General features: G+C 42.4%; 1 pseudogene; it reads right to left on the bottom strand.

The window, feature by feature from the left end:
- Window positions 1-21,472: 21,472 nt before the first annotated feature.
- Window positions 21,473-52,541, bottom strand: LOC109490568 (annotated as a pseudogene).
- Between the last annotated feature and the right edge of the window lie 8,243 nt (window positions 52,542-60,784).

Genomic DNA, 60,784 nt, shown 5'->3' with positions numbered 1-60,784 from the left:
TCAACATTTGCTGCAACATGGGTGGGACTGGAGGAGATTATGCTAAGTGAAATAGTCAAGCAGAGAAAGACAATTATCATATGGTTTCACTCATTTATGGAACATAAGAAATAGCAGGGAGATCGGTAGGAGAAGGAAGGGAAGGATGAAGGGAGGGTAAACAGAAGGGGAATGAACCACGAGAGACTATGGACTCTGGGGAAAAAACTGAGGGCTTCAGAGGGGTGAGGGGTGGGGGAGTGGGATAGGCCGGTGATGGGTATTAAGGAGGGCACGTATTGCATGGAGCACTGGGTGTTATACACAAACAGTGAATCATGGAACATCACAAACTAACGATGTACCATATGGTGACTAACATAACATTAAAAAAAATTTTTTTTTAATTAAAAAAAAAAACAAACAGATGTCTCTATTGCAACTACTCAGCTCTGCAGGTGATAGCTCCAAAATGGTCAAAGAGAATGTGTAGATGATGTAATGAACAAGTGTGGTTATGTTCCAATAAAACTTTATTTACAAAAAAAAAAAGAAAATCAAGAGGAAAGTAAAGAGATTTCTCATACACTCCTTGCCCCCACAAATGCACAGCCTCCCCCATTATCAAGTTCCCCCACCAGAATTGTAACATTTGTTACAACTAATGAGCATACATTGATACAATGTAATTGCCCAGGGGCGCCTGGGTGGCACAGCGGTTGAACGTCTGCCTTCGGCTCAGGGCGTGATCCCAGCATTATGGGATCGAGCCCCACATCAGGCTCCTCTGCTATGAGCCTGCTTCTTCCTCTCCCACTCCCCTGCTTGTGTTCCCTCTCTCGCTGGCTGTCTCTATCTCTGTCAAATAAATAAAATCTTTAAAAAAAAAAAAAACAATGTAATTGACCAAAGTTCATAATTTCCCTTAGGGGTCACTCTTGGTATTGTACATTCTGTAGGTTTGGACAAGTGTATAATGACATGCATCCATTGTGATATCATACAGAATATTTTCACTACCCTAAAAATCTGTGTTATGCCTATTCATCCTTTTATACCCACCCAATCTGTGGCAACCATTGATCATTTATTTTCTCTATAGTTTTGCCTCTCTGGGATGTCTTACAGTTGGAATCATATTCTATATAGCATTTTCAGATTGGGTTTTTTTTTTCACTTAGTAATATGCATTAAAGATTCTTCCATGTCTTTGCATGGTTTGATAGCTCATTTCTTTTTAGTATGGAAAAATATTTTGTTGTGTGGATATACCAGCTTATCTCTTCACCTACAGAAGGGAATCTTGATTGCTTTTACTTTTTGTCGATATAACTAAAGCCATTATAAACATCCATGTGCAAGTTTTCATGTGGACGTACATTTCCAACTTTTTTAGTAAATACAGAGGAGTGCAATTGCTGGATCATTCTGTAAAAGCATGTGTAGTTTTGTAAGAAACCACAAACTATCTTTCAAAGTGTCTGTACCATTTTGCATTTCACCATGAATGAGATTCCACACTGCTCCACAGCTTCATTGACATTTGGTATTGCCAGTGTTTGGATTTTGGCCATTCTGATAGCTATGTAGTGGTAGCTTATTGTCATTTTAATTTTCATTTCCCTGATGACACATAATGTAGACATCTTTTCATATGTTTATTTGCCATTTACATATCTTCTCTGATGAAGTTTCCGTGAAGCTCTTTTGCCCATATTTTAATTAGGTTGTTTTCGCACTGTTGAGCTTTAAGACTTCTTCGTATACTTTAGATAAAAGTCCTGTATCAGATATGTCTTTTCATAAGTATCTTCTCCCAGTCCATGTCTTGTCTGCTAATTCTGCTAATTGATATTGTCTTTTGCAGAGCACAACTTTTAAGTTTTAATGAAATTCAGCTTATTCATTATTTTTTTCATGGATCATGCCTTTGGTGTTGTATTAAAAATGTCATCACCATAACCGAAATCATCTAAGCTTTCTCCTATTTTATTTTCTATGAGTTTTATATTTTTGCATTTTACATTTAGGTCTATGATCTATACTGAGTTAATTTTTACGTAAGGTATAAGGTCTGTGTCCAGGTTTATTAATTTGCATGTAGGTGTCCAGTTGTTCCAGCACCATTTGTTAAAAAGACTCTGCTCCATTGTATACCTTTGGTCCTTTGTCAAAAATCAGTTGACTATATGTGGGCCTATTTCATGGCTCTCTCTTCTGTGTTCCACTGATCTATCTATTCTTTCACTAATACCATACTGTCTTGACTACTGTAGCTTTATAGTTAGTACTGTCCAATACTGTTAAACCTCCAACTTTGTTCATCTTCAGTATTGTGTTGACTATTCTCAGTATTTTACCACTCCATACAAACCTTATAATCGGTTTACCAATATCCAGAAAATAGTTTGCTGGGACTTTGATTAGGATTGCACTAAATCTATTGATCAAGTTGGGAAGAACTGACATCTTTTTTTTTTAATTTTTTAAATTATATTATATTAGTCACCATACAGTACATCCCTGGTTTTTGATGTAAAGTTCGATGATTCATTAGTTGCGTATAACACCCAGTGCACCATGCAGTACGTGCCTTCCTTACTACCCATCACCAGCCTATCCCATTCCCCAACCCCCATCCCCTCTGAAGCGCACAGTTTGTTTCTCAGAGTCCATGGAAGAACTGACATCTTAACACTATTGAGTCTTCCTATCCATGAACATGGAATATCTCTCCATTTATCTAGTTCTTTGGTTTTGTTTATCAGAGCTTTGTAGTTTTTCTCATATATAGACCTTGCACATCTTTTTAAAATCTTTATACTTAAGTATTTCATTTATTTGCGTTCTAATGTAAATGATATTATGTTTTTAATTTCAAATTCCACTTATTCACTGCCGGTTAATAGGTATAATTTTGTATATCAACCTTATATCCTGCAACCTTACTGTAGTTATGGATTCATCCTAGGAGTTATCTTGTCTGTTCTTTCAGATTTTCTACATACACTATCATGTCATCTGCAAAAAAAAGAAAAGAAAAAAGACACTTTTATTTCTTCCTGTCAAATCTGTATACTTTTTCTTGTCTAATTGCATTAACAAGGACTCCCTGTATGATATTAAAAAGAAGTGGTGAGTGGAGACAAACATACCTTATGCCAGATCTTAGTGGGAAAGCTTCAAGTTTCTCACCATTAAGTATGATGTTAGCTGTTGGTTTTTTGTAGATATTCTTTTTTTTTTTTTAAAGATTTTATTTATTTATTCGACAGAGATAGAGACAGCCAGCGAGAGAGGGAACACAGGCAGGGGGAGTGGGAGAGGAAGAAGCAGGCTCATAGCGGAGGAGCCTGATGTGGGGCTCGATCCCACAACGCCGGGATCACGCCCTGAGCCAAAGGCAGACGCTTAACCGCTGTGCCACCCAGGCGCCCCTGTAGATATTCTTTATCAAGTAGAAGAAGTTTCCCTCTACCTCCATTTTACTGAGAGTTTTGGTCATGCATGGGTGTTAGATTTTGTCAGATGCTTTTTCTGACTCTATTGGTATGATCATTGGGTCTTCTTTTTAAGCCTCTTGATGTGATTAATTATATTAATTAATTTTCAAATGTTTTACCAGTCTTGCATACATGGGAGATGATGTATAAACCTTTTTATACATTCTTGGATTTGATTTGTTAATATTTTGTTGAGGATTTTTGCATCTATGATCATGAGAGATATTGACGTATAGTTTTCTTTCTTGTAATGTCTTTTTCCAGTTTTGATATTAGGGTAATACTGACCTCCTAGAATTAGTTAGGAAATATTCCCTGCTTCTGTCTTCTGAAAGAAATTGTAGAGCATTAGTATAATTTCTTCCTTTAATATTGGGTAGAATTCACCAAAGAACCCATCTGGATCTTTGAGGAAAGTTTTTAAATTGTTCTTTAAAGAAGAAACACTAGATCATTTCTGTGATGACAAGGATCCCAGAGAGAGAGAGAAAGAGATGGTACAGGAAAGACAGGGAAGAGTCATGTTTCCAAGCACTTAAGGAGACCAGAGGGGACTCTACGAATTGCAAGTGCAAAATTTGGCCTCTGAATTTTGAGAGGAGAAAAAAAGTTGGCAAGGGGGCTGGTGGACTTGGTACTAGAAAGGAAGATACCTTTCCCTTAGGTTGATTCTACTTTCTCAGGGACCCATGCAATGAACTCATCAGCTAAGAAATAGTTCATGATGGCATTGAAGGTGAAAGAATAAAGAAGACTGTATGAAACAAATAATTTGGGAAGGGAAAAGTGTAGTTAGATTGCCAAGTGGTGTTAAGAATTCATTAGAGGTGTGGAGTTATTAATTGCAATTAAGAAGCATCAACACTCTCAGTGGTTTCGTCTGACAATATCCTCCAGCAATTGTTCAGATGAATGCATAAAGTTGGTAGTTGGTTCTAACCAGGCTGGGGCTTTGCAACATATGTACATATATATTGGGAATAATCAAATGAGGGAGTTCACATGTTTGGAAGAGACCAATTATAAGGATGGACAGTGAAATTTACACTATATAAGGAGGCAAGAAAGGACATGCAGAGGGGAGGTAATGGAGCATGACAATTTTAACTCCAAGGACTGGACAGCCTTCATATTTATTGAGCAAATGCCATGTTTTGGGCACTATTTGAAGTATTTTATATGTATTGACTTATCGAATCATTACAACAAACCTGAGATGTATTGTTATTGTTTTTTTCTTGAAGACAAATAAGCTGAAGAACAGAAAGTTTAAGGGACTTGTGAGCACCCCCCACAGCTGTTAAATACTGCTTTAGAAGCCTGACAGCACAGGTGCAAAGCTCACACTAAAGCACTAAGGACACAGCCCCATTTACAATTTTTGGAGTGGGTGTCGTGAAGTGGTGAGCTGATGGCTAGGAGGTAGTGGTCAGAGCTTGAAATACGGAGTTCAAGGGTTTGAACATGAGAAAATGTGGCAGGGCAGAAAAAAAGATCACTAGAGATGATAAGATTAAGGAAATAAAGAACCTAAGAGCTGGATGACAAATTATCATAGATATTGGGGCCTTCAAGATTGGTGACAAGTATTAAGGAAACTGATTTCCTTACTGCAGGACTTCTGAAAGAGAGCCTTATATGCTGACTTCTTTTACGACATCCTGAAAGAGAAAAACATATCTTGCATTTCTCATATTTATTCATCATGATTTTCTTTCTCTCAAAACATATAATAATATATTCATAGGGATCTAGTCCAAGAAACAATGCAGAGAAACTAACTCCAGGGCAAAGCCTAGATCATAACTCCACCCAATTCCTAATGCCTACACACCTGACAATTATTGCCCCCCCAATCCCCGGGACCCCAAATTAGCTAAGAAACAGTTCTGAGAATATTTATATCTCACTGAGGGACAAACATGTGCCTTTGAGGAATTATTTATTACACGACTTTGAACATTTCTGCTTTCATCCATCTCTGTCCACTCTGAGCTGTAGTCCAAATGGTCAAATGAACTGTAATTCTGATTGCCAGAAAAATCTTAGCTGCAAACCATTTTCCTAAAGCAATCCAGGCCTGCTTTTCAGGCTTGAGTTTGAGATGAGGCAAACAATCTTCAAGATAAACATTTGATCTTCCCTCTTGCTGAAGTCAACCCAAATACTTGGTTTTTGAGACTTACTCAGCATCAATCCCCTATGATTGTGGAACTCTGTACCGCCCTGTACTTAGAGACCTGGACACAGTTCAATAAAAAGCAACCCTCTCCTTTCCTCCTATTTTCTCTGCTAATGGAAACCTTTTAAACTGATGAACTTTTTATTGGTTATTTGTTACTGTCATTTGCCATTGTCTGTTCCCAAGATGATGGATCTGTCACTAAATCCACTTCTTCCTAAGCTTTGGTGGGAATTGAATTGACATTCAAGTACAAACAGCCCAGCCACTAACAACAGTACAATTCCAGCCACCATTATCCCATGTCCAGAGTAATTTTAATCATTTATAAACAGCATGTGAGTGGTAAAGTTAAAGTCCATGAAGAAAGAGAATAATACTGGCAATAATTCCCTCAAGCCCCTCTCAACCTGTCTCCCATTGTTATATATTACTTCACCAACTGGAATGCATTTGCTTCCACAGTTTCTTGTGATACCGAACTGGCTTTGAATGGCGGTCTTCATATGGCTATGGGCTCTTTTGTTATCACAGTGTAACTAATATGCTATGATGACATTTTCGTTGGAATTTCCCAAACATGATTCTCTCTTCTCTTTCCACCAAAGAGGAGCCATGGAACACATCAAATAAAAAGTATTATTTGGGAGGCACCTGGGTGGCATCATCGGTTAAGCAACCAACTCTTGGTTTTGGCTCAGGTCGTGATGGCAGGGTTGTGAGAACCAGCCCCAGGTCAGGCCCTGTGCTCAGGGGAGGAGTCTGCTTCTCTCTCTCTCTCCCTCTGCCCCTTCCCCCCACCAACCACTTTATAAAATAAATACATCCTTAAAATTTTTTAAGCATTATTTTTTTTTCACAACCTTAGACCCATGTAAATGATGATCAATAATTTACAGCAAACAAACCCAATGCCACTGGATTCTTTACAGTGTTCCATTTTTCTAACAACAAATCTCTATCTATTTAGCTAGCTAGCTAACTAGCTAGTTATCATCTATCTATCACCTACCTATCCATCATCTATCTACCTATAATCTATTATCTATCTATCTATCTATCATCTATCTATCTATCTACCATCTATCTATCATCTATTTATCTATATTTTGTATAACAATCATTGGCAGTGTGTTGGAAAACTACACTGAACACAAAATTAAGCTCAATGGTCTCAATGAATTCTGGTGTTAATATGGAATGGACTTAGAAATGTCAAAGAGATTTGTAGAAGTAAGGTTCACTTATATTCCTCCACAAACATTTAAAATCAGCTTTATTGAGATGTAATTTACAAACAATAAAAAACCCACATTTGAAATGCACAAATCAATGAGCTTTGAAAAATATAGAAAGGAACACAGCCATTGGCAAAAACAGGATAAAGAAAACTTCCCATTTCCATCTCAAAGGTCTTTAGCATCCCTTTCCAGACAATACCTACCCCACTGAACTGGCTAGGACTTCCAATACAACGTTGAATAAAAGTGATAAGAATTAACATACTTGCCTTGTTTTTAAGCTTAGTGAGAAAACATTCAATATATCACCATTTTTGGATGGTATTAGCTGCAAGTTTTTCGTAGATGCCCTTAATCAGGTTGATTTTGACCTTTCAATATATTGTATTTTCATTATTATTCAATTAAAAATATTTTCTGATTTCTCTTAGGATTTCTTCTTGAACATATTGGTTATTTAGAAGTAGGTTGTTTAATTTATAAATATTTAGAAACTTTTCTAGGTATTATATTGCTACAAATTGCTAATTTAACTACGTTGTGGCTAGAGAACATATTTTATAACATTTCTGTCTTTTAAAAACCACTGAGCCTTATTGCATGGCCAAGTATATGGTTTTTATTAATACTCCATGTGCATTTGTAAAGAATATATTTCTTACGATTGCTGTGTATTATGTTCTGCAAATTTCTCAATTGGGTCAAGTTTGTTGACAGCATTTTTTTAGATTTTTTATACTCTTAACATTTTTTTTTTTACCTACCTGTTATATCAAGTATAGAAACACTCCTGAAAGAGTATGTTAAAATTTTCAGCTGTGATGGCAGATTTGTTATTCCTCTTTGATTTTTGACTTCATTAATTTTGTTGCTCTGCTATTAGGTACATTAATGTTTTTAAGTTATTATGTCTTCTTGGTGAATTGTAACTTTTATCGTTGTGAAATGCCCATCTTTACCATTCTTTTGTAAAACTTATGATCTTGATAACTACTTGCTCGAATAGTAATGTAGCCACACCTACTTTCTTATGCTTACTTTTAGCCAGGTATATCTTTTTCCATTTTTTCTTTCAACGTATCTATGGCTTTATATTTAAATATGTTTTTAGTATATAATATATAATTGGGACCTGCTTTATGATCTAACCTGCCAGTATCTGCATTTTAATTCAAATCTTTAATGTAATTATTGATATGGTTCTATTAAAGTCTGCTATCTTGCTATTTGTTTTCTATTTGTCTAATGTGTTTGTTTTTTTCTTTTGTTCTTTTCCTGCTTTTTTTCTCATAATCAACTATTTGTAGTGAGCAGTTAGTACTATTGGGTTTTTAGCTATAACTTACTATTTTTATCAATTACTTTAGGGTTAAAAGTATGCAACCTTAATGTATCAATGTTTATTTACAAATTGATATTGTATCTCTTCACATTTCACACCTGAAGTTCTCATTTTCCTCTTCCCAATTCCCATTACACACCTTAAAATAATAATACATTTACCCACTCCCACATTCTTTGTGCTATTTTTGCCATACGTCTATATTTCACCCTTGTTAATGAGGGATATTTTCTCTGAATATAGAATTTGAAATGTCAGATTTTTCTTTTTCAGCACTTAAAAAAATGCCATTCCATTATTTTCCTATTTTCATTGTTTCTGATGAAGTCCACTATCATATAGTTTCCCTGTATGTATTAGATTTTCTCCACTTTTAAGATGTTTTCTTTCTTTCTTTTTTAATTTCTTCTTTAAATCTAATATGTCTAAGTGTGGCTTTCTTTGTATTCTTTCTGTTGTGGGTTCACCGAGCATCTTGGCCCTGTAAGTCACTGTTTTTCATCAAATACAGAAAGTATTTGGCTACTAATTTTCAAAGTTTTTATGCTGTGTTCTTGCTCTTCTCCTTCTGAAACTCTAATTATATGTTTGATAGAGTGTCCAATATTATTCCAAAAATTTCTAATGTGCTTCTAATTTTGCTTCAGTCTTTTCTTTTAGACTCTGTCGGGGCAGGTCTAGGAGGAGCCTTATTCTAAAGTTTGACTCTTAATTTTAAGATAAAGTCTCCCTTGTGTCTTAACTGGAGTTGAAGTGTTAGTGACGTTTATCTACTCTGACTGGGCTGGACCTCCAATGTTTTGCAACACCATTGATATCTAGACTCTCTGCTGCCTTCCCAATGCCTTGAACAGCCACTTTCTCATGTGCCTCCACAGAGTCTCGTCCTGCACAGGTGCAGCCTAGCCTCAACCAAGGATTCACAAGGAGCCTCCATGCAAACTTTCAGCACCAGTACCCTGCCTTATGCAGCTTTCTCCTCTCTGTTGCTTTACCCTACAGAATATACAGATCTAGCTGCCCTGAATTCTGAGCTTTTTTTTTTTTTTTTGGCTTTTTTTTCTTCCCACAATAAAACAGCTGCACTCTGCTCATTGCGTTGAGGTCAGAAAATTATACCCAAGCAGACAGCTGCGTGATCTTAGGGCTCATCTTTTAAGTTTCCTTTATCTCAGGAATTGCCATCTTCCATGCCTATTGTCCTATGCCTGAAGAGAGTTGCCTTATATATGTCATTCAGTTTTCTGTGTGTGTGTGTATCTGTGTGTGTGTATCTGCGTGTGTTTTAAGGAAAACTGTGTCTAGAGAAGGCATTCCAAGTAAAAGTTGTTATGCATTTGCTATCTACTTCTTCAAATTGTTTTCACATAAACTCTAAAAAACCATAAGATGAGATGATCAAAATGTTCTTATGAGAGGAAAAAAAGAGAAACTGAGAAATATTTTTGGCTTGAAACCTCAAAATGACTCTGTTTCTATATGTGTACCCCATCCTCTGAGGTAAGACAGTCTATAAGTGTTCTATATAGTGACTCATTTTTTTTTTCAATTGTCAGTCTTCTCTGCAAATTTTATTCCATTAGTCGAAGCAGGCCAAATTTACCATTTTTGTAGCTTCTTCTAGATTTTCAATAGCATTTTGCCTCTTTGTAATTCAGGGTCCTCTTACTTAAGATGTCAGTGCTCCTTCCTGAACATTAAATCCAGAATGTCGTAGGAGAAGAAAGGAGTGGCTATTTCTTTTGAGCATTTTGTTTGAATAAGAAATACCAATATTCTTGAAGTGGTTTTTCAAGTTATAAGGCCAACACTCTTGACTGCCTGAACTCTCTTCTATTATGATGTGTTTTTGTTTTTGTTTTACTCCCAGAGTATCATTGGATATGTGTCAGGACATTTCCTTTAAACAGATTTGAAGCAGGAGCTAATTATGCTGACAGCCAGCTACTCATCAGTAGACAGTAGGGAGAAAGCCAGCAAATGATGAAAGATGTTGGGTATATTCATCAGGCCAGATGGTCAAACCGGAAGCTCGAGCCACCTGAACACATTGTGTTATTTTATTGGCCATTAAGCAAAGTGAAATTTTGCTGTAATATTTAACAACATGTTTTTTTTTCTCCCTCATTTAAAACCACCAGGCCTAAAATGTGTCAAATGAAATTTCGACTGAGAGTGCAGTCTGTGTTCCAGGAAATGTCACTAAGGGTTCTGAAGCAGCTGTCACTGTCATTACAGTTTCATGGGAACAAGATTATAGAATTCATCAAGAGTTCCTTGCCTGATAAGATGAGTTGTATACATGTGAAATCTCTAGTATTTGACTTTATTTTTACTTCAAGAAGGAGACCATAGAAGTCCTCCCCACAAAACCATCCTGGCTAGAAAGTGATGTAAATAGAAATCATCCTAAGCCTTCCTAGCCCCTGGGACTGAGATAGAGGCCACACCTCAGGCCCCGCCCTTTGAGCGGCTATGCTCCCTGCGCATGCGCCAGAACCAATCTTGGGATTTAAGTTATCTATCTCAGATCTCCGTAAAAGCTCTTTCCCTGGCATGGAGAATATTTGTGTCCTTTTCATGTTGATGCTCTTGAAAGGATTATTCCCAACAGGATGTTGTGTATTGGCTTCCTGACTGCTGCGAAATGTCAAGAGGGCTCCTCGGATCCGTGTATCATTAGTGTTTCCTGCTGCTCACCGCGTAGCATGTTTTGATCTTTCTTTCTTCTCGTGCTGCTGCTTCTTACCTGTCCCTTTTCCTTTCTCTGGGGCTGCATGGGTCCTCCGTAGCTTATCACCTCAGTCGCTTTCATCTGCAGTGTGAATCTTAGTCACCTTTAAGAGGCTTCAGGTACTAACTTTGGGGGAACTTCTAGTGTGTATCGAAGATGGGTAGGTTTCCTTTTTCTACGCTTCCAGTTTATTGAGTTAAAAATTTAAAGTTCTACCCAGAGACCAAAAGGCTCCAAGGGTCAAATAGTGAAATGAAAGAACTTCTCTGAAGCTTTGGCAAATTCTTCTGGCCAGAAAATGTATTTCTGAGTTTGGGGTCTGAACAGAGTCCTACCTGGGCACCCCATTCTCAGGGGCTATTTTCCCTCCTTCCTCACCTTCAGTGGGATTCCAGGTTGAAGACAGAATAAGGAAATGAATGCCCAACAATTAATTTTCTGTGTCATGTTAAAATGCAGAGCCTGATTATTCATCCTGATGCCGTCTTCAACGACTACGTAAACGTTTCTGCTGCAGATTCGGCAAACACGCTAGTGCCAGTCATACGGCGTGAGACGTGTGCTAGGGACACCAAGACGCATGGGATGATGCCCTTGCCCGAGAAGAGTACACACAGAACTCAGTGGTTTAAACAATGAGTCCTAAAACAGTTTTTAATGAGTCCTTTGACTTTACAAGAGATCGGAATCTCCAGGCAGGAAAGCCCTTTACTGGACCACATTTTTTTTATCCCACCAGATGCTTGACACCTTCTCACCTCCACACCAGGAGCTCCAAGGCCCAGACGTGATCTGCCACAACCTTCCTTCATATGCAGAGTCTCCATTTGTTCTAGCTCAATTTTCAGTGGTGAAATCGCATCCGTCTTTGCCATTTAGCACTCTGCTGGCATTGTGCTGACTGACCACTCTTCTCCAAAGTAAGAAATTGCCTCTGCTTCTTAGAAAATAGAGACCAGCAAGGGATGGTCTAAGTTATCTTAGGATGATTTGACGAATGAAAGCAATGCAACTTAAGCAATAGCTGTGTAATGCTGGTGCAGCAGGCCCTGGTGGGAGGACAGGGTGGATGCAAGCATGAATTTCCCATGAAGCCCGTGACGCTTAAGCCTTAGGGTCCCTCCCTGGCCTAGCCTCGGGAGGAGTCCTAGCAATGTCCCATGGTCACTCTGTATTTTTCTCTGCAAAAGGGGCTACCCAAATTGAGTATGTTTCTGTTCCAACCAAACCTACGTCTTTATTTAGATATATTTAAAAACAAATCAATAAAAGAGAGTCCTCTGAGATTCATGTTAGCAAGTGAAAAAAAATAGCATTAAGCGCAACAAAATAAGCAGACCCCAAATTAAAGCAGTCCTTCCATTTTCCCATATATATATATATATATATATATATATGAATTTTAACCTATACGTGCTTAGAGATGTGGTTGGAATCATCAATATTTAATTTCTTAACTTACTTACTTATAGTAGATATTTAAATTTGTGTTACCTAATATAGTGATCCAGAAATATTATTTTTTCTACACTCAAATTTCATGGAACAATTTGATTCAAACTTTTCACATGCAACTTTGACGTCAATGTCTTAATCATCCCTAGAGTCCCTTTTTGAATCACCCAGCCAAGTTTTCTTGCATACCGTATTCACTGCTGACTAAGTTGTTTCAGCTACAACACTGTTTGATTCTGTGCATAATTCTGTCATTGGAAATCTTGTCCTATGCCACTAGAACCCATAATGGAAGAAAGTGCTTTTCACTAGTCCTATACCGGTATATTTGACATTCCCACAACTTATGATGATGTATCTCTTTTAATGACATTAAAGATAATATTTTTATAATGATACCTGCCATTTGCAATTGTGAAGACTGTCTCCTGAGGAATACTCATTAGGTCTGTGTTGAATCTCTGCTTCTGCAGATGACCTTTGTAAATATCAAACACTAGTGCTAAGGTTATTTCCAGTTATCAAGGATTCTCAGACCTAGCTGTACATTAGAATCACCTGGAGAGCATTTAAAAAACACAGATGCCTGCATCCACTTCCAGAGATTCTGATTTAATGGTCTGGGATGCAGCCTGCATGCTGAAATTTTTTAAAGTTCCCTAGGCAATCCAAATGTGTGGCCAAGTTGAGATCCACTATGTTCCCCAAGCAATTCTTTATTATTCAAAATAAAATAATTGGGAGAAGGACAGACCTTAACATACAGACTTCATAAGGACTCAAATATAAAATGAATACTTTTTTCCTAAATGATAATTTAAAGAAATAGAAATGTCACTTATATAGACATATGTACAATATAGACATTTAAGTGTTCTCACACACACAAAAAGGAACTGCTTTTTTAATATGGCAAATATTTCCTATTTGAAAAGTTATACTTGTGGGGTGCCTGGGTGGCTCAGTCGGTTAAGTGTCCGCCTTCGGCTCAGATCATGATCCCAGAGTCCTAGGATTGAGCCCTGCATAGGGCTCTCTGCTCAGCAGGGAGCCTGCTTCTCTCTTTCCCTCTGCCTGCCTCTCTACCTACTTGTGCTCTCTCTCTCTGTCAAATAGATAAATAAAATGTTTTTTAAAAAATAAAAATAAATAAAGTTATACTTGCTAATTAAATAAAATTTAGAAAAGGTCAGACTATCTGTCTCATTTGAGGATTTAAGGAAGGAAGATACTCGGGTATGACATCAGTTAGGAGAAACTGACATCAGAGGATTTGCCTGGGGGAAAGAGTGAGGAATCATTTAAGGACAGAGATTAAGGAGAGGCAGGTGTACCAGGCAAAGGAAATGAAAATATAATACTCAAAGTCCCGAAAATAGGGTGCCTTTGAGGTGGCAATTAGAATTTCTTTTTAAAAACAAAGACAAATGTTTTCTTGATGAACAAAGCTATGTGTCTGGCTTCTAGAGATAACCACACTTCAGAAGTATTTATTTGGTAGCTTTCGGCATGGAAGTATAGACTAACATCTAGAAATGATTGTCCAATCATTGACAGTGTTACTTAGTACTTTACCCATGACACAAATGCAGTTTTCTACCTGGACATTTGTGTTTTCCTTTGGCCACTGGGGTATTTGACATTCTTCTTTCCCGCCCCTTGTTTGGGTCTCTAAGACCGGTCAACAGCAAATGATCCAAAAAGCTAAAGTTGATCACCCTAAATATCTAAATTGTGAAAGTCACATCAAGCTTAGTCACTACTCCTAATATGACAGCAGATGTTTCTGGCTGAAATTCACTTAGAAAGAAGAAAAAATAGAAAACAAATGATTTGTAAGATCTATGTATTGATTTTCTTTGTAAAAGATAGAGATAAGAAAAGTATAGGGATGAAAGTGGGCGTGGCACATGAAGGAACCCAGTTTCCAACTCAGTTGGCTTCATCAGCATGAAAGAGTTAAAGAGCAGAATTCAATCTTTGAAGAGATGAATGCCTGAAACACAAAGTCATGTACATATTTTAAGCACTTTACGTTTTTCAAAGTCTTTAGTAATCCTGTTTGATATTCTTATTAGTTTATGAGATGATCAGACAAGTATGGTTATTCCCATTGCCAGGAAGAAATATAGGTCAGAGAAGTTGAGTGATTTTTCCAAGGTCACAGAGTGGGAAGAGACCCAAATCTCTCAACTCGCAGTGCTGTTTTTTCTACCATCCCTAACAGATCCCTACAGTTCATGTTTTACTTCTACCAGTAGCACTAATTTAAATGGAGGCCCAGAAAGGTCACCGTAGGAATGGATTATTTTCAACAAACTAAGCAGTTTTTCTTTATTTTAAAATTGTGTATCCTTATTAAATTTTAGAAAATGCAGAAGACAAACACAAATAGTTCACTATCATTCCATTAATATTATTTTCGCTTAATATTTTTGTATATCCTCAGTCTTATTTTTTCTATTTACAATTGCTATTTTTTTTTTATTTATTTATTCAACAGAGATAGAGACAGCCAGCGAGAGAGGGAACACAAGCAGGGGGAGTGGGAGAGGAAGAAGCAGGCTCATAGCGGAGGAGCCCAACATGGGGCTTGATCCCACAACGCCGGGACCACGCCCTGAGCCGAAGGCAGACGCCCAACCGCTGTGCCACCCAGGCGCCCCTACAATTGCTATTTTTTAATGTGAAATGCTACATTATTTCACTTTTAAGATAGCATAAATATTTCTCCATGCTTTTATGCAGACTTTATGAATGTTTAATGGCTCTATAATAGTAGCTCTCACTTATGAAATGTCCGCCACATTCCAAGCATGATGCCAATCTTAGATATCACAATGATCCTATTAGGCAAGAGTTTTTATAACTATTTTCCAGATAAAGAAACATAAGCAGGAGAGCAACCTAGAGGTTGTAAGCTAGAAGGGGCAGTTATGGAAATCACCCACCAGGGGTCTGTTAACCCTCCTCTGCTACACAGTGTATAATCAAGTACATGATCTCCGGTTTATTCAAACAGTCCCAGGGAGATGAACATTTAGATTGTTTCTTATATTGCCAATTATAAATAATACTGAGATAAATATTTTAGGACCAGTAATACTATCTCAGTATTATTTATACTAATACTAACCAAATACTAATACTAACCAAATATTTCCTTAGGACAAATAATAGGAATGGAATTTCTAGATCAAAGAACATAAACCATTTAATGGAATTTAATTGTCACACCTCCCCCAATAGCATGATTCTTTACAAGAGAAAATAATACCCATTTATGCTCCCAGCTGAGAGTTCCATCTTACAGTGCTTTTGCCTACATCAAAGTTTAAATTAATATCTTCTTACTTTTCCCCCCGTTAAATTACAGGTGAAAAGTATCAAGTAGTTTTTTTATAGCTACATTGAGGTATAACTGATATACAAAAAACTGCATGTGTCTAATGTATACAATTTGATGAGTTTGAACATATGCATACACCCATGACACCATCACCACAATCAAGGAAGTAAACATATCCATCACCTCCAAAAGTTCTCTTGTGTACCTCTGCTTTTTGTACGTGTATGGTAAGAACACTTACCATGAGATCTACTTTCTTAAATTTTTAAGTGCACACCATATTGTTAACTATAGGCACAATGTAGTACAACAGATTGGTAGAATTTACTCATCTTGTATCACTTTATACTCATTGAATAACAGTTCTTCATTTCCCACTCCCTCCATTCCCAGGTAATCCACCATTCTATTTTCAGCTTCTATGAGTTTGACTATTTTATATACCTCTTCTAAGTGGAATCTTGCAGCATGTCTTTCTGTGACAAATTAAACTTAGCATAATCTCTTCCAGGTCTATCCATATGGTTCCAAATGATAGGACTGCCTTCTTTTTAAGGCTAAATAATATTTCACTGTAACTATATACCACATTTTCTTTGTTCATCTGCTGATGGACATTTGGATGGTTTCCATATCTTGACTATTGTGAATAATGCTACAATGGAATTTGTAGTGCAGAATCTCTTCAAAACCCTGATTTTGATTCTTTTGGATATATACCCAGAAGAAGAAAATCACATGCAAAAAGATGAAATTAGACCCCCATCATACACCATACACAAAAACCAGCTCAAAATGCATTAAAGAATTAAACATAAGATCCCAAACTATAAAATTCGTGGAAGAAAACAGGGCAAGCTTCATGACATTGGTCTTGACAATTATTTCACAGATATGACTACAAAAGCACAGGTGACAAAAGCAAAAATAGACCAGTGGGACTACATGAAACTAAAAACCTTCTGCCCAGCAAAAGAAACAATCAACAGAGTAAAAAGGCAACCTATGGAATGGGAGAAAATATCTACAAACCATACATTTGATAAGGAGTTGTTTCTGAAAATATGTAAGGCACTCTTTCAACTACAAGGCAAAAAAAAAAAAAATTTTTTTTAACTCGATTTAAAAATGGGAAAAGGACTGAAATAGACATTTGTCCAGGGAAGCCACACAAATGGTCAACAGCTATTGAAAAGATGCTCAACATCACTAATTTTTAGGGAAATACAAATCAAAACCACAATGAGAGATCACCTCATATTTGCTAGGATGGCTATTGTAGGGGAGGAAAAAATCACTTCTTATTTTACCCTTTTCAATTTTCAACTGGGACCCCTGTAACAAAGGACAGATTAACAAGAGAAAAGCAAACAAATTATTTAATATGCATTTTACATGAAACAGGAAGCTTCATAAGGAAAGGAAGACCCAAAGAAATGGTTTGACCTGCGTTTCTCTGCTAGGTTTGATGAAGAGTTGTGGAAATAGGACAAAATCAAGCTAAATATAGTAAAAGGGAATTTAGCAAGGCCTGTGCATTCAGACTCCTCTCTGTCCTTTTGTCGTCATCGGAAATAAGGATGCTTCCTTTTTCTAGGATTAGGGAGGGTACCTCTCACAAGAGGCTTTTATGACCTGCTTCAGGGGAAGGTCAGAAAGTCCTTCAAACATACGCCATTTCTCAAACTCTTTCAGGTTGAAATGTTCAATATGCCCACATACTCTATTGAGGGGTAGTGTGCCTCGGAGCTCACTATTATTAGCAGAAAAACTGAAGGATAAGCGTTGGTGAGTTTGTGGAGAAAAAGGAACTTTTCTACACCATTTTTCACAATTGGTAAATTGGTGCAGCCACCGTGGAAAACAGCATGAGGATCCCTTAAAAATTTAAAAATAGAACTACCATACGATCCAGCCATCCCACTTCTGGGTATTAGCTATTTATTTTAAAAGAAAATATTCTGGTACATTTTGGAAGACCTAAGTTGTCAGCATCAGCACTTGCCTTTTCCCCCCACATATACTTTTATCTCTTTCACTTAAGATTTTCCTCTCTACTTTTCTTTTTGTGATGAACAAAAATTGTTCATTAGTCCACTATTTATAAGGCTTTATGTTTGATGATATTTGGGGACAATTAGGTGTGTAGTGCAGCCATGGGTGTGGAAGGCTTAATCTTTAGTTAACACACAGGAAGAAAATTGACAAAATAATTGCCAGAAGGCCTCCTTGTGTTGGGAGGAGGGAGAGATCAAAGGTTCCACAATCCTCCCTTCCTTCTCTCCTTCTGACAAGCATAAATTTTCTCCCCTCCCCCAACCTCCTTCCAGACTGCTGAGTCATGTTGCTGAATAATCATGAGGCAGATACCCAAATTCCAGCATATGTATTTATTTTAATTTGGCAGGGGTTGAGTATGGGAAGGGTGGTTGGGAGTTCTGCTTATGCATATGTATTTATTTTAATTGGCAGGGGTTGAGTATGGGAAGGGTGGTTGGGAGTTCTGCTTATCATGTAAGTAAAGATTCTGGAAAACTCCTTAGTATAATAGACACCATTCACTAGAAGAGGTTATTAGAATAAACTCAGAAACTTTCCCTAGTAAAGTGTAGCCCTTAAGAAGGGCAGATTATGACAAATTCAATTGCAAATTAGAAAGTGTCTATTAGACCGCAAGAGAAAAAGGGCTGCTGGGGGAGGGTTTTCCTGACTGTGGCATTACTGAAAGCAAGGACAGTAAGTGGGGCTATTATGATGATTTAGCATCTCAGAACAGCCTCAGGAAGACAAACACCCTTGCTTTTACAAGGGCAGGTTTGGTACACAAGAATCTGCAGCTGAAAAGGGAATTACCTAGATCAGGAGTGAGGTCAGTTATTTTGCCATCACTTGGATGGTGATGGGGTGAGGGAGGAGGAGCAAGTGGCTAAGAGAAGAATGGGGAGACTGAGAAGAGAGTCCAGGGTCTGTCACTGCACTGGATGGGTGACAGAGCCTGCAGGGACCTGGCACAGGAGTCAGGGATGGTAGCCAGAGGCGAAAGGGAGAGGACGTGCAGAATTCTAGCCAAGGTGGAGAAGAGGAGAGAGGAAGGCAAACCTTTGTAAGCGTGGGGACCCCAGGTGCCCAGCATAGTACCTGGCACAGGGCACGCCCGCCATAATTCCTCTACCCCTCACCCTTTGGCTTTACAACGTTTTACTCCTCTTTCAAGCATCTGGTTGCATGTCTTAAATCTGTCTTCCTCAAAGAAGCCTTTCCTGATGCCCTGGAGGACAGATGTGTTACCCTTCCTAAGCCCTTCTAGGATGCTGTATGTCTGGCACATCACAGCGCATATCACACAATATTGTCATGTTTTCATTGTCTTTCATCCTCTCTAGGCTATAAGCTCATGATGGCAAGAGGGTCTTGTATGCGGCTATCTCCCCAGGGCTTAGCATGGCGCCTGACACATAAAGGCTTAAGAAATATTTGTTGAATAAGGAGTGGGAATTAGGGGGTGACCCACCAAGATGTTTTAGAACAGATATCCATATAAAAATACCTTTTCCTTCAGCTAAGTTTCATCATGATTGATTTTTTCACAACTTTTCTGTTTTCCAGGGAAAATGTAATGTTGAGCAAAAATGGTTTTTTAAGAGAGTCCGTTCTGGCTTATTTGATTATATAATTAAAAGGCCAATTATTTTCCATTGTTTATGGCTAAAGCCTATATTCTAGTCAGTGGTATGATCTATATTATATTGAGAACTCAGGATAATGTAAAACTTTGGTGAAAAGCTAATATGGGCCAATAAATTCACATCACTGAAGAGTTGAAATTTTTAGCACTTTATTTAAAAACAGTAAGAAGGGCTCTCCTATAGCTTCACAAAATTTAATGAATCGGGCTTGAGTTAATGATCTACATATTAGCCAAGTTCTGGACGTGAGATAACAACATCTTTTATCCCTTAAGGTAATTGTATACTCAGAAATGTGCCTAATTAGCTAATGGACTGGTCTCTGGCATTGACATTTCCAAGGATAAATCCTGAAAGGGAAGTAAGCTTGCTGGGAAGGAGGAAGGTGCAATTATACAATGTAAGAAAAATACCTAGATCAAGCTCTTTGTAAGCATGAGAGGTAATCTTGTATGCTTGAATTTTTGTTTGTTTTAACCTTTATTTATTATTGTTAATCATACAATTAATTCATATATTCTTGTTTTTTTAAGATTTTATTTATTTATTTGAGAGAGAGAGAGAGAGAAAGAGCCCAAGCAGGGGGGAGGGGCAGAGGGAGAGGGAGAAGCAGACTCCCCACTGAGCAGGAAGCCTGACACGGGGCTCGATCCCAGGACCCTGAGATCATGACCTGAGCCGAAGGCAGATGCTTAACTGACTGAGCCACCCAGGTGCCCCCAATTCATACATTCTTAAAAAAATTCAAACAGATAAATAATTCTATCAAAAGATCCCCTTTGTCACACCAAACTTACAGCCCTCTCCAGATATAATTTTATACAGTTTGGTGTATATACGTCCAGATCCTATTCTGTACATTTACATGTATTTGTGTTCATATTTAGAATTATCTGTTTTTGTTTTGTTTGCTTCTTTTTACATAAAGGGAATTACATTGTGTATTATCTTATAAATTGCTTTTATTTCAGGTGGCAGTATGTCTTAGAGATCTATGACAGTACATGTAAATCTGAATCATTCTTTTTCATTGCTGCATAATATTTCATAGAATAGATGAAGTACTTCATGTAACTGCACCCTACCTGATGGACAGTTAGTCACGTGCAGTTTGTAACTGTAATTGTGATGTGTATGTTGCATGGTAGATACATGGGAATATTTTCCTAGGAAAATACTACTTTAAAACGGATTGCCAAATAAGAGGATATAAATCTTAAATCTCGATAAACATGGTGAAATTTTTTTCCAGAAGAGGCTGTTATCAATCAATGTTAGCAGCAACAGTAGAATATAGAAGTCCTCATTATCTCCTTCTTTCCATCAGCCGTTTACTGCTTCTTCCTCCTTGTCTTCCAAATTTATGGGAACAAAACTGATATTTCATTGATGTTCCACTTGTATTTCTCTGAATGTAAGTGAAGTTTCCTATCTCTTCATGTATTTCTAGCTATTCGAATTTCTTTTTCTGTGAATTACCTGCTCGTATTTTTGCCTTTTTCTTATTTATTAATAGAAAGTCTTTATATATTTAAAATATTTACCTGCTAGGTTGAAAGAAAATATCTGCAACATAAATGTTATTATATTTGAACTTAATGAGTTTTGTTAGATAATTTGTGTAGAGTCAAATTGACTCTAACTAATTAACTCTAACTCAAACTGTGTCTAACTTAAAATCTTCTCTGCCCCAGTATCTACTGTCAATTCTTTCCTCTATTTTCCTCTTTTATGATGATGCTTTTTACATTTTTATTTTTAATTTATCTAGAATTATTATATTATTTGTTTTGCCCCCAAGGAGGTCCAGGTTGAAAAGTGAGCTGGTTTTTAATTCTTTTTTTATTTTGAATTCACAACCCTGAGATCAAGACCTAAGCCAAGATCAGCAGTCGGACGCTTAACCAACCGAGCCACTGGGCACCCCAAACTGGTGTTTATTCTAAACAGTGCCAAAGAGGGGTGTGCTGAAGGAGGCTTCTCCTGCACCCACTGTGACTCTCAGCAGAGAAGATGGGCTTGGCCAAGCCTCTTGCCACCTAAGGGCCTGCATGTGCTGGGTGGGGAGGACCAGAGCATTGGGGTAGGCAAGCTGCCCCTCCCCTGAATCACCAGGGCCTCAGTGCCCTGCTGTCCCTCAACCAGCAGTGACAGGATACCCTCCACCACTGCCTATTCTGTGGGGGAAGCCCATGCGCTCCAGCTGCTGTAGGCTGTGGCATGTGGCACACAGGGAGGGACTGTCAGGGCTACCTTCAGACCCTGAATCAGGAGCCCATCCCTACCCACCCGCCTTACCGCAGAGAGGAGACGGAGGACATAGGCAGCCATAGTGGGCTCACAGGACGTTGGGATGGCCCCTCAAGGAGTGAGGCCCAGATCCCCTCCTGCAGCATCTGCTCATCCAGGGCTTCCCACAGCGGGGTCCCTGGGGAGGAGCTCCCTCAAGTCCACTGCATAGGCCTCAGGCCTGGGGACAGCCAGGCTGAGCCTTCCCTGCAAAACCAGAGACTAAGGGAGGCCATGTAAGGAGGTCCAAAGTGGCAGGAGGAATGACAGGCAGCTCAGCCAGGGTTCCTGGAGTAGGAAGGTGTCTGAGTGGCCAGCCCCTCACCAGGGTCCTGCAAAAGACACCCTCCTACATTGCCCATAGCCACCGCTCAGAAAGCTCCAGCCACTGCAAGGACCCAGCTGCATAGGCCAGGCCAGCAAGGAGGCCACAGAAGAGCTGTAGGAAGGGTGGCTCAGAGCTGAGCAGTGGTATCTAGGCAGCAGCCACTATGACAGCACCCTCTGGGGCTGTCTAGATTGGTAACCTGTCCCCACCAACATGGCCAGGTGGACATGCGTAGAGCTGCAGCAACCAGCGGCACTGGACCCTCAGAGCCCTGCCAGGAGCACAGCTTTTAGCCCAACAGCTAGGGTGAGCAGGGCGGAGGTGAGCAGGAACTGCTCTGTGTCCAGGGGGCACTCCTGTAGCAGGCTCAGGAGCAGGCCAGGTAGGGCCGGGGATCAGCAGTTGGTGTGCCTGCCAAGGGTCCAGCAGCAGCTCTGGAGCCAGGGCAAGATTGGGGCCAGCCCCCACCAGCCACGGCCTGCTCAGCAGTAGCATCGGGAAAGAGGCCGCTAGAGGCAGTGCTGAGGACTGCAGAGCATGTCCCACGCCCCCTGGAATGCCAGGGGGAGCCCACAGATGGGAGTCAGGACTCCAGATTCCTGGCCCAAAAGCCCTGAGCTTACTTGGCTTGCACTCAGGTACGTGACCCTGGCAGACCAGACAGCAAGCCACCCACAGATTACTCTGGATCTAATTTTCTTTTTTCTCAGCTAGCTAGCCAATTATCCCAAGTTCTTTCCTTGCTTATATGAAATGCTATCTCTAGAATATATTTATCTCTGGGTTCTATTGAGTTCCACTGATCCCTTTTTATCTACTTCCATTTCAATACCACACCCTGTTCATTACTACAGCTTTATAGTATATTTTGATGTCTAACGAGCCATATCTCCATCACTGTTTTCTTTTTCTCAAAAAATTGATTTACTCCTGTACATTTTCTCTTCCACAAAGATTTTAGAATTAATTTGTCAAATTCCAGAGAAATTTGGGAATGCAACTAAATTTTTAGATTAATTTATGAAGAATTTATTGAGTCTTCCTACACACAAACATGGAGTATTTTTTTTTCAATTTTATAATATTTTTTATTATATTATGTTAGTCACCATACAGTACATCCCTAGTTTTTGATGTAAAGTTCCATGAATTCATTACTTGTGTACAACACCCAGTGCACCATGCAATATGTGCCCTCCTTAATACCCATCACCAGTCTATCCCATTCCCCCACCCCTCTCCCCTCTGAAGCCCTCAGTTTGTTTCTGTCCATAGTCTCTCATGGTTCATTCCCTCTTCTGTTTACCCCCCCTTCTTCTTCCCTTTCTTCTCCTACTGATCTTCTTACTTCTTATGTTCCATAAATGAGTGAAACCATATGATAATTGTCTTTCTCTCCTTGACCTATTTCGCTTAGCATTATCTCCTCTAGTCCTGTCCATGTTGCAGCAAATGTTGAGAAATCATTCTTTTTGAGGGCTGAGTAATATTCCATTGTTTTTATGGACCACATTTTCTTAATCCAGTCATCTGTGGAGAAAGGGGATCCCTCCTACATTGTTGGTGGGAATGCAAGTTGGTAAAGCCACTTTGGAAAACAGTGTGGAGGTCCCTTAAAAAGTGTAAAATTGAGCTACCCTACAATCCAGCAATTGCACTACTGGGTATTTACCCCAAAGATACAGATGTAGTGAAGAGAAGGGCCATATGCACCCCAATGTTCATAGCAGCACTGTCCACAATAGCTAAATCGTGGAAGGAACTGAAATGCCCTTAATCATGGAGTATTTCTATTTTATCAAGTCTTCTTTTCTGTCTCTCAGTAAGCTTTATACTTTTCTTCATGTTCATATCAGAAAATGATATTTTATAGCTATCACTGGTGTACAGAAATAGATGATAGAGATATGGAATCCATAAAACTTGCTGAATTTTCATGAGTTCTAATAGAAAATTTAAAGATTACCTGACAAAGTCCTTAGATTTTGGATAAATCCCAAGTACTATCAGCTGTATTTCTTTCTTTCTAGTGGCTATTACTTATTTTCCATGTCCTACTGCATTGTCTAGTATCTTCATTAAAAAGTTGAATAGTACTGATCACAGCAGCCATACTTCTCTTGTTCCTGATTTTAGTAAGAATGCTTCTAATATGTCATATGTGTGTTTGAGGTACATAAGTTTTCAGATAGTTTGTATCCTACAAGTAAAAGCAAACGTGTGTGTAGGTGTGTGTGCACATGCAGGCTTTAGTCTCACAGAAAGTACTGAAAAATAATTAACTTTACAAAGTTTCCTATGCTTCAATCACATCCTTTTAAGGAGCTTTCAAAAGCCCTAGTTATGTCTCAAATTTTCTCATTACCAGCAGGTAAATAAAAATTATTCCCCTTTGATTAAAATCACCAGAATGGACTTTGTGTCATTTCCTTCTATGTTTCAATTCTGTAACCACTTCAACTGAGTGAATGAGTCCCTTCAAGCACCCTTCCCAATCCCTTAAGAATCCCTCTACCACCACAGTAATGACTGTTTAATTTTTCAGGAACTCTCCTGTGCTCTATCCACATGGGCCTGACAGATCTCCCTGACCCTGGAGAACCTATCCTTTCCACGTCTCCCCATTCTAAGCAGCTACTTTGAAGTGTACGTGACCTGTATTTGCAGAAGTTGTCTATCAAGATGATTCATTCTGAACCCATATAGTATCACTTACTGTATGCCTGGCACTATGCTAGAATATTTAGTGGATAACAAAGGCATAAAAGACACTGCCTTTTTTCTACAATTTTCCCACAATTGCTTGTATTCTAATTACATAAGAACTGTCAGCAAGGGGCAAAGGGCAAGGCGTGCCTGGGTGGCTCAGTCTGTTGAGTGTCCAACTCTTGATTTCAGCTCAGGTGGTGATCTAGTGGGTTGTGGGATCGAGCCCCATGTCTGGCTCCTTGCTCAGCAGGGTGTTTGCTTGTGGGATTCTCTCCCTCTGCCCCTCCCTTCACTTGCTCGCTCTCTCTCTCTCAAAATAAATAATGAAATCCTAAATTAAAAAAAAAAAAAAGAACTGCAAGCAAGACCTATTTGTGTAGCTAGGAAATTCTTGGAGGAGGGGCATTCTTGAATTAGGTCCTAAATGTGTTTATTTTTTAACTAATTTATCTTCATTAGCTGCAATCTGGATTGGGACACACATTGCCACATGTCTCCCCATATTGAAGCCCTTTCTGTAAATCACTTTCACATAATGAGACACATACCCATATCTCCTTCTCACTCATATTCTGACAGGTGCCAAGTCTGCCTAGGGCATCTCCATAGAGTGTTCATTACTGTAATCACATTTGTCGTCACCTGGAGTATCTCAGTCCTCATCTGAGTGGCCTCCCCATCTTCAATTTCTCATCTCTCCAATCTTCCATATACACAGCTACTATCTCAAGCTTAGAGAGAAACTTCAAGGATGCCAATCCACTTCTCAGGATTAATGATTTTCCATTTTCACACTGCATTTAAAATCCTGGGTGACCTTTTCTACCTCTTCACTGAGAGCTGGTTTTCTATAATGCAACCACATGTAAGTGCTCAATGAAGTCTTTTACTTCTGCTCACACTGTTAAATCTGCTGGAATATCTTCCACTCTTTTTATTATCTCAAGGCCTAGCTCCAATACCAAAAAAAAAAAATTCCGCATTATTTCCATCTCTCATTAACTCTGCCTTTCACTGGGCTTTACACCCGTTAAATTATGTGTGGCAATTAAATTATAATGCTGTGTTTTATTTGTGTGTAACCATATTTCCTAACCTTCTTACCTAGATTGTAAACTCTGCAGAAGGCATTGTTACCTGCATCATTACTATATTTTCTAGGGTGGTCACAATGCCAATAACACAGGAGGGCGTTTGTAAATTCCTTTTGGACTGAATCGATCATCCTAGATAATAAACTGAGACGATCAGAGGTCATAAGTCAGCCTTGGATTGGGGTAACTTCCATTTATAATATTTTGCATTCATGGTCCAGAAGACTATTAGCTAGTTTTAGGCACTGAACAAATCACAGTAGGAATTGTCAGCTTTTCCAACAGGTGTGCCTGGACCTATCCCTGTTTTTTTTTCTTTCTGTTTCCTAAAATAAACTGCAACATTGTCCTTCCCTTTCCTTATCTTTAGAGAGTGTCCCAGCTTCTTTCATTCGCATTCACATTTTAATTAAAACAAAACCCACCTATTCATTTGGAGAACCAGTTACATTTCTTTTCTTTTCAAATTTTAATAATACTCCATATGAATTCCCAGGACAAGATCAACATTCTAAACCTACAAGGACACCTAGAGAGCAGTTGGCACCTATGTGAATGGTATTCTGAGACTTCCTGAGAGATGCTTCACAGAGGACGGACACTCCCAGACCATGACATGGCTTTTACTCTCTTCATCCCAACTGTGCTTCAATCCCAGAGAATCCCACACCACGAATTTGTGAAATACCAGTGAAAGAGAAATGGTTAAAAGGAATTTCTGTGTTCATTTCTTTTCTTCAAGTATTTATGAACAAAAAGTTGGAAAGAAATTCACAGCATAAGTACATTTAGAAGAAGCCTAAGAGCAGCAGAAAACCAGATGACACATTCTGGAATGGGAGCAATCAAGGTTCTATTCAATCCGTTCCCCTTACCCCCCGTGCATCAGAATAGTTTCCCCTTTGAAACTTCTTGCACAGTTGCACAGGTGTATTGAATTCACACTGATTCACAAAAAAAAAAAAAGCAAAAAAATTGTTCGCATGTCAACAGCTCTAGAAATTTCAGCAAATTCTTTAAGATGCAAAGATTAAAAATAATCCACTGAGGATTATTTCCTACTATCAAGACAATGGGCAATGCTTTTCAGCTGTGAAGAGTCTCTTGATCTGACCACAAAGTATTTGTTGAGAAAAAAAAATGTGTCTATGTCTGTGCCACATACTAGGAAGGTATATGGCTAGGCCAGTATTCAGAAAACTTATTGTAAAAGGTTAGGCAGTAAATATTACGGGCTTGGCAAATTGCAACTACTCAACTCTGCCTTGTAGCTGGAAAGCAGCCATAGACACTACATAAACAAATCAGCATGTTTGTGTTCCTATAAAACTTTATTAACAAAACAGACAGCCTGCAGCCATAGTTTGCTCTGGGTCGGGCTATATGTTCTTTGACACAGTGATCATACCTTTCCTAGCAACTGTTGTGTCTCCAGGGTCCAGACTGTATCTGACACATAGTAGGTGCTAAATAAACACTGGCAAATAAAAAAAATCATTACTTACTATTTTAAAAACATATTTCTTGTCTTCAGCTCACCATCTAGTTTTTTGTGGAAGATGAAAACAGGAAAATGTAGAGTAAGAACAAAAAGATCATGGATTGTGGATTCCAGGTTAGTTTCTTGACTCAACATCAACTCTTTCTACCAACTTTAATGAGAGTTCATATTTCCATATCTCAAGAACTCAGTTTTCCTAATTACTGAGATAGGGTTTAGGCTTAGGTTATAAAGTCACTGTATTTAATGGCTTCCCAGGTTGTTTTTGTGAAGCTGAACTCATGTCAGGAAACCAAAAGAAGCCCCATGAAGTTCACAAGATAAAAGAGACGGCGGTTGGCTGGATGACCAGGTCTCCCCTCTATTCACCTTTACCTGTCACTCTGACACTGTGCATATCTCCCATGGCATGGAAGATGAATCAGACCCCCACTGCTGCCATCAGCAAAAGTCTAGCTGGGCTCCTAAAAGGGGCTACATTAAGAGGGATATAGCAAGAATAGAGGCAAATTCTCAAAGTTAAGTGTTATTTGATATGTAATTTTCTCCCTAACCAATGCTAAGGGAAACTGTTGCTGGATCTTAATTTGGGACAATGTGAGACCAGTATATCAGTTAGAATCACAAAATAAAGTAGTCGGCACACTCAGGACAATTCAAGGATAGGTCATTTACAAAGAGATCATTTACAAAGATGTGGACAGGGCATAGGAAAACCACAAAGGATGGTTCAACACCCTAATGTTAATGAGGGAGGAGAGTCACCACCCCTAAGCCAAAGAGGCCAACGGAAGGAAGAGCTATGTGAATCCAGAAGGAAAGAGTCATCTAGAACTGGTCACCATGTGAGGAACAGTGACCTTGTGTTGTGTGACATGCTAGATGGAGGTGACCCAACAGAAAGATGAGAATGGAAGTAATTCACTATCTTCACTTCCCTTCCTCTCTGATTTCCTAGTGGAGCTCCTGATTGGCGGCACTGAGCCATAAGCCAAAGGGCAAGGATGCCTGTTGGTGTGGTCCACACAGGTCAGCCTCCAGAGGCAGTGAACAGGGTGAAGACAGTGGAGAGCAGATCTGGAGGGACAAACAGAAGCTGTCCAGCACAGATGGAGCCTAAAGGTATCGAGAGCTTCTTAGACTGAGGCTGTCCTCTGTGAGGGTTGTTAGGTACACCAGGGTGGCATCAGATTGATTATCCACACACTCCCATTTTTCTCCTGAATGAGATTTTCACTGTCTACAAGGAAATGAATTGAGCAATTTTCTGTTCCCTGCAGTGTAAGGAGAATCTCTTGCCAAACACTGTTGTTTAGCAGATGGTAGGTGATACTGTGAGGGCTGTTTCAACCCTTCTAAGGCAAATGTCCAGGGAAAGAGCACTGGAGTCAGGAGTCCCCAGATCTGGCTTTGCTCCTAAGTAACTAAGTGACTGTGGGAAAGTCACTTCTCTTGGGGCTTAGCCTCATTTTCCTAATCAAAGAGAAAAACATTGGATCTGATAATCTGTGATCAGGATCCTTAATTTAGAGTCTTCTTGAAATTATTTAAAACCTTTGAAAATTTTGCATGTGTGCATATCAGCATTTTCTATCAGAATAATAATGGTTCCCTCTTATCAAATACTTAACTACCAGCTAGGCATTTAGGTACTGTGCTTAGCTTGTTCTCTGTCTCTTTTCTCTCTTCCCTTCTCTCTCGAAAATCTCATTAAATCCCCACAACAACCTTGAAGCTCATGAGTCTTTTTCTATTTTATCATTGAGTGACTTGCCCAAGATACATGGTTAGGAAGCAGCAGAACCAGAATTCTCACCACCCTCTGTAACCCCCAAGATCATGGTCCACCTACCCCCATATTCCCTTGATCCCAAAGTCAGACACACATGACTCAGGATGCCAAATGTGCATTAACTGCTCCCGTAGAAGAGGCCTCAGGGCAACGTGGGGGGGCCATTTCATGGAGGGACAAGGTGTGAGAGTTTCAGTGTTGAGATCCTTCCTGATGGCCATAGTGTGGGAGAGGTTAAGGAAGGATGATTCTGGACTGAGGGAATCAAGTCCCACTGAGCTGAGCCCTGGAGGTAAAGGAGACACCTCAAAGAGCAAACCCAAAGGCCAGGGTGATCTTAAACCTGAACAGGAGTGCTTCCTCTCTCATTGGAGATGATTTTTCCTATTAACCTTCTATAAATTTTGTTGGCCCATCTGATGAAGGAAGTGTTGCCCCATCCTATAATACAGGCTCTGGAGAAGGAGCTCCTCCATCCTAAAGGGAGAACCCATCTATACTTTCCAGAGAGCAAAGGCAACAGAAGGTTGGGGTTCTTGGGGCTCTGTGATCTGGCACATTCAAGCTGCTTGAGCCACCAGAGCTTCCTGCTGGGATTGCTGCTGGCTGCCCTGCCACCATCTGGAGAGACTCTCCACCAGGCCTTGGCTGCCCTTTGAAAGCCAACCTGCTCTGTTGCTCCTTCCAAACAGGGCAAGTGCCTAAAGAGCATCGGTGAAGCCAAGATATCCCATCTGTGAAGCTCCTAAGATACTCTGAGTCCAAGAAGGACTTTTCTGACCCATCCTTTGAGCTCCAAAGAGGGAGAAGTCCCTTGGAGCCAACATGCAGCTTTTTCCCAGCCTGGTCAGTATATATCACCGACTATGACACACCAGGGACACAATTCCCCTGGGGAAATCCCATTTCGGGGAGGAAACAATTTGCTGGCCTCTCTGCAAGGGCAGCGGGGACTTCAGAGTTCATCGACCCCGTACCTCAAGATGGGAGGCTCCAGTGGGTGCAGGCAGCCAGCCGGCCAGGTCTATTTCCTGTGGGCTGGCACAGCCATAGCAACAGCAAATCTTGTCAGTGCGGCTGTTTGACCTGGATCACGAATGTGAAATGCTCTGCACGGCCTGGCGAGTCCTCTAGATTCCACTTTGTTCTGCCAGAGGCCTTCTCTGCACACTCCATCAATCCCTGTAATCCCCTCCTTATTGCCCAGTTGCACGGACGGCTTAACTTGCCTCCGAGTGGCCTGAAGCCTGCAGTCTGCTACCAGTGCTGGTGCCAGAAACCCCAGTCTAGTACCCAGGCCACGAGGGGCTCTGAAGCTCTCCATCTGGGCACCAGGATGGAAAGGGATACTGGGCCTTGCTGTTCTTGACCAGAGAAATACGGAGAGCTTTTTGAATAGCCCAACAGTAAGGCTTCAGTTGGTGGAGTGCGTAACCTGCTCCCAAACTGGCCTGAGAGCCCATGCCGACAGGTCTGCAAGAAGCACTGGCTGGTTTGCTGAAGCCCACACCTTCCTGCCAATGATACTGACTTTGAGATACCTGGGAGCTTCTTCTCCTCTTTAAACTTTGGCACCTGGCTACTTGAACTGCTTTCGTGGGTGGGATTTCACAGATAAAGGAAATGAGACACGGAGAGCTGAAGTAATCCATTCAAGGTCACAAAGGTCACTAGTCAGTGGCAGAGCTGACAAGCCAAGGACAGACAAGACTGGACCCAGCACTTACTATACAATGAGTGACATGGGACCAGGCACGCTGTACACGTTCCCTTCCATTCCTAATTCACATTTGAGACGAACATCATCCCCCTCATTTTGCTCTCACTTAGGACAACATATGGTTTTGGCCTTTAAGAAGTTAGCAGTCTGAAGTTCTTTCATAATACCGCACTGACTTGTGTTTCTTCCACCTATTTTGAAGACCTGCCTCTTTCATATCCCCTTCTTCTGAAAGCTTCCTTCTGATTCAGGAAATGAAATCTATGGATGATTTATTTTGTGTTTCACTTCTTCCTATAAAGGCCAAATTTAACCAGAAACTCATGAAATTCAACATTAACCACTTTCCTTCCAATGCGTCCCTTAAACCAGCTTTGACCATCCACTCTGTGAGAGGCAACAATAAGCCCCCAAGAGAAGAGGCCCCATCCTCTAGAAATTTATCAATTTATCAAATGATCCAGAAATTTACCTTTTGCAGGAACTCTTGCAATGGGAACCAGGAGCCAGTTTCAGGAATGGTCAGTGAAGCATGATAATAATTATTTCAAGTGAAATAACATATATATATATATATATATATATATATATATATATGCTGGAAAGTAATACTATCCAGCAGTGACTTCTGAGTGAGCTATAACTCTAAGTATCAATGAAGATAAACCCCAAAACATAATATCGAGTGGAAGTAAGGCACAGAAAAATGTTAGTTAATACATATATTTATATGACATTGAAATGTAAAAAAAAACAAATAAAATAATAATGACTGTTTATTATGTAGGTGGCAAAGCTATAAGGCAAAGCAAGGACACAATCTGCTAGCCAGGATGATTGGTTCCTTTGGGCTCAGGGGGGAATGGAGAAGAATGTGTCTGAGAAGGGACACGAGGGTCCTTCTAGGGGAAAATGTTCTGTGTCTTCACTTGAGAGGTAGGTACCAAATGGTCTGTCTTATTCTTTAAATTGTATACCTATTTTTTGTAGACATTTTTATATGTGCATATCTATCTCATTGCCTAGAAGGTGAGTTCCACGAAGGCAAGGATTTACCTGCTTATTGCCAAATCATCGACATCTAGAAGGGTACATAAATAGCCAATATTCATACATATTTTTGAGTAAATGAATGAATTCATTAATTAATGCATATTTTCATAACAAATTTTAGTAATTAATGTTTGATGCAATAAAAACCATAGACAAGAGAGCTTTTGCAATAAGGTCCACAAATGCTGATGAGAGACCCGAACAGATGGAGTGAAGGGAGGGGTGTTCACTGTGACCAATGTCATCTGGGGAGGACACAGCCAGATACTGAGGAGAAGAAAAGAAGAGAGGGGTGGGGGACTCTAGGCCAAAGGACCAACGCAGTAATTACTACTATTAACTGAATTTTTTACACTATGCCAAGATCTTATTTGATTTTCACTACAAGCCATTAAGATAAATGCCATTATTACCTCCATTTCGCAGATGAACTCATGGCTTTCATGGAGCTGGTAAGTGGACTTGTGGCCTAACTCTAGTACATAGACAAGCAGAGGAGGGAGTATACGGGCAATCTTCAGTGGGAGAGGGGTGGATGGGTATGGAGAGACGCTCCTGTTGGGTTGGGCTCACCAAGTGCGGCTCTGACCCCACTGAGCTCGCTTCCCAACCAGGCCCCAGTGCTCTGTGCTTAGAGCTAACTATTTGTGGGGACCACAGTTCCTCTGCCATGGAAGAGAGTGAGCAGCAGATGATCAGTAGTGAGTCACCTGCTTCTTATTCAGTGGTGGCAGTGAAGGCACCGTTATCTCAACAGAGATCCTCCTCTTGCCAAAGGCAGGTGCAGGCTTAGGAGCTGGGCTTCTGCAGCTCAGGCTTCCATTTGATGCATGCACACCACCTGAGATCAATGGGATTGCAAACCAAGTCCCAATTTAGACCTAGCCATTGCAACTTCTGCTCATCAAAGAGAAATCCGCTTGTGTTTTCCAGGGGAAATTAATATTGATAATCAACATTATTATCGTTAAATAATGGCAGCACTTACCCAGTACCAGGCTGTATGCTAAGTGCTTTATATGAACTGTTGAATTTCATAAGGACAGTGTGAGGCATTTAATATCTTCATCTTACTGATCAGAGATTTTCAATGACTTGATCAAGGTGAAACAAACTATAAGCCATGCATGTAAGACGCAAATCCATGTTGGCGGGCTACAGAACTTAAGTTCTTCACCACCTCACTCTACTGCCTCTTGGGCATAGCAGTGCATTGAAAGGGTCAGGAAATACCTGGGAATGTGTCAAGGAAGGGCAGGATGGGATGGTATCACCCATCATGCTGAGGACTCTGGAAACAGACCTAGTTGGGGCATCCTTGGGTCACTTCACCAAGATCTCTCTACCATCATCCTCTCCACCAGCTCCCAGACCTCAAGAAAATGTGAGCTTCTCTGAAAGTTCATCAGATTAGCAGCACAAGCCTTAAGGCTGTGCCTCTCCTTGCAAGATTAACAAGGATGTGTGTTAAATTCTCCCCTGAGCACACTAGGTTTCCCTTTTGCATTTGCTTAAAATTCAGGCACATTTTCATCTTCATTTCACCTTGAGCTTCTACTGGCAGTGGCTCCTACTGCCTCAGATTTCAGTTTCCCTATTCTTTCCTTCACACCATCCTAATTCCTGTAAGACTGGAACGGGGACTTAATGCTCTGAAACAGATCTGCAAGGCACCCAGGAGAGTTCGCAGCTTTAAAAAGTTAGAATAAAATGAAGAAGCAGATCAACACTTCTGATTTTATCTTATTTATAACTTTGGGTTTTCTTAAATCATGACTCTTTCTAAAGCAGAATGAATTGGAGTTATGAGAAAAATGTGATTGGAAAAAGAAATCCCATAATTAGGATATCCAAGGTTCATAAAGCAAAAATCCTAGCCCCTTTCCTCTTATCTTTTAAACCTGAAATGCTGAAATCCATTAAATTGCTTCCAATTTATATGGTGGAAACTGAGCCCAGACAGACTCAATTATAGTCCTTCCCAAATTAGGATTCATCTAGCCCCCACCATGGGCTCAGACCAGATTGGGTCTCCTAGCCCTGCCTCCCTCGTGCACATAGCAATCACACCATTTCTCTGGTGGGCTTCCCAGATGTGGTCGGCTGGCTCTGGGCATTGGCAGCTGCCCCGATGCTGGCAATTATCTCCATGTGGTTTGCCCTGTGCCCCGTCCTTGCTGGGACATGGAACACAGGTGACAAGAACACAGAATGGCTTGGCCTCATCCTGCCTCTCTCCAGTGCCACAGAAGGCTTACAGGATGTTCTTGGTATCACGTGGCATGAAAATTGCCAAGAAGAGACCTTCAGCAGTCGCTGGGAGACTTAGCACTGTGATCAGCAGGAAGGCTATAAAAATGAAAGAAGAAAATCAAAAGAGAAGGTCAGACAGTACAAACAGAGAATCTCAAGGGAGTGTTAGATGAAGATTTAAAATATTTGAAGAAGATGGATGGTTCAAAAAACAGGAACAATTTTAAAGAACAGACAAAACTGCAAATAGGTATCATGAGCTGCAGTACAAAGAGAATTCTTCTGGTATCTAAATGCTTCCAGTACTTTGACAAGTGCAGGATTTTGTAATGAAGTTTCCACTTTTCCCCACCTCTCCCTGTACACCACTTTCCTACATATCTGAAGCAAAAAGAGAGAGATTTGACCTTGCTGACTAAAAGATTCATACCTTCCTTTTGTTGTGTTTCGAGTGCCCATTTAGTCTGTTGATTCTTGGATACTTAGCCATGTACAGTCAGGAGTTAGATGATACCATGACTACTTATAATAACAATAGCAGCTAAAATTGGGTGCTTACATTGTACCAGGTACTGCTCTAAGCACTTGATGAGTATGAACTCATTAATTCTCTCAGGATTAAATTTCCACCTTGGATACAAAGAAGCTGGGGCATAAGCAGTCTATACTACCTGCCCAAGGTGTGCTGGAGAAGCTGGAGGGGAGATCAGAAGACTTAGGCAAGGAGGCTCAGTCCACATACCAGAGGCCTGGGGGTGTTGAAGGAGGAAGACCAAGAAAAACCAAATGGGCTGGGAATTGAGGAATATTCCAGGGACACCACAGCAACAGCAGGTAGGAAAGAATTAAGGGGAGAAGAACTGTTTTTCAGAAACATTGCTGTAGACTATGAGTTGGATCAAAATGCTCTCCAAGGGATACAAGTAAAAGTTGAGCTTCCTATTATAATATTCTGTGTTTTGGACTGGGTTCTCAGATTACAGCTCTATAGAGACTGAGACATTTAAGGACCCAGCTTTTATGATGGTTATACATCTAAAGTGCTTAGTGAGTTCAAATATGTGATCTCACCAGTTAAGCAGCATCTCATGAGATAAAACATAGTGACGATGTACATTTGCAGGGAGAGAGCAGGGAGGAGCGAGGTGGCTCCAAACAGCTCAGAAGCAAGATGGCTCCTCTGGCAATTAAACTATGAAACCAACAAACAATGGATCGTTTAAGAAATATTTACAGAGCCCCTACTATATGGCAGGAGCTACACAATGGGACACAGCAGCGAACAAGATAAACATTTTCTGGAACTTACATTCTAGTAAGGAAAGAAAATAAGCAAATAAATGTGTAAATATTTACCATAAGGTCAGTTAGGAGTGGACCCAATGATTCTCAGCAAAGACAGGCAGTCATCCTAAGAAGAATGGACATCTCCCAGCTCTACAAGCTCCCACTTTCACCTCCAGGATTGAAGGTGTCATCCACTCAGAGGCGAGGGGGGTTGGGAAGTTACAGAAGAATGGAAAAGGGAGAGTTTCAAGAGCCCATAAAAAAATACTGTAGAAGAGACATATTTCAAATCGAGCTCTACTCCTTCCTAGCTGTGTGACTCTGGGTCAGTTACTTACCTTCCCTGTAGCTTGGTTCCCTCAACGATAATAATACTGCCTCCATCTTAGGTTTGGGGTATACATTTAAAAAGGCAATATCTATAAAGTGTCTACCATAGTAACTATTTCTCACTGTTAAAATTATGCAGTATCCCTACTGATAAAGCTGTTGCTTGTGGAGAACAAGTGAAACTCATCAAGTTAATTGCAGACTGACTAACGCGTATGACAAGAATCCAGCTTGGTGACAGTGGTCCTTACTATTGATCACAAGCCCCAAACACTTAGGTTGAGGGCAGATGCAGAGCTCGGCATAGACAGAAAGTGCCATCCAGAGATACCAGAATCAAGTTGTCAGTGCATTTCTCTATATTCAAATTATTTAATTTTCTGCTTTGAGATATTTTTTTTTTAAGATTTTACTTATTTTAGAGAGAGAGCAAGAGGGAGAAGCAGACTCCCCGCTGAGCAGGGAGCCCAACACAGGCCTCAGTCCCAAGACCTTGAGATCAGGACCTGAGCCAAAGGCAGAGGCTTAACCCACTGAGTTAGCCAGGTGCCCCTGCTTTGAGATTTTTGATCCAAGAATTCACGTAGATCTTGCAGTTGGCAGTGTGCTTCCTACGGCAGGAAGCTAAGTTTGGCCAAAGCAGCACAAAGGCAAGGGGTTCCCCCTAAGCACCACAGAGGAGAGTAAGAAAGATGCTCCCTTGAGAGAAGGCGGAGTCGTAGGAGGATGAAGGGAGCACACTTCCGTGGAGTACCTGCTGTGTGCCAGCCACCACAACACACATTCCCATTTATTCCTCCCATGCCCCATTGGGAGAGATTCTTAAGCCCATTTTATGGATGAGAACACTCAGCTTCAGAGCAGTTGAATGATTTGTTCCAAGTCATCCAGTTATTCAGAGATGGCCCGAGGATACAATTCATGTCTGACCTGGAACCCTTTGTTATTTTCTCTGTCACAAGGAGGCAACGTGGGGTAAAGGTCAAGAGTGTGGTGGGATCTGGGGACAGAGCTGGGATTTGAACTCATCTAACTGTGTGATTTAGACAAATTATTTCATCTCCTTGTGCCTGTTCTCTCACATACAAACTATTTTTCATGACAATATCTCTCGTATAACATTGTTGGGAATTCAATGACATAATCTTTGCTTGGTGCCTGGGTGGTACTCAGTAAGTATTGTCTGTGACATCAAAAAGATGACACCCTCTCTTAGTTCCTCTTCCCACTGGGACTTATAATGACAGCTTTTTGGCTTCTGGCTATAACTTATTACCCAAACACCCAGTTTGCTTATATTATAACAGGGGCTGGAACTGAATCAATGTCACCAGCCAGATTACCAGTTTTTCACAAATGCCTTATTCTCCACCACCCCCAGCTCCCCCACCACCCTGACCTCCTGCTTGATGTGGGGTCCCCATACCCTGGGTTACCCTGATGCTCTTCTTGGGGGAGGACTGGAGAAAGCCATCAATGTCTATATTATTTCTGAATTAAGGAGTGTTTGAGCTGAGGATTTGGGGGGGGGAAACAAAAACAAAAACAGATTTCCTGAATCAGCAAAGATTTATGCTAAATAATCCTTTTACAAAACCACCAAGAAAGGAGAGCTTCACTGCTCCAGTTTCAGGGATATCTTGGGGGAAGAGACAAGTTGTATTCTGTCTCATTATCTGACTCTAAGTACCTAGGGAAGTCTCCATGCTGCCAACTGGACTTTTAGCATAGTGAAAACAGCTCTTTGTAAAGGTCCATCAGATATCATTGATCCATTTAGAAAATACCTATTAAGCACCTATTACGTGCCTTGATAGGCATCTAGGTAATGAGGTATGTAGGTAATGAGGATAGAGTAATGAAAACAAGCAAACAACACCACAGAACCCCATCATTTCTGCCCTCGTGAAGCTTACATTCTGTCTTAGCTACTGCTCCATAACAAGTGGTACCAAAATTTACTGGCTTAGAGCAATAACCATTTGCTCTAAATTCTGTAGGTTAGCAGTTTGGGCTGTTCTTTTTGTCTCCCACGGCATCACTCATGTAACTGCAGTCATTTGGTGCCTCGACTGGGGCAGCACGTTTGGAGATGGCCTGACCCGCGGCAGGCAGGTGGTGCTGGCTAGCAGCTGCTTGGTCTAAGGGCCCTGCGCTGGGACAGCTTACGTCTGCCCCACGTAGCCTTTCTTCCTCCAGTTAGGCTAGCCTCAGAAGCTCTACAGTGTCTTGTCTACCATACTCCATCGGTCAAAGCCAGTCACAGGGCCAGCTCCAGATGGAGCTGCTCCATCTCTTGATGGAGATGCTTCAAGGATACATTGCAAATTGCATGTATGCAGTTTGGGAAGAAATTTGTTGCCCCCCACTTTTTTTTTTTGAAATTTACTGAATCTGTTAGTAGTTGAGAGAAACAGCAAATATATAATACTTAGGCAGAAGCTGTGTTTTTTTTAAGATTTTATTTATTTGACAGAGAGAGAGAGAGAGAGTGCACAAGTAGGCAGAGTGGCAGGCAGAGGCAGAGGGAGAAGCAGGCTCCCCGTTGAGCAGAGAGCCCCATGCAGGAACCCTGGGATCATGACCTGAGCCAAAGGCAGCCGCTTAACCGACTGAGCCACACAGGTGCCCCTAGACAGAAGTTTTCAATCCCAACTCCACATAAAGATTCCTTGGAGGGCTTCTTTTTTAAAAAAAAATACCAGATCCTCCACCATAGACCAATTAAACCAGGGATTGAAACTTGGGAACCCACATGATTGACCAGCACCCCAAGTGATTCTAATCTGCAGCTAATTTTGAGAAGCACTGGTTAAAGTGTGCTGAAGGAAACATAAGGTAGGATGGGGGATTCTAGAACAATGAGAGAGTTGTGTAAGACTTGGAGGCAAGGAAAGACTTTCCAAAGAGGTTATGTTTGAGCTAAGACCTAAATGAAGCCAGAGAGCTTTGGTGCCGTCGGAAGCAGAGAGGGAAGAGCAACGGCAGAGGTCTAGAGCAGGCTGGGGCAGCAGGAACAGATTTGGTAGAAGTGTTGGAAGAATGGAAGAATGTCCCACACCACGGAGGCAGTGCCTCAGAGGAATGAATGTTCTACTCCCTTTCCTAGAGTCAGGTCCTTATAGTGTAACCACGTCACTCGGTTTTTGTAAAGAGGTGAAGCAATAAAAAACTAACTGAAGGGTAGACTATGGAAAAACACAACGTTTAAAAAAGATTGTTTTAAAAAAGAACTCACTAGTTTAATAGCAGTCTCTACGAAATGGGAAACAAAGTGGGGGTGGGGTGTAATAGAGGAAAACAACAAGAAAAAGCATTGCTTCAGAGAAGACAAGTCTAGGAAAAAAGATAACTCCACTCTGAGAGTTCACGAGTGGTGGGTTCTCTGTTTCGCAGGAGTGAACGGAAGCCCTGAGAACAAAAGCTGGTATCATGTCCCACAGCTAATTAGGAGCTGAGAAAAGACTGGGATGCAGGGTCTCCTTTTCCTGCTTCACTTCCCTGTCTTCCCTCCTCCCACTGTCCCTTGCCCCCCTCCCTGCTAAGTCTGTCCTTGTCAGTGCATGACTATGAACTGCCAAAGGGATCTTGGGCACCTTACCTCCCAACTCCTTTTCCAACAAAGTGGCTCACTTATTGCCAAGGTTGTAGCTTCCCTGGAAGGAGCCAGCTGGGGGCGGAGTTGTTACTTCCCTCCCCAGCATCTGCGTCCGCACTGGAGGCAGCAGTGCGCATCCCCTGGTGCGACCATCTGAGAAGGTAATGAGATAGAGCTCTGGCCCAGGTCCCAGGTCCCAGGGACGGTGCCCCCAGCAAGAAAGAATCCTGCGGGAGAAGAGGAAACTAAGGCCCAAACAAGGAATTCCAAACCCACCAAGAGCTGGCCACCAAATGAAAAATGGTCAGTGTCCCCTCCCCTGAAACTATATGCATGGAGATTCCACCAGCCTCTTTTCTGCTCACAGTGGGACCCAGGTTCGCAACAGAGTTTTCAATTGCACTGACAGCTGCCAGCCCACAGCCTCCCTGGCCAAGCCCCTGCCTGAGGGCCCTGAGGCCTGCACCAGAAGTAAGCAGGACGGGGATGTCTACTAAATAGGCAGGGTCCCAGGGTCCTCTCCAAACCCACTGAATCTGAGACTTTGAGGTGGGGACCTTAGACTGCTCATTTGAAACCAGCTCCCCAGGTAATGCTGTGCCAAGTTACAAATCAGACTTCAATGGAAACTTACATGCAATGCTCAACCCCCCAGCAACCAAGCACATTTCTCTCTCAGCAGCCTGGTAGGAAATTCTAGACCCCAAGCCCTTTTCCGGAACAAATCACTAAACAGGAAGCCCCAGGACAAGACTGTGAGCCCCAACTCTGGCAGAAGGAGGATATTTTCCCAGGGAGGTACGTTTAATAAGCTTGAAACACAATTGACTCTGCGCCCACACAGCCTGCAGCAGACTTCCAGCTCCCCGTGGATGGGAAGGATCTAATTAAACTTGAGTGAAATGACCCTCCACACCCAGGGGTCTTAGCTGTTTTGAGCCCACTCCCCAGATGTGGGCCTTGACATTGTTGATGTCAATCCCAGAGCACAGTTCTGGGAGAGGAGAGAAACAAGACCCCAGCAAGAAAGCAAGACATTTCATAGGTGAGGTGGTTTTGCTCCAGCCAGTTCTGTTGGAGACGCAGACTTTAATGAGGGGGGGTGTGCTGCGGTGGGAGAAGTGAGAAAGAGACAGAGGGCCAGAGAGACAGGCAGGGCCGGCAGGGAAGCCCCGCTTCACCTCCAGGGCAGCTGAGTTCTCTCTCTCTCTCTCTCTTTTTTTCTCCACTTGCTTAGTTTCTCTCTCCCCTCTCTCCTTTCCCTTAGCTCTCTTCCTTTGGACTTCCCTCTCCCTGTGTCTCTCTTCCCCTCCCACTTTCTCTTCCTCTCTCCTTTTCTCTCTCCTTTTCTCTCCTTCCCTTCCCCTCACCTTTTTCTTCATTTTGCCACAAACACTGGGCAGGTGTCCACTCTGTGCCCAGCCCCATGGACAGCACCAAAGAAAGAAACATACTACCAGTGGCCTCTTGGAGCTCCCAACTCATGGGGAAGACCCAAAGAACAGGCAACTGCAATTCAGTTATAAGCAGTAAAATGCAGACACCTAAAACAGGCATCAATCCAGACTGCAGTTCAGGGAAGTGACGTCTAAGCAGGCACCTAAGAGGGGAAGGTGCACTAAATCAGCAAAGGGCTTGAGGAGGTTTAGGGAGTGCTCCAGCCTCGTACAAATACCTAATTCAAGAGAAAACAGGGCACCTCTGGGGGGCTGTGAGGGTCCAGGGCTGCCACACATAGTTGTGTAGGTTGTGTCTTGCACAAGGGCACTGGGGCCAAGGAGCAAGGGCTGAGGGCTGCTGTGGGGCACGAGTCTGCCTTTCACACAAGTCTCCCATGTTTGGCTCCATATTGACAGGACTATCAAGCCAGTTTCTCTATTGTTACTCTTCTTCATGGTATATCAGCAAAAGATTGGGACGAGAACAATAAAGCAGGAGCTTCCCCTAGAAGCATCTTTCTCTGTTAGCTTGCTCAGGGATGTTGCATGATATTCTCAGCCTCTGCCTGGTTGGAGGCTCACCAGATCTAACCAAATCTTGAATTTCTTCCCCAAGACTTCATCCTGACTGGGTGCATTTGACACCCCTGACTTCAGTATTAGCCACTTTTCCCTGAAGTCATCCATGCCCTTGGGTTGGACTGGATGGAAATATTTTGTTTTCCAATATTTCCAGCCAACATTTACCTAGTGATGCCTCATTACCATTTAGAGAACAACCTTCACAATGTATATTGGGAATCATTACTTATTCTCCCCCTCAGAAAGAGGAGGCGTTTTGATAACATTGCATTCTTTTTCAGAGTTTGGCTCCAAGTCTGATCCAAAGGCACTTTAAACAGTTAGAACTGTTTAAGAGACATTTGCATACTTTCCTACTAATTTCACTGGTCAGAGAGATGATTCTCGGCTGTGACAAAGATGGCCTCAAGGCACCAACAATACCTTTCTTCTCCTTCAGAACTAAAACCACGGGGAAAACCAAAGGTTCCCTCTCAACATCTTTTTCTTCTACAGCTGAACCCAAAGAGAGACCTTGCTCTGATTGAGATAGTATGGACTCAACCTTGCCCACCAGGGCTCATTGAAGGAAGGGGTTACTTGGCAGCAGAAATGGGATTCTGAAATATTTAGGGAAATTACGATACTTGTTATCTTTGAGAAAGATGTTTTGAAATGAGTGGACTTCATCTTCTTTGTATAGAAGAACCTATTTGTTTGCATTCAGAATAAATGAGGAAAGATATTTGTAAACTTTAAAACCTGCACTATCCAAAAAGGTTTGGAAAGGTGTTTTCGGCCTCCCGCAGGGATGCCCAGGAAGAGAGATACATGTGAGCGCAGCCTCCTGTCCCCACTATGGAGATGGCGCTGGAAGACATCCTAGCGCCCAAAACGTGGCTGAATACTGTAAACACAGAGACTAGGAGACTTAGAGGGTTATCCTTTCTGCTCAACCGCTGATTCTAGAGATGAGAAAATGGCCACTCAGGGGAGGCAAGTGACTCTCCAAACTCACATGGCAAATCAGTGGTGCTGCTGAGATGTGCCCTCCAGTCTTCTACAAAGACCTTTCTCCAGCACCAGGATGATCCCTCATTTACTGTCTTTTATTTCATTAATTCATAAGGGCTCACGCTATGTGGATCCCGAGAAAGTAAGTAACACAGTTCCCACGCACAAAGAGCTTCTGATTCTTCTAGTCATCCTGAAATAGTACCATCCCTCTTTTTGGGCTAGCCCACTGAGGAGAACCCTTTAGATGGTATTTAATGCAATACCTTTCTTTTCAACAAAGAAAGAAGCTTAATTCACAACTACTATTTCCTTAGCATTTACTGGGATCAGTGGAAAATAATGGTTTTTAAGTAGGAGAATAGAAGCTGACAGAGAAGGGAGGTACTTTCTTCTCCCTGTAACAAGCCAGAAATAGGAGGCAGTAAGCTGTGCGTACATCCATGTGCATGATGGTGTGGTATGGAGTGTGTGTGTGTTTGTGTGTGTATGTGTGATTTTAGCAGGAATGTCACATATCTAACATGCACGGATTTTCGTATTAGACAGATCGGGCTCAAATATCAACTCTGACAACATCTGCCATGTGACCTTAGCCACCTTCCTTAGCATCAGTTTCCTCTTGTCTGAAGTGGGAATCACAACCTCACAGTCACTGATATGGAGTGAAGATTGAGAGAGACCGAGAATGGGAAGTCCCTGCATCCAGTGGATAAAGGAGAGGTCAGCTTCTCTTTTAGGGGAGTGGAGAAAGGAGCTCTATACTTCTTATTTTCCCATATTCTTTAAATTCCTAGGATTAAGATGTTTTCCATTGTGAAGCAGAAGGGAGGAGACAGGAGAGAGACTTTATTAAGGATGAAAAATGGCTACAATTTTGAAAGCAGCCTTGTTGACAGAATGTGAGTATGTTTTCAGAATAATTAATAGGAAAGCCAGGACTGAGGAAATTAATTACTGCTGGTACAACTGCCTTCCAAATGGCAACCTGGAAGTTGCTGCACAGTGAGGCCTCAGTTTCTCGGTGGGGTCAGGGAAGGCCCCTGTTAATCAGCTGCTTGCTGCCCTGGGAGACTGAGGAAGTGGTTTTGTCCATCATCATAATATCTTCCAAAGGTGGGAATGAATATTTGTTAAGCCCCTCCCATGTGCTTGCCTATACCAGCTGCTTTTGCATGTACAAATGTAAATATCTTATCGATCTTATAAATTAGGTATAATTAACTCTGTTTTACAGATGAGGACATTCAGGGCTGAGAACTTAACTTGCCTGAGGACACACATTTGGAAATTGACAGTCATTTATAACCCAAGCCTGCCTACCTCCAAAGCTTATGCCCTTTCCTCTCTATAAGACCACCTTCCACAAAGCTTGTGGTGAATGTGAAGGAGGTTGGCTTAGGACATTTGAGGCCAGGGTCTCACTTTATTGATGATTGTTTCATTTGTCCTAGGTTTGAGAAGCACCATTTAGTAGCTGAGTGAATTTGGCAAGTTACTTAACCTATCTGATTTCCTCCTCGGTTTCTGCGTCCGTGACCATTTTGCGATTTTGAAGACATTGCCGCCAATGTGGGGATATTAGAGGTTTAGAATCTAGACACCACCTACCCTCACTCAGAATGTGGCCAGAGCTTAACTTCACTGAGTAAGGAATGGGTGGAGATACATACAGGAAAGTGCGCGTGTCTCTGGATAGAGAATAGAAAACTCAAGTTCCATGTTATTTCCTTGCCTCAGAGTCACCAAGGTCCTTACCCACTCACAGGGGGTGAGTTCATGTTTTGCAACCTTCTTTGCCCAAGCTTTCTACAGAATCTTATCCATAGGAGGTCAGGAGAACTGAGAAAATGGCTGAGAGCCTGGTAAACCTCCAGATCCAAGATTTGATGAACAGCAGTGAACTTGAGAAAAGATAAACCTGAATGCAGTCCTTGTGGAAACCACAGAGAGAAGCCACAAATGTCAAGGGACTGTCAATTCTAACTAGCAGCTGAGAATTTAGAGCAACTATGGTAGGATGGAAACAGCATGGACTTTGGAGACCACAGGTTTGAATCTCAATGCCAAAATGACTGGCTGTGTCACCTTAAGCAAGGACTCTTCTAATGCGCAACCTGGCTCAGGGATTTCTCATTGGTCTGGCCAAAAATTCCTCAGACTGCATGGTCTGTACTCTTTTGTCTAAGTCCTCTCCTTCTTCCCTCTCCTTTCTCAGATGTCAGGCACAAAGGTTTTTCCTGTCCTCCACTGCCCCTTCCCTCTTTATCCTTCAGAGGTGTTCCTCCCACAAATCTCCTGCACATCTGATCCCATCTTAGTATCGGCTTTGCAGAAGACCTGAATGGACCCAGGGTACTGGAAGTGGTCCGAGAAAGCTTGAGGATGGGCACGTTCACTACCTAGCTGGTAATGAGCAGGACATGAGACATAAATAGTATCAGCATTGCCTATACCAACTGCTTTTGCATGTACAAATGTAAATATCTTTGGGGGTGGCCCAATAGCTGAAGATTCACTGAAGCCACCAGAGAAAACATGTCCCTATCAGTACGATCATTCAGGTACTTTGAAGATAAGGAGAAACCAAGCCTACAAGGACAGCAGAGTTGGCTGGACACTGGTAAGGTGTACTGATGCTCCACAGAGGGAAAAGGGAAACTAAAGATGTTCAACAAACAGCGAAAGGCCGAGCGTAAGAGCCAGTAGAGGATCTATCTGGCCGCTTAAAGGAGGTTCTTATCTCCTGCGGAAGCATAGGCAGTGGCGTTCACTTACAGTTTTGCCTTAGGCCTGTATTAATTCCTTTTCCTCTAAGACCTCGAAATCTAGACCTTGTGGATATCCTACAGAATGTCACATTGATCCATTACACTGATGTCATTGATCAAGCAGTGTAAAAAAGAAGTGGCACCTTGGTAAGATATATTGCTAAGGTGGGTGGGAGAGAAACCCTTTGAATTTCAGGGATCTCCCATTTCAGAAAGGTTTCCAGGGATCTGGTGGTCGGGGGTATATTAGGATATCCTCCCAAAGCAAAAGACAAATGGCTGCATCTTGCATCCCCTACCCCAAAGAAGCACAGCAACTGGTAGACCTCTTTGAGTTATACAGGAAGCACATCCTCCCCAGAATTTAGTGTTGCAGGTGCTTTGGATTTACCTCTTGGCAGGTAGCTAGAATAGGGGCATAATACCTCACTCCAATGAGGAGATTCACTTTCGAGGCTCAGTTTCAACATCATAAGGTTTGCCTAGCTTCGATTCAATGCTACTTACTTTTATTTTGTAGTTCTTGAAGGGTCCTATGTGAAGGCCTTGAGTAATTCCCAGGATCCTTCATCCTTCAAGGTATTGAACTTCAATTTTTTTTTTTTATCTCATTTGTAGTGTGAGGCTGCTGGAAATGCCACTTAGCTTTTCAGCTACATTCTGTTTCTCTGTTGCTCTCTCTGTCTCTCACCAGCTTAAAAAAAAAAATGGCAAATGCCTCAAGGGACTAACTATGGCAGACTCACATTACTGCATCTAGGCCCCTCAAATTCTGGTAAACTTAGGATCTCCCCAGTGCTTTCAAGTGTATTTTCAAATTTTATCCAACTTTCCCTACCATTCTTGATGAGAATATTGATCTGCTATAAGCCGTCTGAATACCCATCATACTTATTTTTTATGATCTAAAATCTTCAGTAAAAAATCCACATCAACATAAACAGGAAGACTGAAAAGACTCCACAGCCAAGTGGAAGGATACTTTGGTCCCTGCTCCACACTGGGAGGGCACAGCCTCATGGATGGGTCTTTGCTCCAGAGCTCCAAAGAAGAACTCTACACTGAGCCACAGCAGGCCTGGGAGAAACCCTGCAGTACATCTGATATTAAAAAAGAACTTCCAAGTACCCAACATAGAACAGATGACATAAGATCAAAACCTCCCTGTGTTTCCTATGGGATACACACATACACACACTCACTCTATACAGGGCTGCTCACCCTGAAGGAATGGGAAAAGCAGATGCTTAGAGCACATATTTAATTAATGGGATGTATAATAGTCTTTCTTGAAATCTGTAATGTCTGTCAAGAGTAGAGCTTCCTGATGGCCAAGACAAACTTGCCTTTGTACTACTGTAATCTGATTAAGCAGCTCAGTGGTTGGCATATAGTATGCATTCAGTAAATCTGAACTATATTCTGGAGAGAACGAAGAAAAGAAAGAGAAGAGGCACCTTTAAGGGAAAGTGCCCCTTAGAGAAGCAATAATATAAAAACAAACCACAATGATCAAAGATTCTAGAGGCTGACTGTGCCTGTGCTGTGTGTAATTGTCAGTCTGCCCTCGAGTAGAAATCAAGCATTTCTGAAACTTAGCAGTTTGTTCATTTTCCGTTCTTCGCTTTTTATATTCCTCTGTCCCAGGGGGGAGGGGGAATGTAAATCTTCTTATATTAGGAGCTCCTGGTCTCATTGGGTTTCATGTGGTATTGAGTGGATTGTCAAAACAAAAATCCAAAGAGGGACTAGGGTATTGGTTTATGTGAAATAACTGTAATATTCAAATGAAAGCTACAAATCAGCTATGTAAATGAGCCTGTACCCAGGGCAGAATTGCAATCAAACAGCCTGCAGAAGGAAACTTGATAAGCCCTGCCTCTCCTTCTATTACCTTGTGAGTAAGTTTCCTGAGAGTCCGGGTCTTGTGAGGGCACTGAGCGAGGTAGCTTCAGGCATTCTGCTGGCTGTCACAGGCCTACACTGGGACCTGGCAGCACTCTCAAGTTCCGGGAAGGGTTGAGCAGTTTGCATCTGTGTCTCCATCAAAAGGCATTAAATATGCATTTGATCAAGATAGTAGTTAGGAATATGAAGCACCTGTGGGGGAAATTTGCTTGAAATTATAGTCATATGTACATCCTTCCCCTCTGAAATGGCTTTGGGACTCCCATGTTCAGAAGAGAGTTGGTTAAAAGAATGGGAAATCACCCAGAGAAGATTGGATATCAACAGCTTTGGGAAGGGAGTAGACCAAAAGTCAGGGTTAGTGACCAAAGCCAGGACACAGTCCCACCTATGCAATTTTACCATTTGTTGATGGCCACAGAATCACAGAAGCCAAGCAACAATACCTCCCGGTTTGCCCAAGATAGTTCTGTTTTAAACCTGTTATTCCAGTGTAATTGTTACTAGCACCAACTTTCATCCATACACGTGTCCTGGTTCGGATATCAACTATACGGCCATTCTCAAAGTAAGGACCTTCAAAATCATTCACCTTTCAGGAAAGTCAAGCCCTAAGTCTAGTAACATAGGGGCTGTCACTTCTCATAGCCCAGATCTATGTCCATTCATGATGAAGCTGGTAAGTTTCCTGTCTCTGGAATGATTCAGGCAGAGCCTAGATAAGGAGATGAGGTAAAGGAGGCTCAGCCAGCAAACAGGGACCTTAGACAATGACTTTATGGGGTTCCTTCTTTCCCCCAAATTCTGCAAGAATCAGAGATTCAGCAAAAAACAGACCCAGGGTGGAAATAGCTGCTCAAGTTTCTGCAAGAATATGCCAGCTGAGGAAGGGTCCTGAGTGCAAGTTTCCTCCCCTTCATTAACTAGATACGGATCAGGAGAGAGGAAGCAAGAAAGAGGTAAAAAGTGAGAGTGTTTACAAGCACTATATGCCCAGCTCAACTACAAGCTTGACCAGGGTCTCGCCTGGACTCCAAGAACAGTAAAGTCTTGCTAGATGCAAAAAGTCAAGTATGTGTCACTACCTAGGAGTTCGTTTTAGCCGGGTAGGGGCAGGCTTTGCTGGCGTAGTACGCAAAATTTCAGTGGCTTAAAACAACAAGTGTATTTTCCCCTCTGCCACACTTTCCATCGGGTATTGGCTGGGCACTCTTGCTCATGTTCTATTTACTCAGGAACTCCAGATTTTCATGGTTATTGAAATAGGAAAAGGGGAATGTGGTGACTTACCCACTAGCTCTGAAAGTTTCTGCCACCCGTGGCAGCATCACCTCTACATTTCATTGGCCAACAGGAAGTCACATGCACGTGGATATGCCCAATTTCTCATGGAAGTCAGGGAACAGGAAATACATGGAGGATGGCACCAACTATAGGTCTATGGGAGAGAGTATACAGATGGCATGCCGAAGTGCCTGGTACACAGCAGTGCATGCCACCTCCCTCCAGAGAAATGTCCTGTCCTTTGGAGTCCTTTCCTCCCACCTCCTCTGCTCTTCCTTTTGAAGGAGACTACAGTGTGGAGATTGTTCAGCCTGGAGACTCAGAACGGAGGAAACCTGCACAGTATCCTCAGACAGATGAAGAGCGCTGCCATGCATCGGAGGACTTCCTTGTCATATTCGGGCCTGAGCACATCTCAGCAGCAGCAGCAAAGCTAGAATTTACTTACATGGCACTTACCATGTGCCAAACCCTGTTTTAAGTGTTTCACTATGCATTTAATCCTCACAACAGCTTTTTGAGATAGTGTCCTCTTTTTACAGATGAGAAAACTCAGGCAGAAGAGATACAGTAACTTCTCTGAGGTCAGTGGTTATTAGCTGTCCAAGCTGGAATACAAACCCCAGGCCTTTTGCTCCAGAGTCCTTGACCCATTACCTGTGCACCAGACAGACTGGTTGGGGAATCAAGACACACCTGTCTTCATGCCATTAGATGCTATCAGCTAACAATAGATGGTATTGTGTAACAACAGCATCTGACGGCACAGCATGTGCTAGAATGTTGTTTCCCAGGGAAAGGAATTCCTGGAGGATTTGGAAATGATTTTATCAATTCCTTAAGAGCATCAAATAGCACTGAATCCCATGGTGATAAGTGCATTTCCTTTTCATTGCTTTCTCCTCTTTGTTTCCCAATCCTTCTGATTATGTCAGAAAGAAAGCTTGGATGTCAAGGCCATCCTGGAACTAACCAGCACTTGTTAATCTCACGTTGAAGGAAGAAAAAGGCCTCAGGCATAGAGCCTTCTGCAGGCAACATTGTCCACTTAGAATTAAAGACATCATTTTGTTTGCACTGTATTTATTTTTATTGTTATTTTCTTTCTTTTTTTTAAGATTTTATTTTTTTTAATTTATTTTTTGTTTTTTAGATTTTTTATTTATTTTATTCGACAGAGATAGAGACAGCCAGTGAGAGAGGGAACACAAGCAGGGGGAGTGGGAGAGGAAGAAGCAGGCTCACAGTGGAGGAGCCTGATGTGGGGCTCGATCCCATAATGCCGGGATCATGCCCTGAGCCGAAGGCAGACACTTAACTGCTGTGCCACCCAGGCGCCCCTATTGTTATTTTCTATTATAGGAAGGTGATGCTAGATTTCCACTTACGGCAGTGATATAGTTTCATTTGAAAACATCTTTTTAAGTAAAAAAAAAAAAAGTGAGCTGATATGGAAAATGGAAATTAAATAACATGGGTGGTATTCAGACATGTCCAAAATGGTGCAAGCGGTGGGTCAAAGACTTGAATTTGGGAAATAATATTCTGGATAGATGGGTTCACAGAGCAGCAAGCTGGACTTAAGGTAGATGGTAAAAAATTCTTTTTCCTTTTGTTAGCTGCTACTTGGTGATCAATAAACAAAACAATAAGGCTCTCCTCTTTCCCACTTACGACACATGTTCAAGTGTCCCCAAGCCCTACAGATTTAAGATAAAATGAACCTAGAAGGAAGGAGTGCAAAGAAACAAAGACAGTATTGCATCAGGCAGGGGGAGAAGCAGACTTAGATCAGTAACTAGGCACCGTGTGACTGTGAGCAAATTTCCTCCTGATTCGGAGGCTCTGAGCCATCATCTACAAACCGAGAGAAATAAAATCTATGTCCCGGGGTTCTTGAGATTATTAAGACAAATCATGGGGAAAATATTACCTGGCTCACCTTGCTGGCTGTTGTGAAGATCAAGCATTCATCCCACAATTTTGAAGATGCCTACCACGTGCTGGGCAGTCAGAAGACAGCATCAGCTTTGGCCCCTGCAGAGCTGGGTTGAGTGGGAATTTATACGAACAGCAGCAATAAGAGAGACAAAACCTTGGAACTGCCATTTACAGAGGAGTCACCAGAGGCCAGGTGCGGAGCTAAGCATCCTACATGCATAATCCCATTTCATCATAACAATAGCTCCTAGAAGGTAATTATCATTCCCATTTTATAGATGAGAATCAGAGACTATGGACTGGGTGCATGGCAGAGCCAGGACTCACCCTCAAAACCGTTTTCTTCTTAAAACAGATGTTATCCAGGAAAGTAGAGGTTGGATGGATTTTAGCAGAGGATGGAGTGTATTGAAAGCACTTAGAGAGTCAGCCATGCACCCACCCAAGCACTTTGCGGATTGTGAAGTATTAACAGGGAAACTTGTTGGTACTCATTATTCCCACAGCATTGTTCCTAGAGTCAAGTCTTCCCCATGGGGCATTTGAAGTCCTCCAAGCACCCAAGTGAGCATGTGGGGGAATTCCACTGTTAGAGCAATGCTCCTTGCTGCTTCCCGAGCTTTCAGGCATACAGGAATTACCCCCGGAGATCTTGTTAGAGCACAGATTCTCAGTCTGGAGTGACACCTGAGAGTCCGCATTTCTCATAAGCCCCCATGGTCTATTCTACTGGTTCGAGGCCACAGTTTGAATAGCAAGGCATTAAACCCCTCAGAGCCCATGGAGTAGAGATCTTTTCCCAACCTTTCCCAAGCAGAGAGCCCTACTCAGCTCTAAATCAAGGTGCAGCGTGTGAGGCGGGCGGGCGGTCTCCCTGCCTCGGTGGAAAATGAGCAGAACCAAGAAGGGCTGGGATCCCAGGGTAGCAGCCTCAGCTCTGAGGGGGAGGGGCAGGTGTCGAGGCTGCCTGCTCATAAATTCCCACGAGCAATTAGCCTGAAGGAAGCTGGTCTGAGGAGCCATTAACATTAACAAGTCGCCCCGAGTCCTCCCCACACTCACTCGAGGGCACCACAAAGTACATGTTATTGAGCCTAATGAAAAGCCTATAAAATGTGCAGTTAAACTACACTTCCCCAGGGAGTGGTAGCTTATCTGGGGATGGGACTCTTCCTCCTCCTGGTGGTGGCCATTTGGTTGTTTTCCTGGCTCTGGCGGCCCAGGGGCGAGGCCGGTGCACACTGAGCAGGTGAGGGGCATCGGCTCTTCGTGGGCTCATCTCATTTTATCCTCGCTCCTTCCCAGACTGCCGGAGCAGGACGCTGAGCCTCAGACAAGGAGCTGATGACTCAGATTCAAGCCCAGGTTTCTGGACTCCAACTTCCAGTCTGAACATGGACTGTGAGGGGTGGGAGAGGGATATCCGTGAACTACTGACACTGTATGCGAAGTTGTAGGTGTGTGGGTGCGAGCGAACAGGCTTTCCTGTGTGACGAGAACAATGATATCATTCATCAGATTCACAAAGGCACTTGCGATTCCCTCAGAAGGTAAGCGCTCTCTGGCTAGATAGTGCAACTGGAAAGGCATCGTCCTCAGCAGTGGTTCTCAGTCTTTTTCGTGAGAGGTCCAGCCTTTTAATGTCAAATTTTCCAGCCACCCCCTCAAAAGACAGTTGGGATTTCAGAGTCTATTCCTTGAAAAAACACATCATGAATTCAATTCAGGCCTCCTTTCCAGTGAATCTGTGCTTTACTCATGATACGAGCATCGGCAGGCACTTGGTAAGTAAAAGTACGTGGATGTGGCAAATATTGTTTCTTTTCTTCTCCCTTTATTCTCAACTGGTATGTGGCAGGGCTGAGCCTAATGACAGAGATCCCTGTCCCTTCATCAAAGCTCACGCCCTGTCATATGCCGACCACAGGCAGCTGCAGGACTTCTGGGGCTTAATCACAGAAGGCAGCTTATGATGGCGATGAAGAGTACCGGCTCGGTTTGGAGCCAGACAGACCCGTGTGCAAAATTACAGTTGTGTAGCCATTGGCCGGTCACCTCAGTTTACCAATCTATGAAATGGGCATAAGAACGGTACCGTCCTCCTGATGGGGTCTTGTAAGGATTGAAGAGATGATGATGTACGCAAACATGGCTCCCATTATGTCAGCACTCTCCAGGGGCCGGCCACGTCCTATCATCGCCTTTCCTCTCGAGGTTTTGAATGTTTATGTACCTGGTTCAGCATCCCTTGTGGTTTGAATTAGATCTGTCTAGAATCCAAACCCATAGGGGGTAAGCTTTTCATTCTCTCCATGATCTCTTTATGTGCTCAATGCCACCATAGAGCCATGCACACATAGGTGTTTGATAGATAGGCATCGGTCTGAGTTCTAACCCAATATACACATTCGGAAATGAAACACCACGAACCAGCTGGAGGCGCTCTCTGCACATTGGCTTGAAGTATATACCAGCGCTACTGGGAAAGGATGTGCTGTTGTCGAAACAAGGCTTGTCGACAGGCATCATAGAGAAGAATCTGAGGAGGGCATCAGATAACTCAGACCCTTGTTTTGACTGGCTAACATGGCCATGATTTCACCTCTCTGAGCTCAGCCATGATGTGAGAGTTTCAATAGCTGTCTTGTCTACCTTTCAGAGCTGGCCATAAGGAACCAGTGAGATCACCTGAATGAAACTGACATTGTAGGTATGGTTTTCTCATCATTGGTATTACAGTTACAGTGACAGGTAGAAAAGTCCCAAGGGAACTCCAAAACAATTCTGCTTTGGAGGAAAAGTTGCATTTAAAGAGACGGAGGACAAGAAGGAACCAGGACTATGGAAAGAGTCACTGTCTTCAATGGAAATCTTAAAAGTAACATTCCTGGTCTTAAGGCCACGATGAGGGAAAAAAAAAAGAGGGTGGCTAAAATTCGTGGCCTTCCCAAATCTATCTTGTAGAAAGAGTTAAAAGTGATGTAAATAAGATATTTACCCACATTTAAACTTTACTCCCCAAACTGGCCCAGTTTTCCTGAGAACATCTGTGGCCTAGCCACAGGGGACAGGAGGAGTCCCATTACACAGACAACCTGCCTAAAAGGATCTGTAAAACTCGGAAGGCCCCATCAGAAGCCCATTCAAAAAGCTCTGAATTGGATTTGTGCAGCTCAAGAGGTGGCAGAGATCAGTAAATGATTTCTGACAGAAAACAGCAAAATCGGCGAGTCTGCCTTTTCAAGCTGCCTGAGCAAAACCTCCAGCAATGCTCATCATAGCCTGAGGGCTGTTTCCAGAAAGGAGTAGGGAGGTGAACTCAAGCTAGGGTCAGCCTCTCGGCACACCCGCTTGCGTCCCCAAAGCTGGCCAGGCCACAGCTATAGTCACCAGGCTGCAAAGACTGCGAGGGGCCCTTTCCTTGGGAAGCTTCACCAGCGCTAACGCAGCAGTGTCCTGTGTGGAGCTCATGGACTAAGCCACCGGCTTTCCTGGTAATCCGTGCCATGCTGAGGGATCACAGCAAGCAGATCTGTATCCCACTCATCCCTCTGTTTTCCGAGCACAGCTCTCCTTGGAATTAAAAAAGCTATAATTAAAGTACCTTATTTGGGCACGCCGTAATTAGCCACCAATTCAGCGTGCCATCAAATGTAATCCAAATATAAACACCAAGGCTGCAGGTGGCAATCCCCTGGTGAGTTCTGGGAGCTAGTGAGCCCTACCTGTCTTTCTCATAAGACCTCCTCACCGTCACCCCCAGTGACTCACTGGTGAGGCAGAGCTGGCTTCAGGCACAGAGAGCGAGCCCCAGGGTAGTCGGTCTTCCCAGACATTTCGAAGCCCCCAAAGTGGACTTCCAGGGAGCAGATTTTGTCCCATCACCACATAAAGAAATTTGAGGTGAAAAGAGCTTCTTTAGTCAACACTTCAAGGGGAAGAGTGTGGCTTCGTGATTAAATACAAGCTTTGGAGCCACTTGTTATCCATTTGACAAATGTTTACAAAGCTCCTGCGGTGAGCAGGACAGTGGGGAATCAGTAAGGACTAAGATAGGATAATCTGCTAGAAGCTCCGTGAGACAGAAACTGTGCTGTCAAGCTGTGGGAGCTTGGGTAAACGAGGTGACCTCTCTGAGGCTGTTTATCAATAAAATGGGGATAATGGCATTCATCTAACAGAGCAGTGGTGAAGACTGAACATGAGAAAAGATGTCAACATCTCGTACTTTGCCCAGCGCAAAGCAGCTCTGAGACCAGAGAGTCATTCTCTCCAGATGAGTCCAACCCTCTGTTTCCAATCTGTCCCCAATGGTGATTCTGTGGCACTTCAAAGCAGGCTCAGATAAGAGGAGGGCCTGGAACTGGGGGTCAGGGTCATGTGACTGCTCCCTCCCCGTTTGGAGCTCATGAGTTTTTCTATAGCCCCTGGACTGGAGTTGGCCACATATGTGCACGGATTGTCTGCTTTGTAGAGGAAATACCTCTACCTGACATTACTTATGTACATGGCTATTTCCTGTTGGACCCTTAGCTCCAGAAGCCTCCTCCCCTCTCCTGCTTCTCATTGATCAGGGCATTTCTTAATTCTCCACAGAATTTCGCCCAATCAGGATGCCTGGCTGGCTCAATCAGAAGAGCAGGTGACTCTCTTGATCTTTGGGTCGTGAGAGCCCCACGTTGGGCATTGAGATTACCTAAATTAATTAATTAATTGGCTAATTCATTAATTAAAAGAAAGAATCTCGCCCAATGTCCAGGACATAAGGGAATCAAGTCTGGCTACAGTAATTCATTCAGTCAGCCCAAAGAGGCATCTCAACGTTTATTCTCATGGCCATGAGGCAGACTTTTCCTTGAGTACGTACGGTCTCCTTCCTGTGCCGTCCTTAGCCGCTTAGCCAGTGTATCCCCCTGAATGTTTACTGAGGCTCCCACTATGTTAGACACTGTCAGGACTGCTTTACACTCTGTATTTTATGTCCTCCTCGGCACATGGCAGCAGCCACTCCCAACTCAGATTCGGTCCTTGGTTTCTCTGCCCACAACCAACCCATCTAATCCATCAGCATGACCTTCAAAATGGGATCCCCGATCCATCCGTTCCTTTCCTCCTTCACAACCACATCTGTCCAAGTCGCCTCTTACCCAGGCTCCCTGTTCCTGTTCCTTATGATCTCTTCTCTACAGAGTGGCCAGAGAGATCTTTTTAAAACCACAAATCAGATCAGGCTACAGGCCCAGTCAAGACCCTCCAATGGCTCCCATAACACTTAGAATCAAGTCCAAAGCCCTTGCTCTAAGCTCATGCCCAGGACCCTACCTCTCCGCCCCACCCCCCATGACATCTGCAACCCCAGGGTCTTTGTCTTAGCGGCTGACTTGCCTAAGAACCTCTTCCACAGTTCACATGGGTGGAAACATCCTGAATGTTGACTCCTCAGAGAAGCTTTCTTGCCAGTCTCCTCCCAGCCATTCTCTACCACATCAGCCTTTTAAATTTTGGATCCCATCAATGTCTGATAATCTCCTATTTCTTTAGTCTGTCTCTCTCCTGTCTAGAATGTAAGATCTGTAAAAAAGGTTATTTTTTTTTTTTGTATCCCGTCTCATGGAGCAGAGTCTGGCACGTAGTAGACACTCAATATATTTGTTGAGTGAATGAATCTTCAGAATCGTTCTCTGTAAAATGAGGATAAACCCACCTGAAAGAGGTCAGGTGATTTGTGTGACATAGCCAGTAGGCCACAGAGCCTCGATTCAAGCCTGGATCTTTGCTGCTCTAAAGTTGGTGCTTTTCCACGCTCACTGTCTTCCGTTTCATTTCTCTTTCCCTGCCTCTGCCCCCAGCAGCTAACAACATTTCAGATTTATGATAAATGCCAGAACATAAGCCGCTGCTTCTTTTTTCTTTGCTAGCTTGTGGCTCACACCCAGATGTTTGTATTTTCAGCCCCCACTACTCTTCTGAGTCAATCGAAAACACTCATTCAAAGGAGACCCTGCCAACATCCTTTACCTTTTATCAAGAGATGCCTACCACTCATCAAGCATCCGGCATTTCTGTCCATGATGCCTGCAGGAAAAAAGGTGTCTACCACTCTGCAGATCAGAACATGCATGGGAATTTTCTCTCCTTGAGAAAGAATCAACCGAGATGGCCACCCTGGGGCTGGTTGGCCAAGCTTTCTGGAATAGAGGCACCATGACACCTTCAAAATTCAAGATAGGACTATAAGCAATAAAGGGGTGAAGAGTTGGGGTGGGAACGTGGTGCCATTTGCACAGAGAACTCATAAAGGGGGAAAGGGGATGCCTGGGGGAGTGCCCAATAGTTCTGTGGCACAGGAGTGAGTGTGTGACTGGAGATATTTGGCATGTGGCTATATACGCATACCCACCTTTTAAAGTAGAAAGGACAAGCACTGGACTGGGAGTCAGAAAACTTATCTTTGAGCACTCTTTGATTTGCTTGCTGAAGGGCCTTGGGCAAGTCTCATAGCTTCCTGTCTCAGAATCCTCCTCTCATATGGTTGAGGGATCAGCACCCCAGCCCTGCTTACCCCAGACCTTATGTGGAGACCATTCAGGTGATCAGTGGAATGGGACCTGTGCAAGGGAAAGTCATTATTATTGTGGTTCTTATACTAATGGACCCCACTCTGCAATTCAACTCACAGGATATAATGATGGGGCAGGGCAGGCAGAGATGGGGACCTTGAGGCTTCCATCTCCATCTTTCCATCCATGCCTTTTCATCACTCAGTTCACCCCCTCCAAACCTTAGTACCAAAAGCCGCCATGCCCCAGGGTCTGCCCCACCCATTCTGCCAACTTCCCTCAAACTCTTCACTTATCCAAAATCCAGCTCTTGAAATCACACCCTATGGTCCCTGAGGGAAAGAAATCCAGCCCCTGCCTCATTCCAATACTGAAGCATTGCAAGAGGCCCTGCTGCCGAAAAGGGTTTACCCTAAAGGTGACACCAAATCAAATGGATCTTCTCAATGACCACAAAGCTAACCCATTCCACAAGACCGAGGCTGACAGCTCTGAAGGCAAACAGGAAAGGGCCACAGGTATGACTAATCTCATCACCACAGGAATTAGGCTTACGATGGACAGAAATCCATCCTCCCATTTGGGTGATTTTCTTGGCAGCATATTTCATGGCCCTAAAGTCATTTGGTTAAGAAAGGGCAGGGGATTCTGTTACTCACATTGATATGAAACTAACAACAGTACCCCGCCTGCCCTTACTAACATATTTGAACTTCTACTGGGGGCCCAAGAGTTCATAGCTCTGGCCCACAAGCATACGAGTTTGTGAAGCCATTTGAACAACTGGTCTTGGAGGGGACCAAAACCATACTCAGGGGAGATCTCAAGCCTCTCTGCAAAGGGGCTACCCCGTAAAAGGCTGTGGAAGCACTGTTTCCTGTGGGTCTCTGCCTACTGATAGTGATGTTGTCAACTAGAAATGCCTGTGGGCGCTCACCCAAGCCCAAGCCGAGCCCCCACATTTTCCCAACCAGAACCAATGCTGTGGCCGAATGGCCCTTGTGGTTCTTACTATAACTGCAGGACATACCTCAGCAATAACCGTCAGGGAACTTTGAAAAGACAGGTTTGTTCCTCACCACACCTGGGGCCACACAGCAAGGTTGGAGAGAGAGAGAGAGAGCGCTCGGACCAAGGGTTCTGCCTTTATTGGGGTCAAGGGAAGATGCCTGGGGGTTGCATGGGATCAGTCTTTACTAGTGACTTGAAACAGAAGAGGAGGAATTACAGCACTGGAAGGGAAAAGCAAGCCTTCCATTGGTTCATTATGTCGGGCACCCAGGCCTTTCTGAAGGGGGAACTTGGTGGGTGCGACAGCCTAGCTCTTTTTCTACTGGAGTAGTGGGCGAAGTGTTTGTTCAAGATAGATGCTTTTGAAATGGATGCTTCAGCAATCAAAAGCTTGATGTCAGGCACTTACATTACAATCAAAAATGCTAATTGTCAGGCGCTAACACTACCAGCGCACTGTACTCAGTTCAATTCAACACATATTTATTGAGCACCTGCTAGACGTGGCTAGAAGCCAGGAGGACGTTCTTACAGCTTTAAGGCCAAGTCTTGGTTCTGTTGTGTTACCGATCACGCAGGATCACGATCACGTGGGTGACTTCACTTCTGCAAGCCTCAGTTTCTTCATCTGTAAAATCAGGAAACATAGTAAAATTTAACTTGTGGGGCTTAGATGGTGTTTCAATAAAAATGCCTATAAAAGTGATGGCAAACAAAGGTGCTAGTGAGCTGTGACATCACCCCGTAGGTGTCAGAAGTGGGAGCAGGCTGTGTGTATCGGGAGGGGAGAAGACGGTGTCTTCCTCCGTCAGTTGGAGAGAGTGTGTCTTGAGGAACCTCCTTGATTTTGGTAAAACGAAATGCTTGGTGGGCTATGTGACAGGCAGTAGTGAATACAATCTCAAACCCTGGGGCCACACTGCCTGATTCCTGGGTGACCCTGCGTGAGTCACTTACTCTGCCTGAGCCTGAGTTTCCTTTTCTGTCCAACAGTGTTGGGAAGATTCAGTAAGTTAATATATGTAAAATACCTAGAACAGTGCCTGCCACAGGAAAGTTCTGCGTGTGCGTTTCTTATTTGTTATACTTAGACATTTAAAAGGCAGGTCACTCCCAACTTGAAAAGGTCTTGGAAGGGAGGCCTTCCCTACCGATCCTATCTGGTGTTGCACTCACTCACTACCCGTTCCTCGCGTTGTCAGATAAAATACAGGATGCTCAGTGAAATGTGAATTGCAGACAAATAATGAATCATTTTTAGCACAAGTATATCCCATGCAATATTTGGGACGTACATATCCTGAAAAAATTTATTCGTTGTCTTTCTGAAATTCAAATTTAACTGAATGTCCTTTTTTTAAAAATTCACTCCATCTAACAACCCTCCCAACTGTTACTCTGTTAGATAATTCCAGGCAATGAAAAGTACTGTGAAAGTGTCATTTTTATGTTACTTATCATAATGTCTCCTCCCTAGAATGTACACTGCACAAGAACAGGATCCTGTCTGTGTTATTTCTATCTGTATTCTCAGGGATTGGCAGCGTACCTGGAGCATGGCAGGAACTTAACAAAGGTGTTTTTATGACTGAGCAAGAGGAACCTTGCAGGACAAGGGAGAGCCCCTTGGAAGCATCCAACTTCCTGCTCTTCTGGTCTTTCTCAAATGTTACTTGAATGAATCTTTCCAAGTGGCATTCCCATCCTCATCTCTCGGTCTGACCACCTTGTGTTTGCAGTCTGGGGACCTGATCCTTCTCAGAGGTTAGTCTTCGATCCAGGCTTCAGCATGGGGTTAGGAGACACGTTATATTTTTCCTTTGAACTGTGAACAATCAATTCTCTGCATTCCAATTCTGTCACCGTCCTGGGCTCCACAGACTACAAGAAATGGACTTGCCTTATGCTAATGGCATTTCATTTATCATTATGGTGCCGAATGAGGGGAGACCATTAAGCTGAGAGTGATGTTTTATTAGCATGTTTTTCTGAAGTCTGTGACTCTGCAGAACACAATGAATAAAAATGACCTAAATTTCGCTTCGTGAGATGTGTTCAGGCTATATTTGCTCAGCTGCCCAAGCCCGGCACTGCCTTAGGTGAATAGCTTCAGACTTTAAGTCTTTCCTTCTAGAGCATTAATGCAGGTGTGGTTTTGATATCTTTTAATTTGAATTTTTTGCATTTAGTAATAACTCTAGTCTCCCATAAAATGAACATCACTCAACTCTTTTTGGCTTCTAGTTTGAGACAATACAGACTTTAGGGACTTAGGCACCAGAATGTCTACCCCGTGCCTGAAATTGACAATGTTTGCCACAGTGTTAAAGATGGTGCTTCTAAGCGTGGTTGAAATTGTTCATAGCCCTTTCTGATTCAAAGTGTCATATTTGCTGTGTCTGATGTATTGCCTTTAAACAGAAACAGCTCTCTCTTTGCCTTGGAATTGAGTTTTAAATTGAATGGGTAGTTAGTCAAGCGGCACTGTTATAGGCTGTAGGAAAACACTGGCGTGTAAGGGCTGCTGGGGAGTGGAGGAAGGTCCCCCTGCCTTGCTTCCCGCATTGGGCATTTGGAGACCCTAATGATCTACATAAAACTGAACTACTTTGGCTTCAAGCTCCTGTAACATAATTTTTAAAAGAAGAAAAGGAAAGAGAGGGACAATAACATAAATGGGCTTGCCCATGAGCCACTGAACAGTTCTCATGGTCCCTTCAAAAGGGCCAGCTGGTAAGAACTGTTTCTCAGGCCTTCCCGGCTCACCAGCATCAGTAGGGGATCTGCAGCTTACACCAGCCACCCTCGGATGATGTAAATATGGCTTTACAGATTCCAGCAGTTAGTTTCAAAATACACAAAGGCTTCCC

Source organism: Ailuropoda melanoleuca, chromosome 6 (genome assembly GCF_002007445.2).
Source record: "Ailuropoda melanoleuca isolate Jingjing chromosome 6, ASM200744v2, whole genome shotgun sequence".
Lineage (NCBI taxonomy): Eukaryota > Metazoa > Chordata > Mammalia > Carnivora > Ursidae > Ailuropoda > Ailuropoda melanoleuca.
This window is presented reverse-complemented; position numbering and strand designations above follow the sequence as displayed.